The following is a 72089-nucleotide window of genomic DNA, read 5'->3' as shown; positions in this document are numbered from 1 at the left end:
TAAATAATCAGAAAATAGCAAAAGATGAAAACAGGAAATATGTTTCTATCTTTTATGATAGATGCAGTTTTCAAGTTATATGGTACGTGTAAAAATGAAATGGTTGAATCACACTAGTAGTTTGTGCAATTTGACGTTGAGTGCGCTGATATACTGTATAAACATTAAATTTTCTGCCTTCTTTTCTGAGCATTAAGTTAGTGTGTGAGGACGTTGTTGTTTTAGGGTTTAACGCAATGTTTCAGCATAATGTGAAGAAGTATTGTATGCCATATTAATGTGATAGTTGAGAATAGTATAGCTTTTCATTACATAGTGTGTTAACACACACACACACACACACACACATACATATATATATATATATATATATATATATATATATATATATATATATATATATATATATAGTTTTCTATATTGTTTGACGTTGTTCTTAGCAACGCTCATAATTTAATCTGACTATTGTAATATGGAGAAGAAATAAATACAATTATACATTAAAGTCTCCATGAAAACAAACGAATCCATTTTAGTAGACTAGATGCTAATTCAAATAGATTTCATTCCAATATAAATAAATATACGGTACTGTCTTAAAAAGAGAAACATCAGAGACAGTTATCTGGCAACCTTTTTGCAATTTAAGAGTTTTGTAGGATCAAGCTCAAAGGGGACTAGTTTGTACAACCAAAGAACCTTAAGCGTAAAACCTAACTCTTTCCCCAATTCTTAAGTGACCTATGATATAGCGTGTGCTCGTTATTCCAACATAATCAATCATATATGATTCGATACCTGGGACGGTTGACATTGACATATTGTGTGTGTGAATCAGGGATTGAACATGATTTTATTGCAGCTTTATCATGCCATTTCCACAGTAATGTATACACATTTTTCTCGGTGTAGCTAAAAGTTATCAAACATTGAGAACTGCTGGGAAAAAAAGAAAGGTTATAAAAAGAAGTGGACAAATTAAATAAACATGAGAAAGAGAAAAAGAGAAATTCGTCATAGCCATATACACATTTCAATTAAATTGCAATCTTTGCAATTTAAAAGAAAAAAAACAAACACACGCTATGGTAAATTGTAGGAATAAAGAAAGTATTAAAATAAATGAATCTGAATCCTAACATATTGCACGTGGAAATAGTTCTCTGTCATGTAGGCCGAATTCTCCGGTGGCCTAATGGTTAGAGAGCTCGCATCGGATGCGGGAGGTGGCAGGTTTGAAACCTCCGCTGAGCCATTCCAAAGACATACAAATGGTATTAACAGCTACCTCGCTAGGCGTTGAGCGTTGAAATGTTAGTGTTCGGACTGGTATGCCTGGTGTTAGAATAATGTGACTGATGGAACATGATGCTACATGACTGCGGGATGATGTCCGAGTACTAAACATCACTATAAACTGTCACACTACAGATATCGTAGCGATATGACTGAAAAAGTGTTAAAGCTATGTTATAAATCCAAGTCACACATTGCACACACACACACACACACACACACACACACACACATGTAGGCAGATACATGAAGGTAAGAAATACATGAACAATAACTTAAAGGAGACCAGAAACCGATGGAAATATAGAATAATAATAAAAGCACTATAGAATAAAACTTTATTCTGAAGTATCATCTGCGACCGAAATGCCAGTATTTACATACTGGCATATCTTCTGGGAGCTGAATTTCGGTGACTTGGTATGCAAAACTTCCGCGTCTATTCGGTTACTTTCGGTATGTGACTCGCGCTGGTGAAATGCATTTTCAAAATGTTGACATAACATGCCTTAACACGGCACAATCTAAATCAAATCACCACTGTCCTAGTTGAAACTGAGATCTGATTGTAATTAAACGGAAGCTTTGCTAAAACGAAGATTCGTAACCTGTCGTGTTTCCAGAAAACACAATTTTCAGTAATCGTAAAAAAATAAAAAATAATAATAATTAAAAAATAAAAAATTAAAAATTCATCTATGCCTGTTACATATAGTATGTATAAAAGGCAATCTGTAATGATTGGAACTGATGTAAAACTATCCAAATCAGAAAATGCTCATCTGCAACCTATTCCTGCATTTGAAGAACCATTTAGAAGAATATTGGTAGATTGTGTTAGTCCCTTACTTAAGCTTAAGTCACATAATCAATAATTGTTGACCATTATGTTTGCGTCAACAAGGTTTCAAGAGGCGATTCATTTGAGAAATCTACAACAATAGTAAAATCTTCGATAAAGTAATTTTATTTTACTCAATTCGGACTTCTCAAATGTGTCCAATCTGGTCAAGGGTAAAATGTTAGGTCTGGATCTTTCCAGCTAATTATGCTTGAATTTGGCATCCAGCAATTCAAGTTAAAAGTGAAATTATGGTTTGACAGAACGACAATGGAGAGAACGTTCATTATTCAAAATTTTCTTCAAATTAGATATTATGGCCCATACAAAGTCAGGTACAAAATGAATGAGTTAAATTATAATATTAGTGTTCATTGGATCTAAATAAAGGATAGGAGTAACATTATTTTGAAAGAGATAGCCAGGTTAAACATGCAATTATTTTAGTTGTACCTGTCTCACTCGGTGAAGATTTAAGTGAAGGAATATCATCGGATTATACTGCATTTGGAGTGATAAATCTTCGGAATGCAGAAATTAGGATATACGTGGATCAAAACTTTCACATTAACAGGGACAAGAAAGAAATGAACTTAAACAGTTATTAATTGAATATGAACACTTGTTTACATATGTTCCTTCAAGAACAAGCAAACTTTTCCAAAGATGTGAAATTGTAAATTCCAAACCTGTGAAACAACATCCATACAGGATTGACCCTCTCAAACAGGAATACTTGAAAAACGAAATTCAGTATTTGCCGTAATGATTTCATAGAGCCCAGTAAAAGTGACTGGAGTTCACCATGCATACTTCCAAAACCAGATAAAACGTTCCACATGTGCAGTTATGATAAGAAGGTGAATAGTTTTACAAAGACAAATGCATTTCCTACACCAAGAAATAGTATATGTATCTCTTAAAATTTGACCTTCTGAAAGAATTTTGGCAAATTCCACTAACGGAAAGAACAAAGGAAATTTCGGCATTTATAAATCCAGATGGACTACCAATATAAAGTAATGCCGTTTGGTATGAAAGGGTTGCCAAGTACTTTTCAACGTCTCATGAATATGATAATGATCACCTCTGGTTTAGACAGATGTGATGTCATCATCTACATCGAACCTGGAAAGAACGTTTAGCGACAATTCGGAAATTCTTTGACAGACGCACTGAAGCAAGTTTGACAATTAATTTATCAAAAGTGAGATCTGCCGTGCTTGTGTATCTTTTGTTTAGGACATATCGTGGGGCACGGATATGTTTTAACCAATATATATTAAGGTCAAGGCTATATCTGAATTCCTCGTGCCAGTTAATAAATAGCAGCTGATGCGATTTATAGAAATGATCAGATACTATCGAAAGGTTTGTTGAACCCCAGACAAATTTATTGAGTAAGAAAAACATGTTCCTTTGGAGTGAAAAATGGTATGAGGCTTTGATAAGTTAAAAGCCATACTTAAAAGCGCGCCAGTTCTTATAGCTTCAAATTTCAGCCAATCATTTAATCTGTGTATTGGTGCAAATGATGTCCTGGTTGGAGCAGTATTGATTCAAGAAGACGAAAATGTAGCTTATCATCATGTGTGCTATTTTTCTAAGAAATTACGTAAGCACCAAAGAAAGTTTTCGACATTCGAAAAAGAATGCATCGCTTTGAAAGTGGCATTACAACATTTTGAAGTTGATATTAGTTCAGGTCCTTTCTCGATTGTTGTGTTTAGTGACCAAAACCCCCTTACTTTCATCGGCAAGATGATCAATAAAAATCAAAGAGTACTGAGGTGGAGTTTGTTGTTAAAGGAATGTAGTAATGACATCAGGCACATCAAGGGGAAAGATTATTTGATGCCAAAAGCACTTTCCCGCGTATTGAACTGTATCATTTCGTGTACACTTGATATAATTTATAAGAGTTCTTTTTTACCTCATGTATAATTAATCTATGGTAAAAAAGCTTTATCATATAAATCTTTCTTTTTCTTTATGGGGAAAGTGTTATGTATATTTGATTTAATTTATGTTTGTTTTAATTTAATTGTTTGTAAGGTTTAAAATCTTTTTATTTTTATTTCATCTCATGTTAAGTAATATAATTTTATTTACGGGAATCCGATACTTTCCAGACTTCGAAAATTTCATTCGTGGATTATTCTTGGATTATTTCTAGATTTGATTTCTTAAAACTGTAAGATATATATTTTTTATTTTTACTTTCTTTTTCCTGGGATATAAGAAATTTGTTACATTTTTAAATGCTTGTTCTTTTCACTCTTTCTTTTTTTCTTTCTTTTTTGTTTTTTTTTTGCTGTGTATAGAGCCTAAACACGCAACACCGGTGCGGACGCTCGTTTCTAGATAGAGTCACGGCTGAATTACTTGGTTGCTAAGACACAAATTAGCGGATGAAACGCTTATTGAAACTTTAACTCTATATGAAAATGGTCCCAGAGTCGTACGAAAAGGCATCTACTCACATGCCTACTTCGGTAGCTTTGTAAAGTTAGTGAGGCATCTATAACATCAATACAATATGGACGTATCGCTCTTCAGTGTGCATATCCGATAATGCAGTATGGACTTATCGCTCTTCGGTGTAAACATGTCCGATAATACAATATGGACTTATTGCTCTTCAGTGTAAACAAGTCCGATAATACAATAACCATGAATCATTTCAACTTGCAAACATTGGGCGACTAAACCACTTCGGTATGATAACTATGTCGGTGCTGTATAATATATGTGAAGTGTTTAACAATGTGTGCGTGTGTATTTTACGACAAGCTACATCCAACACGTTCCTGACTTGGACCTCTTGGTCTCATAAAAGGTTCTGGAACTGAGCTTGAAATATGAACGGATTAAGACATCAATATATTAATTAAAAACAGAATTAGTACAGGATTAAAGAAAGATATGCAAGACAAGGTAACGAATTATATGCAAGTGAAAAATGCTGTGATACCTAAAGGTGACGAGTATGATAAATCAATAGCTAAATCCTTTATTATGTGCGTTGATACTTACAACCTCTTTAGACTTTAGATTAATAATTGGAGACGAAATAAAAAGGGTCAATAAAATATTGTTAGCATAATGACAATGGGCTATGTTGTTAGAGGTCATTCGGAAGGGACTTCTTCAATCTCTTGAACTGAAGAGGTTGAGGCAAACAGAAAGAGTACTAGAGGAAAAGAAAGACGATATATACAGATGAAAAAGAAAAAAAAAAGGCAAAACATAAAACCTTCCTTCTGTATATATCTTGAAACAAGTGTTACGGAGGCATGAATTAGGAGATTGATATTTTCCATACAGTACGGTAAACATTTTGGCATGCCACAAAATAGCAATAAAATTTGACGTGGTAAACTAATTCCTAGTTGATAAAGGAAAAGTTTATTTTATTTACAAGAACGCCACATATAACGTGTGGTATAGTTTGTTATAAACGATCAAATGGTGGCTTTGTCAGTGTAATTTGTTTATGTATACGAGCTAGCTTTCAGCAATATACACACCGTACGTAAATAACACTAACTGATCAGTATGTTCGCAAGTTAATAACTCTGGAAAGCTAGTCTCAGTAGGACTAACTCTTGATTTTTTTAAGGCAGCGATGAAAAGGAAACAAAAGAAAAAGACACAGCAATCAGTAATGACAGATCCCGTCCATGATGCATCGCCAAGGCTCTTCCGCACCGTATGCGGTTCGCGGTAGTGTGTCATTTTGGTGTATGCATTTACCTGGACAATCTACGCAGCCTCTGTATGTACTTATTCTAATTTTATATACGCTATCTGACAACGGTCATCATAGTGAAAACTGCTAAAATTTTAAGTTATTTGAACAATTTCTTTCCAAATGAAAATGGAAAAAAGTATTAGCGCATCTATCGCACGAGAAGTCGCAGTGGAGATCAGTGGTCGGCGTGTCAGACTCGCATCCGAAAGGGCGCGGGTTCAAACCCTACCATGAAATTAGCCCGAATTGGCTACTATAGTCTGCCCTTGGGAAAGACACTTTCTCCAATTAACTCAACACGTGTGTTGCTCTACCGTAAAATATGAGAGCAATAAAACTATCAATCACTGCGCGCTTACTATCGCAAATCATAAACATAACCTGCGCGGTTGTGCTGGAGGTATTTATGAGAATATCAAACGCTGACAAATCATTGTTCCACATGTACTATAGCTTCTAATCTTTCATCCATGTGCCCATTTCTGTCAAATTGTTTCAATTCTACTGCTACGGGATATACTGCTTCCAATTTTGGATGTGTGAGGTGTACTTATATATCTAATAGATATTATTATGTGGATATCTGAGCAAAGTCTTAATGCACCATCGAAAAAAAGACACGTGGAAAATATCATACCACGTGCATTGTAATAATATGTCTTCTTCTCAATCAAATCTGCCATCAATATTCAATATTTTAGCAAAATAACGTGTTAAAAAAGTGCCTTCTACATTTTTATGAGAGATACACATTCATGATATGTACGGTCTTTTACTGACTTATAAGACGAGCAAAACTGCAAACAACAAAGATCCTAACATGTCGTTTCATAAAGGTTAGGGCTTATGTTATTTGTTCTACTAAATGATCTTAACAAAACTCTGCCAGCGCATGATGCGACGGCAGATCTGGGTCTGTGCGGTTTGCAGTTAGACTCGTCTTATAAGCAATTAAAGACGATACAGAGTAGGACACGCTGGGAACCTTTTTAAACGAATATAATTTGTTTTTATGCACGAGGTCGTACATCAGAAAGAAGAAGGATTTAAAAAAAAATAAACAAAATATAGGAAACCGTTGTATTACGTGGTTACAATAGATACAGTTATTGCACATTTTATAGGTTTTGCTCAGTTAGTCTCTCTGGTTAACTTTTAAATGACGAGTAACATAGGAAACAACATTTTTGTGACATTTAATAGTCAAATGTGAATGAGAACATATAGTTTATATTACGATCTTTCCGTAATTATTTTCTTATTTCATCTTTTATCAGTTCTGTTTAAGTTGAAATATCAGAGCTTTCATCCATGCAGTATTTTAAGCAATATCGTGTGACCACGGCATAGAGTCCGATAGTACATAAATCCGAAACTTCATTAATAATAAAATCTTTCAGCGTTTATTATGGAGTCAAAACGGATATATTTTTTGCAGTAAAAAATGTATACCTTATTCATACTAGTGTATATATATATATATATATATATATATATATATATATATATATATATATATATATATATATATATATATATATATTTGTTTCAAGGTAGTATGAATTCATTTGGCATGATTATGCAATAATTGATTAGTATAAACATGTACCCATACCTGGGGTATTAGGTTAGTAACTTGGTAATTTAAATGTTTGTATTCAATACTCCATCAGTCTTGCCCAGACAAGAGTTAAATTTTGTTTTATTGCAATGATAATAAAGTTCAATTTTCAGTTACACGTCAAGGTCACATGGGCACAGTAGTTTCTATTGGAAGTGTCCGATTGCATTGCTTTGACATATCCGACAGCATTTCGTATTAGTCGACTAAGGAAGGGAACCTTTTTGACGATACTCACTTAAAAGTGGCAGTGTACATAAAATACAAACTTTGTATTTTCAGGTTTTTCTCTTTTTAATAGTTAAAAAACATTAGAAATAATGACTAGAAAAAACATCGCTAGTTCAGTAGTAAAACGCATGTTTTCAATGTTTCGGTTATAAATAATCAGAACATTGCAACAATTAAAACAGGTATATGATTGTATATTTTTTAATAGATGCAGTTCTCAAGTTATATGGTACGTGTAAAAATGAAATGGTTGAATCACACTAGTAGTTTGTGCAGTCTGACGTAGAGTGCGCTGATATACTGTATAAACATTAAATTTTCTGCCTTCTTTTCTGAGCATCAAGTTAGTGTGTGAGGAAGATGTTTTTTTAGGGTTTAACGCAATGTTTCAGCATAATGTGAAGAAGTATTGTATGCCATATTAATGTGATAGTTTAGAATAGTATAGTTTTTCATTACATCGTGTGTGAATAAATATATATCGATTACGTTTTCTATATTGTGTTACATTGTTCTTAGCAACGCTCGTAATTTAATCTGACTATTGTAATATAGAGAAGAAATAAATGCAATTATACATTAAAGTCTCCATGACTTTCTGTCTTGAAGGATAAACATCAGAGACAGTTATTTGAGAACCCTTTTGCAACGTAAGCGTTTTGCTGGATCGAACTCAAAAAGGGACTAGTTTGTACAAGCAAAGAACCTTAAGCGTCAAACCCAACTCTTTCCCAAGTTCTTAAGTGACGTAGGATATAGCGTGTGGTAGTTATTGCAACATAATCGATCATATATGATTCGATACATGGGACGGTTGACATTGACATATTGTGTGTATGAATCAGGGATTGAACATGATTTTATTGCAGCTTTATCATGCCATTTCCACAGTAATGTGTACACATTTTTCTCGGTGTAGCCAAAAGTTATCAAACATTAAGAACTGCTGGGAAAAAAAGAAAGGTTATAAAAAGAAGTGGACAAATTAAATCAGCATGAGAAAGAGAAAAAGAGAAATTCGTCATAGCCATATATACAACATTTGCATTTTTTTAAAAAGCCCACACACGCTATGGTAAATTGTAGGAAGAACAAAAGTATTATTATAACAAATGAATATGAATCCTAACATATTGCACATGGAAATAGTTCGCTAGCATGTAGGCCGACTGCTCCGGTGGCCTAATGGTTAGAGAGCTCGCATCGGATGCGGGAGGTGGCAGGTTCGAAACCCCAGCTGAGTCATTCCAAAGACATACAAATGGTACTAACAGCTGCCTCGCTATGCGTTCAGCATTGAAATGTTAGTGTCCGGACTGGCATGCCTGGTGTTAGAATACTGTGACAGGTGAGGCATGATGCTACATGACTCCGGGATGACGTCCAAGTACTAAATATCACTATAAACTGTCACACTAAAGACATCGTAGCGATATGACTGAAAAAGTGTTAAAGCTATGTTATAAATCCAAATCACACACACACACACACACACACACACACACTAATGTAGGCATATAGATGAAGGTAAAAAATACATGACAATAACTTATGGGAGACCAGAAACCAATGGAAATTTAGAATATTAATAAAAGCACTATAGAAGAAAACCTTATTCTGAAGTATCATCTGCGACCGTAATGCCAATATTTACATACTGGCATATCATCTGTGAGCAGAAATTCCGTGACTTTGTATGCAAAACGTCCGCGCCCATTCCGTTACTTTCGGACGTGACTCGCGCTGGTGAAATGCATTTTAAAAATGTTGACATCCTTAACACGGCACAACCTAAATTAAATTACCACTGTCCTAGGTGAAATTGAGATCTGTAATCAAACGGAAGCTTTGCTAAAACTAAGATTTTAAACCTGTCGTGTTTCCAGAAAACACAATTTTCATTAATCCTTAAAACATTACTTATTTAAAAGTATCCCTTGGACAGTTTAGATTACAGTGATTAAAATAAAAGAGGTCAATGTTTCACATGAACTGACTGACAAGCTAAATAGGGGTGGGAGACTATTGACCCAACCCCCTTGCGAGTGTCGATGGGACGTGTCATTTCGCCCTGTGATACGCCTTATTATTCCCCCAGGACAAGCCCCATTTCATATTCTGGTCAGCTCTGGGTAAACTGCAAAATAGATAAAGTGTTGATTTAAGTACACAAACAATAAAGCCATTGAGACTAATTAACATATAATTCTTATCCTTGCATTTATCTTGTGAAAAGGACTGCTTTTCGGACATGCTTCAAATAAACCATGTTCTACAGTAGTCCAATAAAAGAACTACAAATCTTGAGTGTCCAAAGAAATAAGATACAAATCTTGAGTAAACCAAGCAAATAAAATAAATACAACTGCTGGGAAAAAAGAAATGTTATAAAAAGAAGTGGACAAATTAAATCAACATGAGAAAGAGAAAAAGAGAAATTCATCATAGCCATATATACAATATTTGCATTTTTTTAAAAGCCCACACACGCTATGGTAAATTGTAGGAAGAACAAAAGTATTATTATAACAAATGAATATGAATCCTAACATATTGCACATGGAAATAGTTCGCTAGCATGTAGGCCGACTGCTCCGGTGGCCTAATGGTTAGAGAGCTCGCATCAGATGCGGGAGGTGGCAGGTTCGAAACCCCAGCTGAGTCATTCCAAAAACATACAAATGGTACTAACAGCTGCCTCGCTATGCGTTCAGCATTGAAATGTTCGTGTTCAGACTGGTATGCCTGTTGTTAGAATACTGTGACAGGTGAGGCATGATGCTACATGACTCCGGGATGATGTCCAAGTACTAAACATCACTATAAACTGTCACACTAAAGACATCGTAGCGATATGACTGAAAAAGTGTTAAAGCTATGTTATAAATCCAAATCACACACACACACACACACACACACACACACACACACACACACACTAATGTAGGCATATAGATGAAGGTAAGAAATACATGACAATAACTTATGGGAGACCAGAAACCAATGGAAATTTAGAATATTAATAAAAGCACTATAGAAGAAAACTTTATTCTGAAGTATCATCTGCGACCGTAATGCCAATATTTACATACTGGCATATCATCTGTGAGCTGAAATTCCGTGACTTCGTACGCAAAACTTCCGCGCCTATTCCGTTACTTTCGGGATGTGACTCGCGCTGGTGAAATGCATTTTAAAAATGTTGACATACATGCCTTAACACGGCACAATCTAAATTAAATTACCACTGTCCTAGGTGAAATTCAGATCTGTAATCAAACGGAAGCTTTGCTAAAACTAAGATTTTAAACCTGTCGTGTTTCCAGAAAACACAATTTTCATTAATCCTCAAAACATTACTTATTTAAAAGTATCCCTTGGACAGTTTAGATTACAGTGATTAAAATAAAAGAGGTCAAAGTTTCACATGAACTGGCTGACAAGCTAAATAGGGGTGGGAGACTACTGACCCAACCCCCTTGTGAGTGTCGATGGGACGTGTCATTTCTCCCTGTGATACGCCTTATTATTCCCCCAGGACAAGCCCCATTTCATATTCTGGTCAGCTCTGGGTAAACTGCAAAATAGATAAAGTGTTGATTTAAGTACACAAACAATAAAGCCATTGAGACTAATTAACATATAATTCTTATCCTTGCATTTATCTTGTGAAAAGGACTGCTCTTCGGACATACTTCAAATAAACCATGTTCTACAATTTGTGTACGTAAGCACCAGCAATATATTGCCAAATAAACGATGCCTTTTTTTCTTGTAACTTACTGTGCGTAGACTTCATTTTAACAGTTCAAATCTGCAGTATCACAAGTTACCGAACATGTGGTAGCTGTTTGTCCCACGTTTTATGCCTACCTTTGTTCCGCAGGTTTAAGTCTTAATGCATTTAACACTGTTTACTGGTATATTTTGTTTTATTCCTTCATTTAATTTAATCATAGTAATTAAACTGTACATATACCTTAGAGGAATGTCGGATGTTAACTGGCTGAGTTTTTTTTTTGGCGGAAATGGAGATGCGATTTTGTTTGCAGAGAAAATTTCACAGCATTCGCAGTGATCATTCATTTAACCTAATTTGTGACAATTTTATTCTTTTAATTCTTTCATACTATAGTATTGTTGTAGTTGTTTGAAAACATCATTATACACAACTATATTTTAATAGGGACTACTGTTTCATCTTAACGTTATATTGACTAAAGAAACAAAACTGTCGTGTGATATTAATTATTTCCTCCAGTGCCGGATTTAGACGTGTGTGTGTGTGTGTGTGTGTGTGTGTGTGTAAGATTTGGATTTTTAACGTAGATTTAACAATTTTTCAGTCATATCGCTACAATGGTTGCAGTGTGGCAATTTAGTTTAGACATAGCGAGACCCTAAGCAATGGGAAGCTGTATATAATAAAACTAAGAGGCCCCTTCAGACAGTAGGGCCCTAAGCTGTAGCTTGTTTAGCGTGGGATTATTATACGACTATCACAATCAATCTAGTTCCTATAAGGTTATCTGCGCTGTGTAGTATTCAGATGTACAATAGTTAGTTTGTTGTAAAACATTTACAAATTATTGAGTAATTTTTTAATGAACCCAGAAATGTTGAAGTTGACTCTGGAGAGGCGTTGGAGGAGCGAACCATGGAGCCGGGAACTTGCTGATAAAAAGCGACGGGTGCATATTCAGCACGTGTATTGCAAGGAAATCAAAATACTACTCACTCAACGGACGTACAACAAAATAACATGTATGTGGACATTAAACATCACTGTACCGAAAATATATCAACACAATACTAAACACAACCAAACATCACTAACATAAACAATGGTTTACACCATGCTATTTCTTTCATGTCTAATCGAAAAACAATAATGACAGACTGCATCCATATTGTATGTAAGGGGTGTACTCGTTCTTGTTTTCAACACCTACTTGATCAACCACTGCAACAAAGTATGTTGGACTGTACTCAGGATTTTGTAGTTTATTTCCTTGGACTGTACTCAATGTTTGTAGTTTATTTCCTTGGACTGTACCAAAGATTTGTGTTTTATTTTCTTGCTCTATACTCAAGATTTGTAAAAAATTTCTAGGACTGTACTCAAGATTTGTAGTTCATTTCTTGTACTGTATTCAAGATTTGTGGTTTATTTCCTTGGACTGTACTCAAGATTTGTAGCTTCTTTTCTTGGATTGTACTCAAGATTTGTACTTTTGTTCCTTGGACTGTACTCAAGACCTTTAGCTGATTTCTTTGGACTATACTCTGGATTTGTGGTTTATTTTGTTGGACTACTTATGATTTGTAGTTTATTGCCTCGGACTGTACTCAAGGTTTGTTGCATATTTCGTTGGACTACTCAAAATTTGTAGTTTATTTCCTTGGACTGTACACAAGATGTGTTGCTTATTTCGTTGGACTACTCAAGATTTGTGGTTTATTTCGTTGGACTGCTCAAGATTTGTACTTTATTTCCTTGTACTGTATTCAAGAATTGTATTTCTATATCTTGGACTGCTCAAGATTTGTAGTTTAGTTCCTTGGACTGTATTCAAGAATTGTAGTTTTATTTCTTGGACTACTCAAGATTTGTAGTTTAGTTCATTGGACCGTACTCACGATTTGTAGTTTTTTGTTTGTTGGACTACTCAAGATTTGTGGGTTCTTTCGTTGGACTACTCAAGATTTGTAGTCTATTTCCTTGGACTGTACCCAAGATTTGTGGTTCATGTTGTTGGATTACTCAATATTTGTAGTTTATTTCCTTGGATTGCACTCAAGATTTATGTTTTATTTCGTTAGACTACTCATGATTTGTAGTTTATTTCCTTGGACTATGCTCAATAGTTGTGGAGTCTTCGTTGGACTGCTCATGATTTGTAGTTTATGTCCTTGGACTGCTCAAGATTTGTAATTTATTTTATTTGCTTGGATTACTCAAGATTTGTATCTTATTTCCTTGGACTACTCACGATTTGTAGTTTTTTTATTGGACTACTCAAAAGTTGTATTTTATTTCCTTGGATTGTACGCAAGCTATATAGTTTATGTAATGTCGCTCTACTTTTGGCTTGTGGTTTATCTGATGCATTATCTGTGACACAAGTCTAAACCTTTTTTTCAGAGAAAAACCCGAAATATTCAGAATATAATATTCGAGATGTCTAGACTGACTTAAACCTAGGCATATCATGATTTTGAAATTCAATCATGTAGCAAATTATCATTTACGTTCAGTACTTAAGTATCAATTTATATTTTATTCCGTTAAATCGTGAATGTTAGGAAAATAATTTGAAACACTAGACGCTCACAATACATATTATGTTACAAACACTTAGTTTAATTACTTACACACACGATCGCACACACACCTCACACCAGACTGAGATGGCATATTTGTTTTCACCGTAAATGTGACACAAGAAAAAAAAACAATCTTCAGATTGTGACAGATTGTTCGATGCAGTAGAAGCCTGTTTTGGGTAATATGGATAGTTACATATATGTTACTTAATCAATCTGATATAAAACAAATGTAAAGATAACGAGGTTGAAAAAAGTCTCATATCTCAGTGCAATAAATATATGATTGGATTGAAAAATATAATTTGTTTTCTGGCAAACTGTATCTCATACTCACATGAATATACATTTAATATCGATAGATTTGTTGATGTTATCATATATTATTAACAAAGACGAGAAAGAAGAATAGGAGGAGGCAGAAAATAATAGTTATTGACAAAGACGAAGATAATAGTAACCACTTATTAGTTTTGGTCTCTTTTATTGTGTTTGCATTTTAGATATCTTCATCTTTTCAACTAGCTATTAAGCCTATTAGATTCATTAAATTTCACTGTAATATGTAGCTATTAATGACTTTATGATTTGCACCGTATTTCAAGGTTGGAAATGTAGCTGAACTTGTTCGGGTTACAAAGAAAAAACGGTATTTGCACATCAGACGCGGTAATTTGATGAAGATATTTATCTTTCTGTGTATCATTGTCATATTCATCTCAAACATTTTGATTCTGCATTCCGTTTCATTTTCATCACTAAAATACACAATATCATATAGGAAATAGTATCACACCTTATCATGTAAGAGTAAAAAATCTATAAGAATGAACAACAAACACGTCATACATAAATAATTCGTATTCCATGTATATTCGTATATTATTGACTTGTAGTAGGATTGGCAGGGCAATACACGTTTATTTTATGCAGTCTGCTTGAGGAAAAACAGTATTGGACTGTATTGGGTGACTCAGTTGCACGCCAAGCGCTACGATGTGTCTCATTCTCTGAACAAAATGCTAATTTGGTGTCGGACTGTATCGAAAACAAAATAATCATTTGTTCGCAGAATGGATTTATTCTAATTGTGAACACTATCTCTCGCAAGGACCTTGATACTCACATTTAAGGTTTGTACAATTTTTTCCAAAGTGACATAATTTTGTTTTGATTGCTGTTACAGCACTTCCTGCGAGCACCATAAGAGAAGCAAAAAACTATCACTTACCCAGTTGTACTTGAGATGTAAATGAGTGTCAAAATTTATCAGCAACAATTGTCCATCTAATTTATAACTACTCGCCTCTTTATCGTCAAAAACGCATGTTAAAATAACTCAGTTCATATATCTACTACTGGAAGTTTTGCATCGACAATATGATAGCTTAGGAGTTCATATCTACCTGACTTGATATTAAGCAATATATATGGAAGAAAAAATTAATGTTCTGCAGCGCTGTAACAGCCACGTAGGAAACAAAATATACTGTAATGATTACCATAAGTAGCGGTGGACATTCAAAAAAGTTTTTTGGGTGTGTGTGGTGGATGGTAGGGAATGTGTGGATCTGAAAACCAGATGGGGATCCAAGGGTCAAAACGCTCGCATGCACTTTTATTTCAAATATTTTAAGAAGGGTCATTCCAATTTATGCTTTATCTTTGTTTCTTAAGTTGTTTAGAGAAAAACTTACTCTACACTGTAAGCACACACACACACACACACACACACGCGCATATATATATATATATATATATATATATATATAGAGAGAGAGAGAGAGAGAGAGAGAGAGAGAGATTTTGTTCATTGTGTGATACGCACGATAATGCCTTCTTTGAGTTTTTTTTGTATAACTTTATTGGGGTAATGATAGCATAAATGTAAAATAGATACGTAGTTACACGTTGTATAATTGTCAAGCAACGTTTTCTTCTTTCTCTCCGTCTCCTATTATATATCTTGTTTATTTGTTTTGCCGTCTTTTAAAGATGTAGGAGTTAATACTTTCTGTGAGTTTTTGTGTTTAGTGTTTGTTTTGTGTATGTAATATTTATTTCCATGAGGCAGAGCTTTCATAGATATAGAAACTTTGGGAAATTATCTTGTATTTGTGCTGTTATTAATATGTTTATATCCTTACTATATATTCATTATGTAGTCATTCATTAGCTGCCTGCAGATGATAATGCACGACAAACCTGACTGACAATCATGGCTAAGTATAACAAGCAAATCTGTGTTAAGGCGTTCTTGCCTAATGTGACATTCTTATGCGTGCCCTAAGGTTCAATTACATCATATGTTAGTGATTGTAAACTGAATCTGATCATTTAACAAACGACAGCTTCTGAAGTATTGTTAGGCTTAAAGGTCACCCCCAAACTTGAGGGATCTCTCATAATATCATAATACAGGATGTTGACCCTAAATACATATTATGAGTTTCCAATTTAGAATTAAACTTTGAAACTTTTGAATTCAGAATTAAACCATGTTAATCACAGTCAACAAGAACTGTTTGGATGTACTGTAACAACCCAAAGGGTTCACCTGACAAGTGATGTCAAACCCTGACGCGATTCTACTCAAAGTCATAAGTTTCCTTTAATTTCAAAAACTTTTATACAACTACTATTGTAATTTGGAAAGTTCAACATGTCCATTTTATAAATGATTTTACTCTGCTTAATACAATAACACAGATCTCACAACTTCCCAATTCTCTATCAACCGCACAACGGCATGTTTTTCTTCATTAACTTTCCGCAACGTTCTGTCAACATTTCACGCCGAAAACTATAATATTCAACTAAATACAACAGGGAACTATCTGTACTACGCCACCTTAGGCCAGTCACATCATTGTTTTCAAACCGCATTTCGCCTGTAACTTTGCATCACATTTACCACTATGGCAACAATAAACGGCACCTGCCGACGACGGAACAGTTCCCTCTCGTTTATTTCATTGTGTAATTTACCAGTCTCCAATCATAAATACTACACCTGGAGTCACATAATCATTATACACAACTATATTTTAATAGGGACTACTGAACGCCATGGAAACTCATGCGGCTTTGACCTGAATTTACCAAAAGTAAACTATGGCATCATGGAAACTCACTAAAACGTTACTGCATGACGTTTGCTCCCAGTAACTGGATAATTATTTCGGTCTGAATTTTTTTCCCAGGACCGACTTCCTATAATCAAACAAGTAATCACAAACATCTAAGAAATCCTTAAAATGAAGCGCTTTAAACATACTCAGATGTGTTAAGTACGTTGTTTCAAATGTATTGCATTTATTGCACATTCCTTGTTTTGAGCTTGGCATCGATACGTTTCTTGCAATTTTTATATATTTGAAGAAGTCCTATAGAATTGCAAATGTGAATTTATTGGAATGTTTGGGACCGTAATATTACAATTACAAAGATATATATAGTAATATTGACAGATGGAAGTCACAAGAACGTCAGTTCTAGCCACAAATCCAGATCAGTACTTGTTTTAACTGATCAAAGTTTCTGCATTAGTCAAATAATAGGGAACACGACTTAAATAGCTGGATTTGTTTTAAGCCCTTGTTACCACTCTCAACGTATCCAGAATTGTCAGCTGTATATCAAGATGGAGCATTGACTTTCCTTTTCTTTTGTATGTGCAATCGATACATTTAACTCTATGGCCATGTCTTGGTCTTAGTGGCTGATAAGTACAGTTGCATTCCACATCTACCATTCCCAGTGTACGTTCACAATGTGCATTGCTGGGAAATATTTCCAAAAGCTAGTCAAGGAACGAGGCCTCTTATGTAACAAATATATACTTATTTTCAGTTTCAACATTTTAAATAATCGTCAAGCGCGTCAAAAAGACGGGATAATGACCAAACATTTGCATTATCGAAAACATGTATCGGTATTTATGTTTATAAATAGATATGCTTCCCAATATATTAGTTAAAGTGTGTCAAGTGGTAAGTAAACATGACTGCTTTGTTAACACTGTTCCTTGCCTTATATTCTTTCACTGCATAACTGCATTGTAAATGGAGACGAAACATAGTAATGTTAGATTTCATTAAAGTTATTGTTTTGTACTTTTAGTGTACAAGTTTTACTTGAGTATGGTACGTGAAGTATTATAAGTGTTTTGTCGAATACACAGAGAAACATAAAGGTGCACGCCTTTCTGTATGCTTGTGATAAATGTATTGTTCATTAAGAAAACGTAACCTGTCATTGATACAACTCAGGCTTATTAATGTTTCCATTCGATGGTTCAAAAAAGTACTTGTCCAAATGTTACCGACATCTTAATTTGAGCAACAGCGCAAGCCTTATCAATCTTTTCGTGACTTACAGTGCCCCTTTGATTATTGATGTTAACGATATAGTGTTGTGTTGTTCTCAGCAATCATTTAAATACAAATATACATTGCAAACTCGATTAAATGAAACAAAATAGTCAAAGCATCACGACAATAAATAAATAAATAAATAATATATAAATAAATAAATTAAAAAGAACAAAAATATACAGGTTAATAGACCTAAGGCGTATGGAAAATGATTTCTTTTCAACACACGTTTATTGTCCAGTGATATTTATATTTAGACCCATTCACAAAACTGGTGCGATTAATACATCCATTACAGATGTTTAGATATTGTTCAGAACTCGAGAGGAAAAGTTCAAACAAGAAGGCGATCATTCAGGGTTTTATGTCTTTCATTAGTGCTCAATGGACCGTTTGAAAATAGGATTGTATGTACTTTATTCAGATATAATCAGTCACTATATGATACGACATTTGGCAGGGTTGACAATACCATATTGTATTGTCAAAATATGGACAGGCAGGTATGGTACACGAGTTGTTGTAGCTTATTGACGTAGTATTAAACACAGATACATTCTGAACACTTTTTGGGTTAAAACAAATCCAACATACAAAACATAAAGAACAACTGTGCAGACAAATAAAACAATTAAAGAGGAAAAATGAACAAAGGGGACAAAAATGTAAGGACGTGCAAATACTATCGATTTCTTCCCACACATAACACTGAAAATATATATGTCTCATTAATGAAATTAGGAACAGATGTTAGAAAGTTAATACTGTGCTGTGGAGTTTGATTTTATTTATGAAGTAGAGATTAAGTTAATATTAATTTTTTGAGTTATTTTTAAATTAAAGTAGTCCGCATCTTCGTGAACAGATGTGGAGTTACAAAACTGGAATTTGGTGAAGCATGTCAGGTTTAGTCAGAGTTCCAGCAAATATATGCTAGCCTAAAAAATGACACGAATGCTGTAGTCTGTATAAAGGCTGAGTAAAATTGTCATCGAATCCTTATAGACATGGTGTGGAGGTTTACATTTCAAAAGGGTTTGTCTTAGGAAAATATTACCTTTCTGAAGAGACACCTACGTAACGTGAAGGTAGAGGTTAAATGATTTTAAGAAAATAATTACGAGTTATGCATTCTCCATACCGTGAATATGCTAGTAATAAAAGATGCAAGTGGGTCATGTTAACATGAATATGGACAACATTGCAAATTTACAGTTCAAGATTCTAAATGCATAATTAAATAAAAGGTTGCAGCTGTCTACAACTACGTTAACCTGTTTCCAGCATTACTACTATTTTGATCAATGTTGCCCCGTTGCCAAATATGTTGTCACGTTTCCAACAATGTTGGCCTTTTGCTAGCTACTCCGCATTACTGCCAACTACAAATAAACCTAATTGGGTAGAGTATTATACTGAACAAACGTTAATAATAATAATAATATTAATAATAAAATATATATAAGATTAGTCATAACCAGCGTAGAAAAGAAATACACCCTGATAATTATGGCTAAAAGCCATTTAAAAACTCACAGTATATTATATGGTCTTTAGCAAAGTAGCAGAATTGTATATAAATCAACAATGTCTTTTTTATTAAAAAAATCAGCAAATAATTTATTTCCTTTGATTACAAGGTGAAAGACGTGAAAGAACTTACGGTATTGGGAATTAAATCTTAAATAACCATAAAAGTTCTAACACAAGCCCATATGATTAAAGTTCTGAATACACGTTAGTGGTATTGTTATGTATATCTATATTTTTGAACTCATGGGACACGATTTTATTTAATTTTTGTAAGTTTCATTCATGGATGTAAAGTGTATAGAATATCATTTGTCATCAATTGTATACGTGGCCTGGCTCTATTAAGGACGCTAATATAGTATATACAGAGATTTATACTTAAGTGTTGACAATTAATAATTAATAATATTAATAGTAAAACGTAAAATGACGCCTATCTCGCAGTTTCTCAGTGACTGATGAAATGCATACGTTTCCTTAATACTTTTGCAACTCCATTTGTAACTTTGATAATTAAATTGTTCGCTAACTTTTGTAAAACTTGCTCGGTTTGATTCTTTTCTGTTACATAATTAGCATTTTGTGAAAAGATCAATGTATTACCCACTTCAAAATTTCATTCTTGAAGTTTCCAAATCTTTACATGATAACATATTTGTTATAATTAGACGGTCTGTCATTAAACGTATAGCATAAAATGTGGTAAACAGCAGTTAGGCATGGGGAATTTCCAATGGAATCATACTGAGATAAACCTGTTTAGAAAATCAAAATCAATGATTCGGGTCAGGTAGAAAATGAACACGATATTTGGACAACATCTAGTATAAAATACAATTATCCAGATCACATAATGAATACAAGAAAATAACAAATAGTGTAAATTAAATATACACAAGAATGTATGTACAACTTTATATTTCTACATAGATTATGAATGTGAAATACATATTTGATATTTTGTATAAAAGAAAAGGCCCATATACTGTGTTTTGTTTAAGACCCAACACACGATCAAAATACTTGTTTACATCATATTACATTATACATATAGTTATTATTGAAATCCAAGGCGTTGCATAGTTTATAATTCAGCTCAAGTTGGTATGTATTCTGGCAGCATATATAAAACAAAAATAGAAAAAAACAAAATCAAACCCTGATCGGTATTTACAAGCGTTTGATTTAAGCGGATAGTCATATAAAGATTTAAATACAGTTCGCTGACAATTCAGCCTTAACATACTGGTGAGACTAGATCCACGCTGGAACCTGAATGATTAATCATGACTAAACCTTTTCTGTTTTGTGGTCTCCTTCATTATTTTCTTTTCTCAATTTCAGTTGATTCAGCAGTATATAAGACAGACAGAGCTGGAACAGCCACTAAAATATATCTGTTCTGCAACTTGAAAGTCCACAGAATTTCGTGTCGCATTTGACCTGCCCATCTTCGAAATGTTTACACCTATGAAACATCTCCCGGAAGGAAAGAACTGGACGTTAGACGAACTGAACGACAGACAAGTGCAACTATTAATTCCAGTAATTTCTTTTATTTCCATCGCTATGGTGGTCGGGACCATCGGCAATCTACTCGTTCTGTATGTTAATATCTTCATCTTTAGATATGGAAATTCGACTTACAGATATTTTATAATCCTTCTCGCTTTCACTGATGTCTCATTTTGCATAATAGGTGATACGTTTATCTTAGGTGTTTTACACCGTCCCTACAAGTTCACAAACATACTGGCTTGCAAGAGTCTCCGAACATTTTGTTATTTCAATGCTTTGGTGTCAGCAATGATTCTCTCTGTGATTGCTTTCGATAGATACAGAAGGATATGCAGACCACACGGAAACCAATTTTCAATAAGAAGGATCAAAATGATTGTTTTAATAATTATCGTTATAAGTTTCATTTTCTCTGTTCCTTGCTTTATCCTCTACGGAAGGAACACTGTACAGACGGGCATTGCAAATATCACCGGAATCCAATGTTTTCCAGATGATATACACAAGGATACTATATTTCCTATTGCCTACAGCCTGTTTCTCTATGCTGTTTTCATTACTTGCACAATAGCAATGTCTATCTTCTATACATTGTTATGGCGTCATATTAAAAAGCATACACATAAGTTGCGAATGAATGCTTTATCTTATCGTACCGAACCAAATGTGTACACTCCCACGACGATGGTCACATCTACAGAAATAACACAAACTCTACCCAGTATACTAGATGATTCAAACAATCAAACTCAACCCAAGATTATAGAGGATCCAAACGAAGCTGCTGATCCGGGAAGCTACAAAAAAGAACAAACCAAAGGGAACAAAGGCAAAGAAAATCCTGAAAAGGTCATACGAGTATCTAAGATGCTTTTTCTTGTCACCGCTGTCTTTATGATTAGCTACGCGCCATTTCTTTCTCTGGAATTACTGACGTTTATGGACGAACATATCATAGATAATTTAGACAATACAGTCACCGTGGTCTACCAGCTGTTCTGGAGAACATTTTCAATAAACTTCATGGTAAATCCATTTATTTACGGTGTCATGGATAGGAGGTTTCGATTGGAATGCAAAAAACTTGTGCTACAAAGAATAAGAGTTTAGAATTGTGTTGTGCACATCCTAAATATCTACTGCGGTGCCCCTATATATATATATATATATATATATATATATATATATATATATATATATATATATATATATATATATATATAATTTTAATTTTGTTTAATATCATCATTCATCAATTCATACGATGTGGGATCCAGGGAAAAACGCTGTCCTCTGTTTAACAATTGGTGTCAATTTGTAATTACACTTTTATGAGTCCCACTTGGGTTTAGTCATTATATCTGTATGTAAATTAATGTGCATAATTTGTATTGTTATGAATTTCTTGAATATTTGTGCTATCCATTTGTAATCATGCTCCACTTTGTAATGGTGTAATTTACGAACATGGACACGAGAGACACATTGTTAGACTGCAGGGGACAGTTTTTTGTGAACCAATTTAATGTCGCATACACCTATCATACATACAAGTTCATAAAACATACACGTATTAGCTACAAAAGGTCAATTGTCTTCAATAGGTATAATAAAGTACTGCATAAGAATATCTTTCACTTGACCTGACAATTGCACAGAATAACAAGAAGTTACATAACATTAATCACATCTATACATGAATTTGTCTTGTCCGAAGAATATATCTGGGATCACGTGATGCTCACACTGCAAATGCAAGCCTATCCAATGGCTGCTAATTTTGAAAATACATTGTGAACTTAATACCTTGATGAAATTCAAAATAGTGTCATCCAAGCAGTGTTTGAGATATTCCACTTTCCTTGAACCATCTTGCTATGGGTGGTTTGCAAGGTTTCCGTGCCGACTATTTGTGTTTTAATCGGTACGTAATTTGCAGTGACTATGGGACGTGTACAAGAGGCACGTCAGCTTCAGGAAGAACACAGGCCTGAAGCACATAATTCACAAATATATCGAATTCTTTACTTAATAAACAATACTAGCTCAAACAGTCACATCATAGCCAGAAGATCAGAAATTTGACCAGGGCCAATTTACGAAAGTGTGCCTTGCCACCTTAGGAGAGTAAAGCTTGAATATTGAATGACATTCCTAATTAGATCAATAGAAGAAGCAGTTGTTTAAACATTTTGCGTACAATTTCACAACTGTTGTTCTAATCAATTTGAAAACAAATGTCGCAATATTTTTTTAGCGATTATCCCACCTATTTATTTTGTTATTTGGACTTAAGCAGCATATGTAATATATATTCCTTCATTACGAATATCAGGTGCATGTATTCTAAGCAACCAGTGGCATGCATTTATGACTGTCAACAGCCGAATAGTCCACTTCTAATAAGGTTATAATGTACAATGCATGTTGTGGATGAATATATTGTCAAACACACATGCAATCATACTCACTCAACCATTCTCACTCCTCCAGCATCGATCAACTCTATCAATATATGAAAGGTTATGTAGAATCCTTTTAATTTCTTACCGATCGCTACTATCATATTGTCGTTATTTCTTGAAACTCTGGGCACACTTTAGTCAAATTGAATGTCCTACATTAAACTGAACGTGATTCAAGTATCCATCAAATACTTTTAGAGTCGGTTGCACAACGGAATGATACATATATTTATATTCTTTTGATCAGAAAAAAGACTTGCCTCTAGTGCGAATACACCTTATCCCCCAAAGACTCTCCTCATATATGTAATGGGCAACATCAATTTAGCACATAGATTGCATTTAAATCTGTAAAGGATAGGATATTTTGCGCTCGACATTGAATATATCAACGATGTTCTTCTTGACGGGTACTAGACTTATTGGTGGCAATGTGCATTAGCAACTAGTCCCTATTCTTGCACATAATCGTAGGCTTGTCGCTTGGCTGAGTTGTAGTAGAACTCTTTCATTGGCAGATTGCGTAGATCCAAAAGTGAAAAGCAGTGTGAGGTCCTGCTAAGGTAAAATCTTCCCCAAGAAGGTATTAGATCATAATTACTCCTAATGCGCTGTTACTAATTATCACACCAACTGATATATGACCATTCCTTGTATATTTGCCTACAAACTTCCTAAACCGCATGTCACTCGACCCGCTGATAGAAATCCACAGTTGTGTCTGAATTCTCATCGTATAATATTATATAGTTGTTTGGGCCTCTTTGACGAATACATATGATATATTTAGGATATATATGCGGCGCAAATGTTTCTTTGAAGTTACAATCGCAATTTGGTAAGTTAATTCATGTATTAGCCATAGACATGAACTCTTTCACTATACCATATGTGATATTATGTATATGTGGTTACTAATTGCAGTCTATATGGTTATTAATGACAGTTTATGTGGTTACTTCAAGCTGGATAACGATTGAAGCAGCATATAACAAACATAATACAAGTATTACCAAAACTATTTCTGATCATATATCAAATCTAGGGCTCATGCTGAATAGTTATGTAACACATATGCACACATAACTACCTTCTGCAATTGAACTAGAAATGAACGTATGAAACTAAATATCATTAATGTTACAAATATACTTTTGCATGTACAACAACTGTCAAGCAAGAGATACTACTTGAAAAAGTTAAATGCTTTTCATATATTTAAGTATATCACTTCGCATTCGTTTTGTTCAGTGTTTTGTTTCGGTTGTCCTGAAAAGAAGACAAACACAAGAAACAGTGGTTTTGTAACTTTTAAATGGTCTAATATAAACTTGACTATCAACCATACATTGCAGTGATTTAGTAATTGTTTACCTCTATCGTCACCTCTCCGTACGCTTAAACCACGATGTCATTCAGATAAGATGATTCAATATAATTTCAACTTTTATCGTTTCGCTTAAGAAACTCTTTCTTTTTTTAATATGATTGTTTTAATGCCAAAACTAAAAACAAGTTCATTCAGAATTTCAATGAAATAACACATACATGACATAAGTTTATAAAGGAATCTAAGAGCTCATTTATCATTAATTTAGAGAATCGGGGATATTGCAAAACCCTTCGTTTGTATCTGTGTGCGCTTGTTAATATTTCGTACCACATCCTAAATACGTTCGTTGAAATTGTAACAATTTCAGGTTCTATATAGGCACAAAGAACAATGTGTATAAGAGCAAAAACAACGATTAACAGATTGCAAGAACCTTCAAATATCTCTCTATGAGCTAAGCATTATGAGTTTCTTGTTTCTATATAAATGTATTCAACTTCTGCTGATGTATTAATAAACCCAGTCAATGAATCGTACAAGTTTTATGATGTACCTTATTATGGAAATATTATAGTAATGGATCTCTATATTGGCTCAAAACATAACAATTAAAAATTATATTAATCGTCCTTTGGTTTAGATTACAAGGCTTGCTAATTCTCTCTCTCTCTCTCTCTCTCTCTCTCTCTCTCTCTCTCTATATATATATATATATTCAAACTTTTGAAAACAATTTCAGCTGCAAGTGGGGTAAAATTGTTACCTCCATCTTTTAGCGCACATGGAAAAGGTGGTCATAAATAAAATATTAAAAAGAAAACAATCACAGTTAATTTTTTCTCTAGTATTATTTTAACGAAGAATATGTTCAATAGCAGGAAGAATCTGGATTATGGATAATAACCCCTTAGTCTAGGTAGAGAAGGTGGGTAGGGAACATATAAAATAAAACGGAGGATGCGTAATGGCGAGTCATTGAAGTTCATCTTATATATTTTAAATGAATCACAAAAAGTGAAAACATATACATGCTAATTCACCAGTAAATATCTAAAACATTATATCCCGAATTAGGTTGGAGATAGGGGATGCGAAATACTCATACGATTTTGGACAGGGACGTTCGTGACATGATCTCCGAAAAGGCACCCAATCACGTGCTTCAATCGTCAATGTCTATACTTCTTTTTTACACGGACAGTTGATAATAATACTATCAGAAACTGGATTAACAAAAGCTCTCGAGTCTTATCCAGGTAATCTGTATCAAGAAGTTCCTTGTAGAGATGCAAGTTTGCAATGTTTCCTGCTAAGTTTTAACTAGATCACAAATTAGCTGTGATAAATACAATAACATTAACAGCTGAGTTATGTGATATGGACCCAAGCATTTACTTTAAATTAACAACTAAATGCTAGGTAGGTCCTCGAATACAGTGCTAGGTAAAGTTGACCCCAGGAACAAATCGTGCGCTTTTGTTTCTAAATGAAACATTCATTACCTGTCATAGTTACCAGCAGTTGTTTCAATATGCATCATAACTCATGTATTGATATATGGTAATGTTTCCTTGGTTATTATTAACCTTTTGCTCTGTACAGGTAAATCATGTATGAGTGAAAAAATGAGAAATAAGAGCACGTATGAATTTATTGGACTGAAGGATTACTTAATGTCACAAATAGCAAGCTGAACCTTTGTAATTTGAAAATTGGCAAATGTTAAAGATGGTGAAGTGATGTGTATCAAATGAAAGGAAGCATGGGTTAAACTGATTTGCAGACGACATTCAGGACCCTGCATCTGATAAGCTGATTTGCAGACGAGATTCAGGACCCTGCATCTGATAAACTGATTTGCAGATGAGATTCAGGACCCTGCATCTGACAAACTGATTTGCAGACGAGATTCAGGACCCTGCATCGGACGTTTCACACTGAGTCACGGAGCCAGGATATCAAGATTTAACCTCAAGTCCCTTTGGGTGATTTTGAGGAATGGAAGTATTCTCGATAAACCAAGCTATTTTATCACTAGGCAATGCTACAGTTACCCCAGGGCTTTCCAGACTGAAGTCGTTATGATTCGTTGTCATGCTGATGGAAAAGAAGCAAACATATAAACATATAATTAATTTTCACAAGAAAAATATTGCCAACGTATTAAAAATGAATGTTTTAAGTATTTCGAATCGAGACAATAGCTTTTTGGCTGACGTCTAGTTGGGGGTAATGACATAAATGCGCTAAGTTTTGACCGATCAGCAATCTTTATATTAGGCGCACCCTTCAGCTCCAGAGTGGAGCATTTAATACATAAGTTGGTGGAAATTTATAATATTGGAATTAATCTTTCAAATGCAAGTTACTAAAATTTTTCTTGTTAAAGGTAATGACATATATAAATATCTGATGGTGTATTTGCATTGGAGTGACAATATATTAATAAAACTGTCTTGGAAAAAACAACAACAATGACTTGACGAAAGCCATACAATTTTGATATTATCTATTTTGAACCTATTCCGCATATAAACACTAAATGTGTGGGATAGCTTGATGCAAATAAAAACGAAAATTACGGCTGTTAGTTTTCACTGTAAATACATGTACCACTAAGGAATCAAGGACTACACGTACAACTGCAATTTCTTGAGTTACAATCATTATCTCGTTAGAAAGTTTATCTACGATGTCATTTGTTAGAAAATAACACGTTTATGGCTTGGACCTATTTTAATATCATGCATGCATCAGGTTATTTAATAACATCGTAAGAAGTGTATCGGAAAAATGTATTGTATTGAGTATAATTAGGACATGGACGAGTAACTCCTGTAACGAGTAAACATATGTCCTTAAATATTCAATTTAGTTTGCACAATTTCGTAATTTATATATCTTTTTAAAAAAATTCACAATTGTTCATTTTCACTGAATTTTAGTACAATTTGGTTATGTTTCTATTTTTATAATTTGCTTCATTTATAATAAATATTAAAATGGTAAATATGTTTATACAATATCTTAACAGGTTTTAATTATTCTTTTTTCAGCTTCTCAATTTTCAATTTTGGAAAATATTCTATTAGTTTATGCTAAATTGATTATAAAGTTCTGAAGATTTGCACTACGCTCAGTCTAATGCATAATTTTAAATATTTTCATAATGTTTTTCTTTTATAAATTTGTGTTACTCAATGAATTTTAGAATTGCTTTTAATATCAAACATATATCAGAAATATATTCTGGATCCTTTACAGTGTGTGCTGACAACCGCGCTAGGTTCGGAATTTATTATTACATTTAATCTAGGCCATTTTAGTATAATGTTCTGTTTGTTTTTTTACAATGATTTTAGTCACGGCCATTTATTATGAGCTAATGTCTTGATTACAACATATAAACATTATGTGCAAATTTAATAACGTTGCCAACGTTCTTTATAGATAAATATCGGATACCCATGTAGCATTCCATCCATGGAGCTTTCATCGCCTGCTAGGTATGTAAATATGGCGAGTGTCTGTCTACAATTAGGTTTTAATTATGGTTACTTTACAAACATTTGTTTCCACCTCTTGTAGATATGTTAAGATGTATGAATGTTGGTCAGTAGGTTTGGGTGTTGATCAGTAGGTCTGGGAGCTGATTAGTAGATGTGGTCGGTTAGACGATGTGGTGGATAATAGCTGTTGTTATTGGTCAGCTGGTGTAGGTTTTGTTCTGTATGTCTTGTATATTGGTCCGCAAGTGTGGATGCTAGTCCATATATGTACATTAGAATCATGGACACTGCCAAGGGTAAATTTCCCCTCTCCCTATAAAGCATCAGCATGGCAGTCTAATGTTAATATCTCCTTGTCCCACACATGTCATGCTGATGTTAAATTTGCCTTGTCCCCTAAGTGCAAATTTCACACACAAGAGCCACACTTAAAAGTTAAAATTGTATCCCGATGTGTCACTATTGCCCAATTAAGCCACTCACAAACACGTTTTCATCGCATTAGTATTGTTTGCATACTGTCCATTAATATGTTCGAATTCTATTGAATTCATGCAGGCATGTTGACCATGGTCACATTAGAGATTGCATATGTTCTCTAAACTACGTTTGGCATGGCCAACTGATGATTTATGAGACGCACACCCAGTCAGCTTGTGTTCTTATATGTATATTTGACGTAACGAATGAACAATACTTAAATAAAACTATCATGGACCTACCCAATGCTCTGTACTGTGGCCAGCCACGAATGTTACCCCCGATAGTTATGTTGACTGATTCAACCTTTTGCAGTGTTCGTACTAACCCGCGTTTTCAAGTTGATTGTTTGCCCACGGATATGTTGTACGGACATGGCTAACAAGAGGCTCATCATGATGCCGTACTTTAAGTATTGTGTGATCAAGTTACCACGCCATTCATTCCTTTTATAACTGCCACTGTAATGTTCCAACAGACATTCGTGGAGCGACGGTGGGCGACATAGCTATATATTTTCCGAAAACTATATGCTAATTTTGTCAACTTGCACCTTTCGGTCTCAGATGTGCAATGGAATAATTCATTTTGTTCAGTCTATTGCAGACAGCTATCTGGTAGTTATCATACTTGATACACCGATAGGCTTCTTAGGCATAATATTATGGCATGTTCAGCATAAGTGTGTGTCTTCACATACGTTTATTTATATATGTGACTTAAACAGTGATAGTTGTGTAAATGTATGAATTATCTCCCTTAGACCACTGAATGCATTATTATTTTATTGTACATGAAGTGGATTTTAAGGTAGAATAATTCTTTGGGAAATACTTTAGATACTTATAAAGACTTATGCATATGTTTACACAATGTTTTGTATGTTAATAACTTAATATGATGAAACATATTTCAAAGTAATGAAATTAAGAATTTGCACATTATTTTGATTGTGTTAAATGTTAATTGGTTTCAATGGATTTGTCTAAGTAACGTGATATTCCATGTTGAGTTTGTACTCGGGGACTCTTTTTGCAACATTGGTCCAACTCTCTGTTTGTTACGGATTTGTATCTGCTATTTCTTAAGAAGGTTTTATGTAATAAGTTTGCCCTTGCTTTGTAGCAGATTGCCTATTCTAAACGTTTGCATACCTTTGGGCACGTGCCTTTTTTCAGAAATGGTCGCATAATTAGATACTAACTTGCTTCAGCATCAGTGTTATTATGGAGACTGGCAAATTAAATTCGTGCATAAATCACTTGGCATAAAATGATATTTCCACTGTGTTTTATGAATTTGTGTTCCGTTACTGTGAAATTTGTGCTCATCTGTACAAAGCATTGTTTAATTCTTCACTTCGCACTAGACGGGGTGTAAGAGTTTTGGCTGACCAGGATTCGGGTAATGGTAGATAGGTTATTAGTTACGATATATGACTTTAATGTAGAATGAACACTTTTATGTCAGGTTAATGAGCATATCTTCATCGATATTGTAAACAATATGACAAGGCAGAGGTGCCGACTATCTCTCTCTCTGTGTGTGTGATTTGGATTTTTAACGTAGCTTTAACAATTTTTCAGTCACATTGCTACGATGTCTGCAGTGTGACAGTTTATAGTGATGTCTAGCACTGGGGCATCATGCCGCAGACATGTAGCTTGATGTCCCACCCAGTCACATTATCCTGACACCAGGCCGAACAGACCTAACACTAACCTCTTAATGCTGAGCGCCAAGCGAGGCACCTGTTAGTACCATTTTTGTAAGTCTTTGGCATGACTTGGCCGGGGATCGAACCCACCACATTCCGCTTCCGAGTCGGACGCTCTAACCACTAGGCCACCGGAGCGGTACCGAATATCTCTCAAACTTAATATTCAGAATGAATGCATGACATCATGCTTGAGAATAATTTCTAAATCATATCCTGCCTTGCACGTCTTTAAAAAAGGAAGGTGTAATGTGCTTGTTTTCATTTACATCTGACACAGAAAACTGCATGAGTGTCATATAAAATATTTGATCATACCATCCAGAGAATTTGTCTCCATATTGCACAATTAAAGGGCGTACTGTCTATAAACGTATATGTGTTCAACGCTTCACGGTGCAGCAATGTCCACACATAACTGTCACATGGTTATACATGATGGTTCCTGTTCTAAAAGAAGAAAAAACTGAGGCAGATTGCAGTATTAATACATACTATCTGGAGACCTACATGACCTACTGCAGATTGCATATTGAAATAGTGCGACAGTGAAATCATCCTCATCGTCGCCTATGTCATCATCATCATCACCATGTCCTTTCTTCTTTAATAAGAACTACAACGAAGAACAATCAAAAGGAATCCACGTTAAAACGTATTAATATTGAAATCCTTTCGTTTGTAGGTGAGTATGAAATATATATTGCTGTATGTATGTATGCATGTATGTATGTATGTATGTATGTATGTATGTATGTATGTATGTATTAGAGCAGCAATTTGTGTATACTGCACAATTCAAGTCTGTTTGAAGGCTAAACATTGTTTCGTATTTAATTTTTTATCCGATTTATGTATATCATTGTGGGTCTTTTCAAATGTATTGGCAGGTTGCTTCACGATTGGAATTTATTGCTTCTTAGACTTTAATGGCAGCTAACATATTTCATGTGAAATATATGTGCATTTGTGAGTTTGTTTCTGTGTGCTTTTTAAATGCCTTAGGAATTTTTTCATACTGAATAGATATCAATGTATACATATTCTAATGTTTTCCTGTGTCGTTTCTTTATAGATTTATTTTTATCGCGTGGTCGGCATAATTTTATTATGTTTGCTTAAATCGATAATATAAGTCAATAATGTAGAAAATCAGATACATATAATTGAGATCTCTTAGTTTGTTCTTATCGATGGCTTAATACTGATTATAAAGTTCCATACATTATATCACCGTATTTATTTTAAACACATTTGTCTGTTTTATTCCATTTATTGGTCTGTAAGAAAATCAATTTGTAATTTAAATTATTATTCATTTTAGTTTTGTGACCCTGTGCGAACAAATAATCAATTAATTATTAACCAGTAATTATAATAATCACTAAATTATTTTATTTCCGACTAACTATCACATTTCCATACCACAATCACATATGTTGGAACCTGCTACCTATAGTTCAACTGTACTCTAAATGTAATTTTTTCTCAGCCCGAATCGGTGTAGATTGAGTTTCTCTTGCATTTAGTTGTCACATTCCTTCCTTCCTCTAGTACCATCAAACTCTTCTCCTTTACGGGTAGTTAGGGGAAATTACGGGGTATTTGAACATAGCAAGGCAGTATATAAATATGGAATCATGCGTGTACTTGACACATTTTGGAATGCCTGATCCAACGAAAACCGTTATTCCCATTTTAATGTCTTAACTTGTTAGACCATTTCAAATGTGTTTCGAAGTGGTGAGAGAAAGACATGGAATTATCAGCAAGAATATCTAAACGTTTGTCACATTTAACAGTTTAAGTTATTTATTATTGACTTTATGACCAGTTCTATCTACTTGGCTGATTGTAAAGCTGCCTAGATAATCATTGACGGGATTTGCTGCAAAATAGCACATTATTGTGGCACTAGCATTTGCAGGCTATAGAAATACGTGATGTCAGTGTTTCATGTATACATTATTATCAAGGAGCAATTTTTTATATAAAAGTGAATAATGTAGAATAATGGTGGTGATCTGTACGAGGCAGAGTCTATCATGGATTGGATAACGATATAATGATCTATTTTCATTCTAGTATTTCCATTGGTATTATCCATTAAATCAAACATCAAAAGCAATATAAAAGTAAACTGAAATCAGCGTTATTGTACATTCAAACAAAAGCAATATAAAAGTAAACTGAAATCAGCGTTATTGTACATTCAATCAGATTAGAATCAGAACGCGAAGGCATACCTTGATTTAGTTGTTGGGACATCTATTGTTTCAGTGTCCGGAATAAACTATATATACACAGCAGAACAACGGAAACATAACTTTGAATCACGGACAATTGAAATTAGGACCCACTTGACCTCATATTATACTTCAAAACAATGGAACTTTTTACACAGCTGGAAAATATATAACAATAGCCATAATACATTTGTATTGACCTTTAATGTCATTTTGTGCGCATTTGTTACGAGCATGTACTCTTACAACAAGTAACATATTAGAGTGTTAGAGTGAAACGCAAACAGACTTTGTACACTTCAACAAATAATTTATATCCCTAGAACACAAAGTGAAAATGACCCTCCACAAAATATACACCCCATAACAACAAATAAACTTACGGTATTTGCTGAAACACGACAATACATTCAAGTTTTGAATTTATTTACTATAAATTCCAGTGACTATCCAAGAATATTATTTTGTATCAGCTCCTTGTATTTCCGGGAAAAATAACCACTGAATTAAATAATTTGAAGAAATCAAGTCCAGCCCAAATGTAATTTTTGACACAACAATAAGATAAAATTGACTATGTTAGATCTTAAAACACGAGTTAATAATATTGCAAGCAAAACGATTACATGGTAGTTTACTTGTTCACAGGTCACAATTAAAAATTTCTGAAAGAAACCCATTACCTTATGGAAAATAACTTTTTTTTTTAAATTTCGTAATGTTTGCAAAATACAATGTTAGTTTAAAGTTTGTTCCTAAGTTACAATATATACCTTGGATTATATTAGGTTAACCAGGTAAATTGTAAGGGATTTCCAATAACCTAGACCCAGATAGACCCAGACCCAAATTAACACGTCTTCTATTAATAACGATCCTGATATTAAACCCATACAATAGAGACTACTTTAGCAATGTATTAGGTGTTTACAAAATAAAATAAGAAAATAAATAATTCAGGTTAAGTAGAAAATAAACATGATTTTGGACAAGGTTAAATTCAACATACATTATTACATTATACTAGCATAATAATAATAATAATAATAATAATAATGAGGATTTTGCATAGCGCCCAATCTTTAGAAGCTCTAAGCGCTTTACAACATTAGATAACACCTATAAGATAAAAACCATATAATGATATGATTTCAAAAACAAACACCATGAAATTAGAAAACATTAAAAAAACATGCTGAGAATATTTAAGGTAGGAAACATTATTAGGTCTTTAAGTTTGTTCTTGCAGTCGCAATAAGTGAGTTTTGAGAGCCCTCTTAAATAGCTAACAAACAATGCCAATTAAGTATACATAACACAACTCATATTTTGCGGAAATGCTGATTCATATGAACATACATAGAAGCATAAAGAATTATGACAGAACAGACTTGATGAAAAGGTCATATAACTTTCGAACTGCCGGAACCGAACCAACAAGGCCTACACAATCGCATCGCCTTTTCCTTCCTCCAAAACAGATGCATTGTTTTATATATTTCAGTTTAATCACAATGACGTTGTCAATTGATAGTGAAATGTTCACGCGAAATGAAGAAAAAAAAAAAACCCACAAAATTACAATTGTATTTATAATTGGCGAATAGTTCCACCTCTCCGAATATTAAGGCGGCACGTGAAATCCTTATGACGTTATGACGTAAGCTGTCAAAAGTTGTCAGACGTTGTATGTAATATACATTTTGAACGAGAGAAGAATGCCGTTTTATTATAACCTTTGAAAGTCTTTTCCTATAGCGATATGTGATGATTACAGTATCCGAGCATAATATAAAATATTGTATGAGTAGTATTCCCAATGATGAAGTCAGTACTAGATGTAATATTTCATATGCTGTAATGTGACATCAGATGTTCAAGAAACGTGTACTATCCTACACTAAATATAGTTTCTGCTTAGTCAGATTGACCTTACATCCTGTCAAAGGTCCTAAATCAACTTGAGCAGAGCATCTCAAACATCAATAATTCTTTCGGAAACTAAATTTTAATTGCCTTTATCTGAATTTCTCTGTTCAATGTTCCGGAAAGATAATTAAAAGTGCCAAGTAATTACATATTGCTGACATAAATATGTTTCCGATTACTGATCATGACTCATGTAAAGCATCATTATAGTCTACATCTGAGTTTATACAACGTCGTACACAGTAAATGTCTAATAATCGTAATCGTTTGCTTCACGAACTTCGTCGATTCAATTTGATACCTCTTATCCATGAGCCATACAATAATGGATATTTTTGCACAAAGCTGACCGCAGACTTTCTCCAAAAGAGCTGATTGAACGTTGTGCTTGTATATTCCAGATGTTCTATGAAAGTTTCGTTGAAAAGTTAAGTATTTCCTATACAGCATGGCGCAAAACTCACCACAAAAGGAGCCTTTACAAAAATTAGCATTTTCGGATATGCGTATCGTTTTTACTTGTTTTTGAAAGCATGTTTCCATTGGTTTCTACATTTATCACTTTCTAGGATGATCAACCTTTATTTGAACATCAAATATGTTTCCTGAGCTCGTGTTATATTCGTTGATGGGACCATGTCCGCTGGGTCCGCCTCCGCTGTGCTTGTGTGTGTGTGTGTGTGATGATTTTGATTTGTGACGTAGTTTTAACAATTTGTTCAGTTATATCGCTACTTTATTTGCAGTGTGGCAGTTGATAGTGACGTCTAGCACTATGGCGTCATGCTGTCGATTTGTAACATCACGTCCCACCCAGTCGCATTATCCTGATACCAGGCAAAAACAAAACCTGACACTAACCTCATAATCTTGAGTGCAGCAAGGCAGCTGCTAGAGCCATTTTTATAAGTCAAAGATATTGCTCAGACGAAACGTGATGTGTTTTTCCATGTTGGGAATGACACTTCTTGTAGCATTCGACGCTCTCTTGTGAATCTTTGCACAATCAATAGACCATTACCCCAATCAGGTTATAAAGGAGAAACATATTTCTTATATTTTACTGGTAAAGTTGCATCTGCAATTTTCATGCATTGTTCTCCTCTCTTCTGTACTTACCAGTGGAGTAGCATTGATCAAGCACTTTGTAACTTCTGTTGGTGGATCTTAGAGCTCCATATCGGAACCATCAACGTATCACCACGGATAACTCACAAATGTCATTAGGTGTCGTGATCATTTATGTGGGCAAGGGAAACTGTTGTGATCCGTTTTGCTCTAACATTATCCGATTTGATAAATAGCTCAACCAAGTCGGGTGGTGGGGTGGTGGAGCTAACACGTTGCTACAGTCCATGAAGCTGGCATATAACATAGTCAGCAACAAGCGTCGTATTTAATTGAGCCGCTAGGCCTTCTCCTGACGACCTTTAGTCATCCGCTGAAATGTTTTTGGATCTTCAAAGTCCGCGTCAGTGACTTTTGTAACATTAATGTGTGTTGCACCTTGATAATTTCAGCATGTTTTGGCCAGGTTCTGGCATGATCATACGCTGGGGTTTCTCTCTTTGAGACTTAAATGATTATATAAAATACATTCAATTATAATATGAACATCGTCAAATTAACCACACCAGTAAATGAAAGGCAAACCATTTTCGGTTTTTAAAAGTGAACGGTGTGTTTCTATGCATTTCAATCCACTCTCATATATGCCTTTCAACATCCATTCCCCTCTGTAATATACTAATGCAAGACATTTATTATTTCTTTCTAAAAGTAGCTTGTAAGTTATAAGTTAACTGAGTAAATTGCTTTTCAGGTGCCATTCGAAAAAGAGTCTTGTGTAGAGAATTTTCTGCATTTCATTTAGCATTTACAAAGGGGACAAAAAGTGTAGCATCACATTTCCCCTTGTCAGTATTAACTGTTTATCCTTTTTCACTAATTTACAATTATATTCCCCATGTTCATATAAACTCTTTTGTCCCTGTGATTTCATTGCAATGTTAAACCCATGGACCCATTTAACATATGACTTCCCCTTGTCCCCCAAGTTGCCTCAGTATCTTATCATCTGATGCCTATTTTGGAAAAATGCTTATAAAGACCTTGTACAGTGTTGCATATATTTTGTTTTATCATTATGGGGTCTCTTAGAACATGCATTCATCTGTAACTAAATTAATAATCTGACAAGCCTTTTTGCACTTTTACAAAACGTACGGTATATATTTGTACTTGTTTCAACGGTTTTCATTAGATAAATCGTGCAAATAGTATGTTAAGCTGAATGGATGAAACTGAGATTTCTCTTAAAATAATGAGATATGGACTTTCTATCGACAGTACATAGCTAATTATTGTAAAATGTTAAGATTACAAAAGTTACTATTCAAGATATCTGACAGATATTGTGGTCTAAGAATCGAATACATAAGCTATATTTGATAATGAAAAGTTACTAATGGTTCAAGTTTGTTTATTATTTCACTGAAACACATTACAAATAAAGTAAGTATGCACCTAGCGGAAAACGTTTCCAATGTAAGTCTGTTTTACACTGGTTACAGAGATGATCGTCTAAGTAAGTCACTATTTTCCTTGTATACCAAATAGCTTTAATGTGTAATCAATGTCGCTTGATCACCATTGGGTCAAAAGCCTTGGTTACATTGTTTGACATAATTAGAACACCAATACCAAAAGAGTGATTAGAACGCCAACACATGCATCGATTAGAGTATTGGATAGTTTGTAATAAAATTAAACAAGCTGATGTGTATAGTACGTTAGGATAAAACCTGACTGCTATTTACTTCCTTTAATGTGGATTAGTATGTAAAAGAATTAAAATAAACATGGGTCGCTATATTTTAATTGATATTACATGGGCATGTGTTCACTGGTTCACTGATCAGGAACACAGCCCGTTCTGAAGAATCTATAAAAGGGGAACACTGCTTAGTGGGATATAAATCTAATCTAGTGTGTCAATTCGATGTGTGTGACTGAAGCTATATGAGCGACGTTTGATCTAATACTAATACGGCTACTATTTTCTCTTTAGTCGTGACAGTATCATATATATTGTTCAGATTTTGTGATGGTTTAGTTATGTTGGTTATGTTACCCATATAGGTACGGGAGCAGATTTATCAGGCATATATGTTGAATATTGTATAGTCGTTAAATCGTTGTTCCTTTGAATAATGTAAATGTGTATGAAAGTTATTTATGCATAATCAATTAATATCTACACTTTTGAGATAGGCTGACATCACACACGTACAACCTAATGAAACCGATTACATTACTTTATAAAACATGTGCATGGTATGACACACGAATGAAATACAGATATTCATATTGGATAAAGATCATTGGTTAAAATTAGCGTCCTATGAACTGTTGAGTCATCGACAAGTTTTGATAACTTGTCTATTGTTGTTGCTCATGTTTTACTTGAACATAAGAGCTATTCGCCTGTACGGAATAAACAAAAAAGATAATGGCTGAGGAAGAAGCGGGACGAAATAGCATTTCTGTTACGCAACTTCAAGCGATATTTACGTCCGTGATATTTCTATTCTTCTCTGCTTCACAATGTTTACACCTTTGAAAGATCTTTCAGAAGGAAGGAATTGGACGTTGGATGAACTGAATGACAGAGAAGTGCAGCTGTTACTTCCTGTAATTATATTTATTTCTTTCACCATGGTGGTCGGGATAGTCGGTAACGCACTTGTTCTGTATGTCCATTTATTCATCTTCAAACTGGAAATCGCTACCCACAGATATTTTATAACCGTTTTAGCTTTGGCGGATATTACATTTTGCATGATTTGCGATCCATTTGTAATCGGAGTTTTAACCCATCCGTATACTTTTACAAACTCACTGGCCTGCAAGAGTCTCCGCGCATTTACATATTTCAATATTTTGGTATCTATCCTAGTTCTATCCGTGATTGCTTTCGATAGATACAGAAGGATATGCAGACCATACTGAAACCAGTTTTCCATAAGAAGGATCAAAATTATTTTTGGAATCATCTTGTTCCTAAGTTTCATCTTTTCTATTCCTAGTTTTGTACTCTATGGAAGAAGCACAGTGCAAACCGGAGTTGCAAATATCACCGGTATTCAATGTTTCCCTGATGATAAGTACAAAAATACGTCGTTTCCCAATGGCTACACTATCTTTCTATGCGCTGTTTTTACTATCTTAACTGCAGGAATATCTGTCTTCTATACATTGGTATGGCGTGAAATAAGAAAGCATAAACATTCAGTAAAGACACATGCTTTATCTTATGCTATCAAACCCAACACGTTATCTTGCACATTGGAGACGAACGGAGTAGAAATGTCCTCAGGCCCGACAATGCAAATTCTGAACGTCATATTAATGATGAAACAACTGTTGATGATCCCAGAAAATGGACCAATGAATGCAACACGAAGAACAAACCTAAAAGGCAAGTTAAATCAGTAAAGTCCATACGCGCATCCAAGATGCTCTTTGCTGTCACAGCTTTCTTTGTGTTGAGTTTTGCGCCATTTCTGTCTCTGGAACTACTGACCTTTTTCAACGAAAAATTCATAGAAGATCTGGACAATACAAGCACAATGTTTTATCAGCTTTTCTGGAGAACATTTGCAATACATTTCATGGTAAATCCATTTATTTATGGTGTCATGGATAGGAAGTTTCGAATGGAATGCAAGAAACTTGTGTTGAAAATATACCGATTTTAAAGTAGTTATTTACCTTTTGCAAGATATTGTATTTGTTTCAAGTTAGACTCAGCTGCTGATCTTTTCTAGTCTTGACCATAACATAGCAAGCTGGATATGCTAATAAAACGTAAATACTTGTCTTTTCTAAAGATCATTTTGGTAACATGTGAGCAGGTAGGCTATGATAAGTGCATATAATCAGTTCCTAAGCAACCGTTGATACCCCATTGATGTTTTAATCGATATATTATACTGAAAAGGATTTTAGACCTTTCCAAATGCAGTAAGGTTGAAACCCACTGACTAGCAAAGTGGATTTTGTTTAAAGAAAGTGGACATATCTCCTTGACTCCGTAAAACTGAAACTGGTGTTATCGTTGTGAATCAAAGTCATATCATGTCAAAAAACACAGCATCTGAAAGTGTAAATCTGGTAATGCTTTCATCATTGGAATTGTCCTCATGCATTGTTGTCTTATAGGGTATGTTCTATTGCATACATCATTAATTGTTCATTGTTTATCCATTTAGCGTGAAAATATCCCCACGAACTTGATATAGCGTTAGAATTAAACTACTGAATAATAATTTAACACAGTGCAACGGCCATCTAACAATTAAAAAGCGATTGTGATGAATCGACGTTGTTATTATGTTCCGGTGATTCAGTGGTGGAACACTTTGTCATAGGGTCTGTCCGCACATATTATAATCTTATATTTATGTTAACTGGGATTAGCCTCTCCTGACAACATATATGCACAACAATCATTAAACATCATCACAAATTAATTATGGTTATATATATATATATAGATGTAAAGTAGATAAGTAGATGCTATTGTTTTGTAGTATAATGTTAGTGTATGAGGGACAGAAGTGGATTTTTCTTTGTTTGCATTGTTCAACTGCATATACAAATACAACAGTTTAATCTGAACGTAGATACCATAGATTTTACAATGCTGAAAAGATACGTCGTTTACAAGTACTCATTTGTAGCAAGATATAATTAAACTTAAATTGTCGATTTTACTTGTTTTTGATTTTGTATGTGATGTTTCGTTAAAATGACGATACCAATGGTCATATTTTAATAACACTGTATAATTATAATGATTTCCACTCTAAGAACGTGTCAACCGCATCAAATTAACACCATAATTAATTGAATATCATACTTTTTGATAAACATGTTTAGATCATAGATCTCTCAAGATTATTATTTTACTAGCAGTTGCTAGAGTCGATACAAAATATTGTTTTACATAATGTCCATTGAATGCTTATCTGCACAACACAACGAGCAGCCTGTTTTGAGATTTGTACTTAGAAGTCAGTTCTGCAAAAACTGAAGGTATTAAATGTGCCAAGTGTTTTCGTATCCTTGATAATAAAAATGCGCCCCTTTCTGTCCATTTTGAAACACCTTTTTAAAATGCCTCGAATAATTAAAGAATATAAAAATAACAAAAATGTCATGAAAGTTTACAATATAAATACATTTTCATTAAATTGCACTGCTGTACAATGTTCATAATACTCAGTAACTACTAATGCATTCAGAAAATAAACAGATTACTGAAGAGAATAGCCACCGTGATGTTTAAAATATTTTAACAGTCAACATAATATATTTTCAACACTCTTTGTTGGATTTTATTTAAGGAAAATATAAAAAACAGCTCAGAAAAACACATTCTCTCTTCCTGACCAGTACATATTTGGCACTACTACATATTTGTCTTTTGTCCAGAATAAATATTACTGTTGTATTTATTCCATACATTGTCTCTTAACATTTACAAATAAAATGTGTCTAATGTACCTCCTGCATGTTAGTCTTAGGATGTGTATATTTAGAGTGGCACTTTGCAGTAATTTGGGCATCACATTGATATAAGGAAATGCATCTATACGAGGCGTTATGACAAACTTTATGAGGTAGACCTCTTAGACGATATGAGTCAAAGAATGCCACAAATGTTTATGGTCACTCTATAATAGAGTTGCCCCAGGGTACCAGTATTTAAATGGTGACCATTTATGGATGCATTGTCATGCCAAATTGAAAGTATCAACACATAATCATGTAAGTGCTTTTCAGAAGAAAAATATTCCCAATCTTGATTCGAAATGATCATTTTAACACTATAGGTCGCTTAAATTCAACGTTCGAACTATGTATTTTATTCAAATCTATTTAAGGAGCAGATAATGTCAAAACAACAGTTAAATGATCGAACCTAGTTCAGGTAACACCGTATACTTGCAGCATTGAACAATCTTCCTTTTTTATTTAGCGCATGTGTTTCGCTTTCCAGAAGAGACGTTTGATTTAAATGGATAATTTAGCAACATGGTTGTGGATATTGAGACGGTTGGAATTGCTCTTTCTCATACAAGTTACTGTTATATTTCGGCTGCCTTTAACTGGTCATGATAATATATTAACCAGCACCGTCGGAAACAAATGGTGACATGGGAGAGGCATAAGAATGTCTTGCCAACGAAAATCATCCAATTATAATATTATTTGTCTCTTAACTTATCCAGCATTTAACATCTAAAACGTGTAATGTCTTGTTGAAACGTAATTGTATGAGACATCCTACTGAAAGGATTCATCGCAAAGTTAATAGTCTAAGAACTGAAGGGCTCTGAGTAATTTCTCAAGTCATAGACGTTGTCTCTTCCAGAACGTGTATCTAACGTGCCATGTATCAGAATGTAATATTAGCATGATTTTGACCGGTTTCAGTATCAGGCTTGCATAACTTATGTACTTTAATAAGATTCTCCTACCAATCGTGTATTTCACGGCAATCAATATTTCTTGCTGTCATGACTGTGCTAAAATGTATATATTGCATTTTGTTATCTACGTTGTAAAAGATATTAAATTATGTCATAAGTAAATACAAATTAAAATGAGGCAACATTTTAAGATTATTAGGTTAGGTCCTTTGTTTAGACCGTTTGTTTTTACAGTCAACGCAAGTTGTGTCTAAGATGTGAAAGACAAGTGTTTATGCCATTTGTTGTACACGTTTATATTTGATCATTGTACGGAGTCAAACTGCATCGGCAGGTATTACTTAAACTATGCTTTATTTTCTGTTCCGGTTAAGTCTCGTTTTGTAAGGATGATATGTTTTGTTTTTTTCAGAGGTATTATTTTATATTGAATGCTTTCTTGCTGTCTATCACCAAAAACGCTACCATCTCTGCAAACAAATAATTCACTTTTACCTATGTAAGAAAAAATCGTTTGGCATGTTTACTGAAAATGCTACTGAACAGTTCTCCATATGACTTGGAAAGAGGAAATACAATCAAACTTTGAAATTTCCTGGTTTAGAATGAAATACAATACTTAATCAATGTGAAATATTCTCCACATATGTTTTAAATTCTGAACATTTCGCCTGCATTTAAATATGAATGCTTTAGAGTAGCCTGGTCGTGATAATTCTATATTATTTTTCAGACTATTGCTAGATAAAGACGGTGAAAAGGAATGATTGAGAAAGACATTTCAAAGATATGCATGACTGTTTGGCTTAACATCATTGCTTAGAAAGATTCTGTCGATTTAATTAGGCTAGCTGTGTACTTATATCAATGGGCTGGGGGGGGGGGAAGCAAGCGAAATTCATAAACAATGCATAAACTCGATTAAGATCGGTCTGAAGCAGACATTTAACAAGATGATATAAAGGTCTTAGACCACTAGGGATTGACCTGGATGATACTTGAAGCAAAACGTATGGCATTGACCGGAGAATGTGTATCATTCAGTAATATTACATACATCCCAAAAACCAGTTCATCATTGCAGGAATTGATTAGGTCATCATCGCATTAAGTTTCTTTATTTCAAAATGATTTTTACCAAATTTACTTTTAGATGAGACTTCGGAAATATTAGCAAATATAGATGAGCTGATATTTAGTGGGTTCACAATGTTTAACAATTGCTCTTAATTGTTAAAAATAAGTTTCCTTGACCCATCACACAGTTTACTGACCAACGCTATCAACCGCTGACCATCACTATTACCTTCTGACTAGGACGTTATGTCTCGTAGAAATGTAATGAAATGTAATGTAATGAAAATTACCACCTAAATATTAATAGACAGTCATATGGGAAAGGAAGGTTTTGGACAAGAATGATGCTTTAGCAAGATGAAGACGGGATGCACTTTGCTGCAAGTACTTTACTATTGCAGAATTGGGTATCAAACTATTTCCAAATAAGACAAAGTAAAAAATGAACAAAAATCTGTTAACGCTGTTCGCGGCAACGACACCGAGTAATTTTTTGTTCCGATATAATGCATACATATTAAGTACATACAATTTTCGTGCCAATCCCTCCTGCTTAATAAATCACGCAATACGAAAAGAAGTTCATTATTTACAATATCAGAATACCATTAGGAAATATATGCAAATTTCACATTGCTCGTAAGTGATCAGTCCATGTCGTTTCCGTATCTCAAGTCACCTTGATCTTTTTGCAATGTTTCATGTTACCGGACACTTGTTTCTCTGCGCTCGCGCTCAAAAATACCTCATGCCTTACTTACGTATAGATTTAGTGCAATACAAGTTATGGCTTCCAGACCATTCAATTTACGCAGCTGTATTTTTGCCCGTTCCCACATGCGATGTAGTTTGAAACGCTTGTATAAAGGGGACCTAAACGCTGATCTAGTTGTGATTCTGAAGTCCTCGACATTTCGTTTCATTGGGATTGGCTCTAAAAAAGGCATCGGTCAAGAAAGGCGTTCACATATAAGGGAATGCGATCAATCTTTAGACCTGATAACCTACACGTGGACTGCCAGTGAAGCATTTTGTTATCCTCAACGAAACTCCTAGCTACGTCCTCATACTTAGTGTCGCTTTTCATAACTTTATATGATTTGATGAATGTTTAAAAGTTTTCACTAAAGTTTGTATATGTTTCAGAAATGTCAGCATAACTGAGATACATTCAACTGATTAGTTATGAGACCGAAAACCGGTCAACTTTTGATTGTATATCTGATATAGCATGAAGCCCAAAAAGGTGAAAGATCTTGATGTATATTGGCATGCAATGCTTGTCAAATAATATTGTCCATTAGTGCTAATATCAGATTAATTACTTGAGGTAGATTCATCTCTTGTTACAGCACACTTTAGTACTCGAATCTGTCAATAAAGGGAAAATCCTAGATGTAAAATGCCCGTGTAATAGAAACAGGATGATATACTTTATAAAGTGATTTTATTTTCAAAAGGCAGCTGTTATTTAATGTTGCCATAGTAACAAGATCATGATATTAAGAGGAGTAACCCTAACTTTTTACAGTGCCACCACCACCCCATCTCACGCTGCGGAACAATACTTTACAATTAGTGCAAAGTTTATTATGACAAGTCTGTGAGATGTTATAAAGTCAACAGTTAGAGTTAAATTTAGGCATATTTTGTCAAGGTCGCCATAAATGAATCATGTAAGATGGGCTTTGCGAAGGTTTATAAATTTATTTTCATAGTATTACTATTCACTCCAATTGTGCCGCACTTCACCAATGGTAGGATATTTGCGATAAATTCGATGAAAGCTCTTGACACTTGTCGGAATTGTCTACAAGTTACATTCATTTAATTTCCTTCTTTATAACCGTAACCTTTCTTGACATTAGTGTATTATTGTAAATTTGCCATCAATTAAAACATAGCTGGCAATACACTGAATATATCATGTCCTTTGAAGATGATAAAATAAGGCTGTTCCAGTTATTGCTCATACAGCCTGATTATAAGTGCCCTTTCTTAACACTTCTAAATCAATCTTTCTCATCTGCTTCTTGTATCTTAGATTCTCACTAAATTTGTTCCATTTTGTATCTGGACAATGCCGGAACTGACAATCGGTATGTTATAGCCTACCACACTGGTGAAAACGACACTGGACTCTCCCGCCAGCTATTTCTATATTAGACTGAACCATATGCCCCAAAGTGAACATCCCTGGAGGATATCATACCATATTTCCCAATAAGCCCCTCCATATGATTGTATTTATTGATCAAATCTTTTAAATGTTCGTGTTGAATCCCGTTTAGTATGAGTGTTTTAATGGCTACATCAGCAATGGTTTTCTCGTCAATCACCTTGACGCTATCACACGCAGTAATTTTCTTTTCAAAAGCTTGAACCTATTATGCACAGCCAGAGGTCTAGGAAGGGCGACACAGAAAAAAAAAACAAACAGTAAAAGTCCACGGCCACTTAGACCTGTAAATCCACAGACACGTTAAGATAGAATTCTCATCAATAAATGCAGTTAGAAAATATTTTGGCATTTGCCGAGCTTGTCACAGAGGGCATACTTAGTTCGACACGATCGAGGAACAATGAACGAAACCGATTTCAATATCTGAGATCCCAGGATCTCAGGGACACATAGGGACTATTAGCCAAACGCGCAATCATTTGTCGTAGAATATTTTGTTTGTGCATTAGCACGATTCTGTGGACAGAATATCAATTATAAACCTACAGACACACATAATTTTCATTATGATAAAACGTCACACAGACACGATTATTAAGTATTATCACAGGCAATACAATTCATATATTTGACTGCTTGCGGTCAAGGGAGATAACGCCACTGGGACTAAAGTAAACGAGTAAATAGTACGTTATGAATATTTCTAATTCACGCCTCATAGTCCAGGAAATCGTTGAGTATGAATTCGGGATTAATTGTAATTCAACTTGTTCTGATTTTTGTCTTCCTGTGTTACACCGTTATACAACATTAGGATAAGAGTTACTTCAATGCTTGTGCTTGCATATTTTATTTGTAACGCCATATTATGTCGTCTAACCCTGATTAATAACCTGATGTTTGACAATGAAGGGACTTCGACTTTGTTTTCTGCAGTATAGCTAACGGGCTATTTCATATCTAAACCTTAGACCATAGACCGTAAACGGTCCATTGCTAGTGATTTACGATTCGACATTTAGTAACAAACTACAAAGAACAATTTTATTATAGTAATAAATCACGATCTAGACGTGAAATAGCCCAGGTTTCGGTATGAAAAGCGGCCGCCATTGTTATTGATTCGGCGAAACCGCTGAGTAATAACAATGGCGGCCGCTTTTCATACCCATGTAATGTGGGGGGGGGGGGGAGGATTACGTCATTTTTTTCAGCAGTATGCAATCGTATATACAACTTCTGAGATGACGATAATGAAACTAGAAACATGGTACAATGCTAGAACGTCTAACTAATAACTACAATGGCGGTTAAACAGCACAAATTCTAATCACATGACAGAGAAAGAATTATTTTTCTATATAAATCGGAGACGGATGGGCTTAGAAGAGATATTGTGACATATAATTTAAAATCTAACAGTCAGATACTTATCGGTGTCAGTTGCTTGACTGAGCATACTTAGTTACCGGGGGATGTCAGGTCGCTTAGATCGCCCTCTGAACCTGCTAGAATATCGTTTGCCAATCTATGATTCACAAGGGGATAGTGTATAGGCGTAAATTAATGCTGATCACTATTAAATCCTATGGTGGGGCCCCGAGTGGCCGAGTGGTCTAATGCGCTCTCCGTTTTGGATCACTGCCATCTCACCTCTGTCTGCCTGGGTTCGAGTCTCGGATTCAGCTAATGTGGATATGTGAGAAAGCTTGCCAGTAGCTTCTCGTGGGTTGGTGTTTCTTTCCGGGGTTTTCCCGGGTTCTTCCTCCGCCATTAATACTGGCCGCCATGTATAGCCCATCGTGTGCTGAAAAGTGGCGTTAAATCCTACAACAAGAACAACAATAAATCCTATGGTACGTATATAACATACGAGCAGCATTAGCTTACGGTATCAGCATGCCTAACACTCGCGAAATACTGCTAAGGCATCATCCAAGTCTGGTCATCTCCTTTTGTGTTTACATATTAGAACCTAAAACATTCTAACATTTATATTAAAGAAATATTTTTTGTTAGATGATGAATTACGAAAATAATAATGCGATTATTTCTGCGATTGAAATATTACAACGCGCGCGTATACAACGTACTGACCAACTCATTACTGAAAGAAATTCACATATGATTTTGAAATATAATTTACAAGAACGAAAATCCGAAGATATATAAACTTTCATCCGAGTACTGGTTCATTAAGTTACTCAAGGGGCAAAGAGAATATCATATTATAATGCCACCGATGATACACAAATTCATCAATTCGTTCCACTCGCAGCTGGGATAGAAAAAAACACATTAGAGTTGTCGGGCGAAAATGAAAAAAAAAATTGTTTGTGAGAAAGCGTCTAGGACAGATAATGACATTGGTGTTAGTGAATTTGAGTGTTAGAGCGGGAAACGTTCCATCTTGATATGGGAAGCTCTGATTTCTGAAATAAAAAAATAAAATAGTTGGGCACAAAAAAATCATTTTTGTTTTAACTGATGAATCGTAAATCGCTAGCAATTTTGCGATCTGGAAACATTGTCTGGTGGATCATTTTGCTGTCTTTACACTAAAAAAGTACTTGTACTATGTGGAATGTATTATAATCCTGAGGTGTGCAACGGGAGTATTAATTATGTTCAGTCCATAGCATATAGCTATCCTGTAATTATCACACTTAATATGCCGCTAGACTATGTATGCATAATATTTGTGGTATGTTCATCATGATAGGGTATCTTCACATACGTTGATTTATATATGTGACTTAGATAGTGTCTGATGAGTAGATGTATAAATTATCTCCCTTGAACAAAGTAATGCATAATTACTTCCTTGTATCTGCAGCAGAATTTAATGTGGACAAATTTGTTGCGCATTCTTCTAGATAATTGCCAAGCCGTATGTATAAGTTTACTGAATTTTTTTTTATGTTAGTATGCATAAACCTTACATGAAGTTTATTGCAACTGAATTTCTACATATTTGTTTTGATTATAGTTCATTAATTTTCTTAAAATGATTTTATACAGAATATGTTTAACATATTCGTCCCATATAGTTTCGCTTTGTTGTCACATCCTATTGCTGTCCATGGATTTGTTTAAGTGACACGACATACCATTTTGAGTTTGTAACTGAGGATTCTACTCGCTGCATTGGTTCAACTCTTCGTTTGTTACTGATCTGTATATGGCCTTTCATAAGAAGCATTCATGTAAGAACTTACAGCCTCGTGTTGAATTCGTTTTCCCTTATTTGTAGTAGAAAGCCTTTGTTGACGTAATTTATTGTCAAGGTTTGCATACCTTTGGAATCATTCCTTTTGTCCGATATTGTCACAGAATAAGACACTAACTTGCTTATCTATCAACCTTTTCTGTAGACTGTCATATGTTACATAAGTTATTTATTTTGTATTCATTGATACATTATTCGGCTTAAGAATGATATTAACATTGTGGCATGTGTATTCCATTGCTGTCCGATTTTCCCGATCTTGACAAAGCCTTAGCCAGGACAAATTGTTCATTTCACATTAGACAGGGCTTGATATATCAGATTTCAAATAAGGGTGGATAGGTATATTTTTTGTATGACATTGAATGAATAACTAAAACTTGTATTTAAAATAAATGTGCATATTTTGGCAAGACATTATAAACAATATAAGAAGGCAAAATTTCTTTCAAACTTGATTTGGCTTCATGATTGAGGATAACTCCTTATATTTTAAACTTTTTACCACCTTGAACGCTTTTAAAAGTTCCAAGTGCAATGTGTGTGTTTTCATTTACAAGTGTAACATAAAACTGCATGAATGTTCATGATAAATATTTAATCCACACTATAAAGGAAATGGCCGCCGTATTGTACAATAACAGGTCTGGAGGGTACAGGGACTATAAACTTAGATGTGTTCAAAGCTTCACAGTACAGCAATGTCCTCCATACCTGTTTCATGGTTATACTGGATGATTCCTAAAGTGAACCAAGAAATCTGGCAAGCTACCGTTTCCCATCCTGGTCCTCCACATACATTAACACATTAACATCAGCGGCCAACATTTCCTCCTACATATTTCACGATGGGATATTGCCATTATGAAATCATCATCATCGTCTTCGACACCATTATCATCACCATTTCCTCTTATGTTTTAAAACGAACTGCAATTAAGATCAATCAAAATGCATTTGACCTAAACAAAACCTAAAGATATTACAATCCCTTCTTTTGTGGGTGAATATGAGATATCCATTGATCACATGTATGTATGTATGTATGTATGTATGTATGTATGTATGTATGTATGTATGTTTGTATGTATGTATGTATGTCTGTATGTATGTGTGTGTGTGTGTGTATGCATGTGTGTATACATACAGGTAATCAACGAGTCTCAAGATCATGAGATATTTCATTCTAACAAATAACTCATTATATATAATTTCAGCAAGAGACAAGGTCTGTGACTCACAAAATCAAGTACATATTGCCCTTGATTTCAGTGTTGTATTAGCGTTGACAACAGTGAAACCTTGCAGTCATTACACATCTTTTCAACGAGCTACCACATATTGTTATGAATTAGATTCATGAGATGTTAATGAGCAGACAGTGTCAAAATTGTATGATATTTGTTTGGCCAGACATTGTTATTCAGGCTCAAGAACATTAATATTTTGACGACTGTACTGCTTGTTAATACATTATCACACCAACGTAAAGTATGCCGCATCTGCTTATATAGTACCTTGCATTCGAATGAACATTTTCAACTGACTCAAATCAGCTATCATGATAAATTACCTATTTTGGACAAACCTCCGTTCTAGATATCTTAACAATGGTACCAAATACAAATGGAAGACTGCAGAACTGCAAGATTTCGAGATCATTACCGGAACACTATTTAGAGCAATTAGTTGTTGACCTGATAATATCTGCTTTATGAATTATTAAAGCCGCATGAATAGATCGAGCGATTGTGGAATCGGCTGCGTCTGTTAGAAACCTCGTTTCGAATACAAGTTGTCAATAACGTTTGGGGTTGAAAAGTAAGTCGATTTATCTGCTGGCTTCTTCCGCAGGCATGACATTGCATTAATAATGTAACCTCTATGTGACTGCAAAGTATCATTGTAAATGCAACCACTATTACAAAGTCGAGAACTACGTGTAAAACCGCCGCATAACATTGAGGCACGGACAATTGAAGTTATGACCCACTTGAAGTCACAGTGTACTCCTAAACAATGGCACTTATTATACAGCGGGAAATATATAACAATAGTTTTTATACATTTGTATGCACAATTGTTACGACTCCGTGCTCTTAAAATAAGAAATAAAAATTAGATAAACGCCAACAAGACTTTTAAAATTCAACAATTAATTAATTTCCCTCGACCACAAAGTGAATTCCCCCAAAAATAACGAAATAAAAAAATAAACATTGAAACTTACGGCATTTGTTGAAACGCGGAAATATTATTCCTGGTTGACTGCAAATCACTGTTTTTTTCCAAGAATACCTTTAATGAGCTCTATGAACATAATCACTGAATTAAATAATTTGAAGAAATAAATTGCAGCTCAGATTACATTTTGGACACATCAAGAATAATATTGATTCTGCTAGATCTTAAAACTCGAATGAATAATCTTTCCAGTAAAACGATTTTATAATCATTCACTTGAAATCAGGTCACAATTAATATTTATATGTATGTGTGTGTTTATGTGCGTGTGTGTATACTAATTTTGATGGGACGTGATCTGCCAGGTACGTTTTTAAATAAAGTTACATTTTATACAGCTCCTAGTTACGCACGCAAAATTGCCGAAGTAGCAGAGAATTGCTTTTTCATTGACCCATGATCAGTGAATTTTACAATAAAAACATATACAACTATACATTTTCTCCTGGATGAAGGACGAACATCAACGTGTTGAAACAAATAATGGACTGTTACCAACAACCTACAAATACAGTCAAGGGAAGGATATATTTTTGAACGCTAACGTATGACATGGACCATACATGACTGAGTATTTATCTTTGGTTTATCTTCAAAGGTTTTAATTTAATCTGTAAATACTACTGTATCGTTATTGCATTTCGTATAGGCATTTCTCCAAAGTCTATATTTTTATTTCCTGTATGTTAGCAATAAGTAACTAATTAAAATTTGTACAACGAAATATGTTTAAGTAAAACGTTTGTTTCGAGTCATTGCTTAATCAGACAATTACGTACTAAAGAAAATAAATTTAATTGAAATATTTGTGAGGGTGTGTTTTCTGTTTTTCTTTTATGCATTTCCTATGTGTGAATCTTTCTTTTATGATTCTTCGATATTTTATCTTTTTATTTAGTTGTTCTTCCTGCCAAGGATGCTAGAATTGTGCTTGTTTTACAGAACGCATTAGATTATATTGATATAAAACTCAGCTAGTATAAAACAAATGTTTTGTTTATGTTTACAATACGGGATAGGAGCACATACTATAGATGATTCAATAATCGCCCTTGGGGAGGTGCAATATCCGATATTGTGTGTTTTTATGTGTGTTTTTATGTGTGATTGTGTGTGTGTGTGTGTGTGTGTGTGCGCGCGTTTGTGTGTGCGTTGAATTACGTACATGACCTTTACAAAGAAAATATTCGTAAATTAAGATGTTTCAATTTTTGTGACCGTCGTTAACTACTCATGTACTGTTTTAATTATTTTGACATACCATAATGGATATATACGTCGTTCTGTTAGAATAACTATGGTACAGAAAAATATATTACACTGTGAACACCTTTTTGGAATATTTATTAACTATTCAACATCTATTCGCTTCCTTAATGTATTTAATTACTGGTAAAAACGGTTTATGATTTCGTTCTAAAATTACTTTTTAGCTACATTCAGGATTAAGTTACTAACTCCTTAGGAATGATTTGAAATAAGAACCGTTGTATATATGACAAGAGTTCACTAATTTTCTGCATTTCGTTTAGCATTTATAAACTGGACAAAAAGTATAGCATTACGTTTTCCTTATTCCTATAGACTATGTAACTTGTTTCACTTCACCATTATACCATGATATTTTCCCATTTCTGTTTATACTCATTCGTCCCTATGATGTGATGTTCATGTTAAATCGACTTGAGTATTTATCGCATGATTTCAACTTGTCCCCCAAGTGTACCCAGTATGTTATCCTCTGAAGTTTACTTTCGAATAAGAGTTATAAAATTCTTGTACAACTGTGTATAAGATTATGTTTGAAAATATATTAGCTTCTCATAGAGTGTATATTTTGATTCGCTTGTAATTAGGTTATCATTGTGACAAACGTTTTTGTATTTTCAACAAAGGTAAGGTATATAAATTGTGAAAATAGAACTTGAGGTGAAACGGATGAAACTGAAATTTTTAAAATAGTAGGATACTCACTCTCTATCAACGTTACTTAGCTAATTAGTTGTCAAAGGATACAAAGCGAGTTCCTATTTTCCCATACAAATGAAGTAACCTTTTCATTATATGCTGATTTTCTTATTCTACCTAAGGCCTAATTATACTAATAAAACACACTGCAAGAAACAATGTAACTGAATTTATGCCGTATTCCAAACTCAATACACAAGCGCTGATACATCATTACACAACAACACATTATTACTGCGCACATAACTCCGCCCAGAAAAAAATATTGAACTTAATGGCGCGCTCAAGATAACTTTAGAAAAAAATGGCGTATAGTTAAGATTGAAATTTGGAGTCATACTGTGAATGAATGCGCATTGCAACAACTTTTCCATTTCATGTGGAATAAATAGAGTTTGGTATTGTTTTGATTCTACGAAATTTCGTGATTATGGACTGGATTTATATGTGACAATTCCACATGAAATACATCGGATTAAAGTAGCGAGAAGCGTGTTGACATCTGCAGATGTGTTTCTGTGTCTGTCATTGAATGTTTGAAATCATAATGTGGGGAAAATATGAATTCTTTCAACTGCAATTATCAAAGAGACGCTATGGACTTTGATTCTTACTGCATTCTGATTGCAGTAGGGAGGAAGTAACTGCACTTATATTCGATATTACAGTTCAATTTCGAACTGTGTAATTATGATTGAGAACCTATGATATGGATCGTGCAATTCGGATTTGCAGAACTAAGAAAATACATTTGGAGGAAATTCAGGATGTAAAACTGTAGGCATATTGTTTTGCCATTCTTACAATAATAATAAAGAGGACTTTGTATAGCGCCTAATTTTTAGAAGCTCGAAGCTCTTTACAACATTAGACAACACATATAATATAAAAAACATATATAATTATATGATTACAAGAAATAAACACCATGAAATATAAAAAGTGCTGAAAATATTTAAGGTAGCAAATATTATTTGGTCTTTAAGTTTGTTCTTGCAGTCGAAATAAGTGAGTTTTATTACCAGCTAAAGAAGGCCACTTACGCCTTTTCACCTGTATGTTATTTATAAGGACTCTTTCTGGCGTCTACTGTATAGCTAGACTAAATCCGAAACATTGGATCAGAAAAGGTAACGCGGAATGTGCCAAGCAGCTGTTATGTGGCAGTCCACAAAACATCTGCTTTATTTCATTCAGAAATAAATTTAATCACCCAAAACGTAGAGCGCCCACTACGCGAGTGTACATGATTTGTTTACATACAAATAATGCTGGCGTCTGCGTCTATTAAATGTTTACAATAGACAGTAGTTCCTTGATGCACTTGAATATGAAGGTGTGCAATATCGTAAAATACTGAACGATTCTGACAATGTAACGTTAACGGAGAATAAAATAATGATATAATAATATTGGTTATTTCACAGGTACGCAATTCAAATTAAGAAACTGTAAAAGTATACCATATGGAACATCAGCAGAGAATATGCACCTTGTGAATAACGGTTACAATAAAGTCTGTTGTACACTGATCACATAGATATATATATATATATATATATATATATATATATATATATATATATATATATATATATATATATATATATATATATATATATATATATATATATATATATATGATCTTTGCACCAAGCTACTATTTTTTCGTGGATACTATACCATATTGATATAATTTGTAAGCAATGTACTTTGTCCTAGATTGGGTCAAACGCCATAGTTACATCGTTTGACATGATTAGAATACAAACACCAATACTTTGTTGAGAACGTCAAATACGTGTCTCGATTAGAATTAAAATAATTGAATATTTTGTGATGAAATTAAATAAGATGATATGTTTTTTACGTTTGGATATAACCTGACATATTTTTTTTTCTTTAATGTAGTTTATTGTATAAACGAATATAAATATACACATCGGTGACTATTTTACAATAGATACTACATGGTCATGTTAAACTAAACAGGAACATTGCATGTTTTGAAGATGTTATCAGAAATTAAAGCAAAGAGGGATATTAATCTAATCAAGTGTATGAATTCATTGTCCGATATCTTTACAAGCGAAATTTGACTATTTTTAATTCATTTTTAATATGTCTCCTATTATCTCTTTAGTACTGACAGCATCAGAGGCAGACAGGCTGGATATATTTTCCAAATCTGGCAAGGGTTTATTGATGTTACCCAGAAATATGAGCTAATGACGTTGACTATTTTGTCATAGTTACAAACATTGGTCGTTTTGATACTGTAAATGTGTATGATAGTTACTTACGCATAACAATTCATTAATCTAAGATTTTGAAATCAGCTGACATTATACGTTTGAGACTAAATGAAAACGAATAGCTTACATTATGAAAAATGTTAATGGCATGACACGCAAGCGGTATCCTGTTATTCATACTGAATAAAGATCATTGGTTGATATAGCTTCATATTAACTGTTGAGTCATGGACAATTTTTGATAAATTGTCTGTTGTTGTTGCTTATGTTTTACTTAAGCATAAGAGCTGTTTGCCTGTACAGAAGAAACAAAAGGTCTTTAGTTACGTAAGTAGTGGGACAAAATAACATTTCTTCTCCGAAATTTCACGCGATATTGACGTCCGTGGTCTATCTATTCTGCTCTGCTTCACAATGTTTATACCTTTGAAAGATCTTCCAGAAGAAAGGAATTGGACGTTGGATGAACTCAATGACAAACAAGTGCAACTGTTACTTCCCGTAATTATATTTATTTCTATCACAATGTTGGTTGGGATAGTCGGCAATGCACTTGTTCTATATGTCCATATATCCGTTTTCAAACTGGAAATCTCCACCCATAGATATTTTATAACCTTCTTGGCTTTGGCGGATATTACATTTTGCATGATTTGCGATCCATTTGTAATCGGAGTTTTAACCCATCCATACACGTTCGAAAATGCACTGGCTTGCAAGAGTCTCCGCGCATTTACTTACTTCAATATTTTGGTATCGATCCTAGTTCTATCCGTGATTGCTCTTGATAGATACAGAAGGATATGCAGACCATATGGAAACCAATTTTCCATAAGAGGGATCAAAATTATTTTGGGATTGATCTTGTTCCTAAGTTTCACTTTTTGCATTCCTTGCTTTATCCTCTATGGAAGAAACACCGTGGAAACCGGAGTTGCAAATATCACAGGTTTGCAATGTTTTATCGATGATATTTACATGGATACGCTGTTTCCAAATGTCTATGTCATCTTTCTCTGCACTGTTTTCATTATCTTAACTGCAACAATATCTGTATTCTATACATTGGTATGGCGTCAGATAAGAAAGCATAAACATTCAAAGGCACGCGCTTTATCTCATGCTATCGAACCCAACGAATCACATTGCACAGCGGAAGCGAATGGAGTAGAAATGGTCTCAACTCCTACAAGGGAAGATCAGAACAACATATTTGATGATGAAACACACGTCAATGATTCTGGAAAAGGCATGAATGAATACACCAAGAAGAACAAACCTAAAAAGCATGCTGAATCAACAAAGACCATTCGCATATCCAAGATGCTCTTTGCTGTCACAGCTTTCTTTGTGTTGAGTTTTGCGCCGTTTCTTTCTCTGCAACTATTTACCTTTTTCGACGAACAATTCATAACAGATCTGGACAATACAAGCACAATGTTTTATCAGCTTTTCTGGAGAACGTTTGCAATACATTTCATGGTAAATCCATTTATTTATGGTGTCATGGATAGGAGGTTTCGAATGGAATGCAAGAAACTTGTGTTGAAAAGATAATGATTTTAAGGTAATTATTTACTTTTTGTAAGACATTGTATGTGTTTCACACTAGATTTAGCTTATGATCTATTTGAGTCTTGACCATAAATTAGGATGATATATATGTTCAGAAAACGTAATTACTATACTTTTTTAATTATTATTTTGGTAACATGTGCGCATGTAGATTTTGATAAATGTAGATAATCAGTTCTGAAGGAATTATTGATACCCAATACATCATTTATTCGATATATTCAACTGAAATGGATTTTAGACCCGTCAAAAGGATACGAGTGGAAACCTACTGAATAGCAACTTTTTTATTTTTTAAGGATGGTATACACCTCTCCATGACTCCGCGATACTCGACTTTGAGATATTTTGAACAAATCGTAACTAACACTGTTGTTTTGAGTCAATGTCATATGATATCAAATTACAGCGTCCGAAAATGTAAATCTAGCAATGCCTTTATTTGTGGAAATTGTTCTCATGTAGTGTTGTTTTATATGCAATAGTTATATTGGATACAAAATTGTAATGTCATTTTTTGTATCTATTTAGTGCGCGAAAATATCACCAACAACTGAAAACAGCGTTACAGTTAAACTGATTTACGTCTTAGAACTGTGCATCGGTCTTGGAGCAAGTAAAAAGCGACGTGGATGAATCGACCTTGTTACCTCGGTTCCAGCGTCTCATCAGTGGTGTAATCCCTTTTCACTTGTTTGTCCGCACATTATACCCTTTAATATGTATTTTCATGGGGATTATATTTCTCTTACAAATGACTTGTATGCACATCAGAAATTAATTATCATATTTATTGTACATCACTTGCTGTATAGTAGCTACTATTGTTTTGGGGTATAGGGTTAGTGCATGAGGGAAAGAAGTGGAAGTTTCCTTGAGTCATGATTATGCTTGCATTGTTCTACTCCACATAATAATGCAACAGTATAACCCGGATGTGAATGCAGTAGCTGCGCAAAGCAGAAAACATACGTCCTTTACAAGTGCTTATTTCTAACAAGGAAATATTGAAGTTTAATTGTCGATTTTTGTTTGTTTCTGATTTTGATGTTCAGTTAAATGGACGATACCAATGGAAATATTGTAATAAAACTTTATGATTATAATGATTTAATCTATATGAACGTGTCACCCACATCCAACATGATCACACCACTTGTCTACAAATTGACAGAATAGTCTGTTTTTTTAAACGTGCGTACATCCTGAAATTCTCAGATACATTATATTAATATACACTGCTAGAGTTAAAATAAATACTCATTTTATATAATATCTAGTCAATGCTCATCTGCACAGCGAAATAAACAGGAAGTTGAAGAGATTTTAATATAGATGTAAATTCTACAACAATTAAAATGTTAAAGTGCCAAACGTTTGCTTATTATTCATGTGTTCTGTTCAGTTCATTTCGAAACACTTTTATAAATGCATCTAAAAATCTAAGTATAGGAATGCTAAAACAGATTAGCTGTTTTTTTTTGTCGAAAAAGCATACAAGACAGTTACATTTCAGTTTATTATGCACTGCTGTACCATGTTTAGAGAACTCATTATTTCCTACTACCTTTGTAACCTATAGAGCATGATGAAGAGAGCAGCCAGCGTGATGTATCAAATATTTTAACATCAACAGCATATCTTTGCAACACAAATTGACGGATTTCTATTAAATAAAATATAACACAGGGCTCAGACAAATCGCGCATTCTGAGGATAGATCTGAGTCTCTTTTCTACATTATACAGCATCCTTTATTATTTGGCGTACTCATTTTTGCATAACATGTGCCTAATTTGCCTACTTATTGCAAGTCTTCAATATCTTGGAGAGAACCATCTTCACTAATTATTTTGTACACATAAAAGCTTAATATTAAAATGATCAATATTATGAACACAACAATGTGCAATATCATTTTAAAATGCAAATGTATGAATCCCATACTCTAAGCAAAATATGAAAGTTTCTATTTGGGAAGAAATGCAACACTTAATATTATATATGTGGCTCTAAATATCTAACACGAAGAAAACATGATGCCTCTATTAAGTCTAAAAAAGAACGATATAAATCTCAAGCGTATCTTATGTGAGTCTTTTTAACCATTTTCACACAAATATTAAAATTTGAACATGTCATCTGCATATAAACATCGTTGCTATAATGTAATCTGGTCGTGAAAGGTGTTTATTACTTTATCAGTCTATTGCAAGATAAAGACACAACAAATGGAATGACTGAGTAAGACATTTCTCAGAGATATATGACTGTTTAGTTCACTGCCATTGATTAGAAAGATTATGCCAATTTAACTATACTAGCTGTGTAATTATGTCGATGTCGGTGTGGTTGTGGAAAAACAAACGAAATGTAGAACCATTCAGGCTAGACTGGATTGAAATCGGACTGAATCAGACCTCATTAAAAATTAAATAAAGGTCTAAGCCCATAAGTGATTGAAGTGGATAATAATTGAAGCAAGAAGTATCGAAGTGGCTAGGCAATGTGTGTCATTCAGTAATAATTCATATATTCCATTAACCACTTCATAAATCCCATTAACCACTTCATATATTCCATTAACCACTTCTTCGTGGCAGGAATTATTTCGCTCATTATCGTAAATCTTTTCGTTTTTCCCCAATGATATGTACCATAAATATTTCTGGTAGAGACTTGGTAAATATTTTACAATGGAACTGAACTGATTTTGCGTTGGTTCACACTATTTAACTTTGGATCTTAATTGCTAACAATAAGTTCACTAACCCATCACACAGTTTATTGACCACCATCATCAATTACTGACCAACACTAGTAACTAGTACGTTGCGACTAAAACCAGCACTTGACAGCTATTAACGGATAGGGCGTTAAGTTAAGTCGGTTTGTTGGGAATGTAATGAGGATTACAACCTAATTATTAACATACACTCACACAGAAAATGAAGACAGAATGATGCCGAGACAAGATGAAGACATGATTGTATTGGATGAGTTTCGTACTTATATTGGTAACTGAATAATGAATCAATCTGACACCATAATCGTGCTTATCAAACCCAACAATGCGTTGAACTAAATGACACACACTGAGTTCGACACATGTACGGAAATGATATCGTTCCTAACTGAAAACAGTTAGAACAAGTAGCTTTAGCGAGCAATCAAACAAGGATCAATTTGCATAACTCGAACTAAATATAATTGACATATGTATCTATCCTCATGGATTACCGATATACAAAATTATTTTTCATATAAACAATGTGTGATCCTATCATCAAGAGTATCCAAATATAGAATTTATACAAACATATGAGCAGTGTATAATTAATCCATCTGTACTCTATATTTATGATGAATTTACACTAGTGTAGCGATCAGAACATATTTCCGGTTCCACAGGTCTAGTCGATCGGTCACGAAGTCACCACACATGCTCCGCCTTCCCAGTCTGCCGAAAGATCTCGATAGCCTCATTATAACACGCAGACCTGTTGATATACTAATACCGTCATCCTCGACAACAACATAGGATGTGCACGAAACCCGCTTATTTATACGACTCCCAAGTACATACAGTTAAATATATAAAGTCCGAGCCGTTTGGTACAAGACACGGTTAAATACGAATACAATTATACACGCTATGCATTTGGGCACATGAACTGACTCGATTACAGATTTAATATTTCATCATGTGTTATTTTAAGACATTTTTATTATAGTAATCACGCTTCAAGATATATGTGTCTGACAAGACAAGCTACCTTATTCATCGTTCATGCATGCAATTAAATTCAATTTTTTCAGTTAAAGATATGGTTAACTTGATGCAGAATATAGCTGTATGATAGCATGGTGTTAAATCAACAAAGATCGAAATTTCCTTGAAATTTAGAGTACATTAAAAAACATCATATATAGCAATCCTTTCAAATAATCTGACCCTTACTACTGAAGGAGAGGTAGTGCAGATGAGGAATTATAACGAAATCTAAAGGTCGTGCGATAAAAATAATTACAAATTATACTGGAGTTTTTGCTGATATAATATAATACGGCAGGTCCGTTATCCGTTTTGCGGAGATATTTGCTCGTCACTGTAAAATGAATTCTATGTATCGCGATTTACAAATTGTGGCTATATTAAAAACGAAGTCTCACATGGTTGAAATATATATCTCACAGTGAAGGTGGTGCAGTTGGGAAAAGTCGCATTCTCGGATTATATGGTTTCTTCCTGAAGCCGGGAATACGCCGCTTGTTCTTTGACTTTATGTAGGTTTTAGCTCTTTTTACGCTTTTATTGGGTGGGACATGACAATATTTGGAATGTTATTTGACTATTTTGTTGACTATTATTATCATGGAGGGGATAACACTGAATAAAGTGTTAATGAATTGATCAAATATTTCACAGACACTGACCCCATCAAACCTCATTTTGAAATATATTGTTTCTTTATATTGTTATTAAAAAGAACACATGTACAAAATCTTTATAACCGCCTAAAGCATTGTTTTAGAACCAAATCATTTGCGATGTTCAATTTAAGGTACGCGTTGGTATCACGTCAAAGATTGAAATACGTGTATTTAAATACTTTCCTTCTCCTTTACAGTTACATTTACCATTACATTTATTTTATAAAGCTATGGCGATGTTCCCTTTCATCTCTCAAAGTTTGTGTCTTTTTTGTTTCTATCATCTGGTTCCGCCATATTTTTCTTTTTCTTTTCATCTGTTCACATGTTTAGACTGTAAGATTTCATAGTTTCTAACTCAATATTCAGAATACATATCTTTGTAATTCTAGGTTCTTTGTCGCTATACTACTACTAATACTACTACTACTACTAATCTCTTGCAGTATTCCTGATCAAATAACTCAGTGTGTAACGAAGTTAATTCATGCACGATGTATTTCATTTTATTCTTATATGACTGTTTCTCATGTGGAACACGGCCCTATTATTTTGAGCTGTTTTCATTGGAATTGTAAGACTCTGAAGGGTATTTCATGACCTGTATGGTGCGATCGATGGTGATGGTGGCTCGGGAGACGGTATGGTTTACTCTCAGCGAGGTCGAAATATTCAGGACACAAGGTCTGGGAACCTTCGGCATGCATGATTGTTACCTGATCATTCGATGAGAGCTAGGTTGTCCACTGCACGTCACCAGATATGTTCTAGTTTTCAATGATTATAACCGAATATCGCTGTATGGGAGAAAGTCAAGTATACATGCAGTGTACATAGTTCATATTGTGGTTTAAATAGTCTATACCTCGACCGGCCATACTTTTTTACGAGTTTTATACGCTGATTCTCTTTCGATTACTCGTTTGAAGCTACTTGTTCTGGTTAGTTTCATTTAGGAACGATGTCGTTTTCTTTCATCGGTGATCATTCTAAAAGTTCTACTTTTGAACTTTATGTCCATAACTGTGATGTCAGATTCATTCCTCAATTAATGCCATTATAAATAAATCCCTCATTGACTTAACAGCCTTCGCCAGACCATATTTTACTCGGACATCGTTCTGTAAAAGTAAACATGTTTGTGCCCTCTACTAAAGGGGACTTTATAGACACAAACAACATAAAAATATCTTTTCCATTACATTAAGAAGAGCTGGAAATATTGACTATTCTAAATAACCATGTTAGACGAAAATAAAAAAGACTTTGACAATTATTACCTGGTGCTAAAAAGGCACTTGATTGTTTATCTTTACGACGTGTCTCACGGTACTTAGATTTTAACGTAAGCGTGCATTACTCTTATTTTGTGTTAACATGTACTATATATAGAGAAAGGATATATCCAATTCTAGCATTAACCTGTTTTGTACTCTTCATAAGTACCTACGTACCTACTGATGATAACTAGCACCTACCTATCTACCTGCCTACCTGCCTGCCTACCTACCTTCCTACCTACCTACCTACAGACATACATACTTTGTTTAATTGCTCAGAACTTTCTTCGAAAGATTAGTCCGTGAGTAGAAAATATTTGCTTTGATTATACTTAGTAATATCTGCCTTAATAGGGTATCACATCATTACTAATAAATATATATTTATTACTGCGTCAGTGGCCTAATGGTTAAAGCATACGCATCGGATACGCGAAGTCGCTGGTTTGAATCCCGGCCTTGTCATAAGACTTATAAAAATGGTACTTTCAGCTTCCTCTCTAGATGCTCGACATTAAGATCTTAGTGTTAAGACTGGTTTGTCTGGTGTTCGGATAACTTGGCCGGGTGTAATATCTGCGGCATGATGTCTCAGTACTAGACATCACTATAAACTGCCACACTGAAGACATCGTAGCGATATGACTGAAAATTGTTAAAGCTTCGTTAAAAATCCAAATAGAACAGACAGACAGACACACACACACACACACACACAAACACACTTCCACACACTTAAATATATCTGGCGACTTTATTTTCTCAAATATATTAAAAACGCTTCCTGTGTACTTCGACCCAAGTTTATTTTGCCAATAAATTTTTGAATGATATGACATTGTGAGCAAATCAAGGTTTATCAATAGACGTGTCAAGGGGTGATCTTCTGTGACCAAGTAGTAGAAGACCTCTGCCTGATGGTATTCGACAACTTGTTCGTAGTAGTCGAATACCTTTCCGCTTTTTATAGCACCGCCAACTGCCTTTTCCAGATTCATACCTGAGACTATTCTGACAGACCCTAACGCCTCAGCCTTTTTACTCGATGGTGCTGCTGCTACCAACAACACTATCGTTGATACAAGGAAGGGAAATGTTTCACCAGTGGTTGGTACATTTTCATAATTTTAATGTCACTGAGATAATGTTTTGTTTGGCTGCATTAAGTTGAGCGAGTTGTGTTTGGGTCAACCACCCGGGGAAAATTCGCTCAAATTTGCTGAAAAAGGTTTCAATGTGACGTTACAACCAACCTTAATGACATTTTTGTATTTCAACAAGTTGATTTTCACTAATACCGAACTTTACTTCGTGATAGGACTTTATTTAAATACGTAGCAGGTCTAATTATATATTTTCAACAGGTGCATTGATGACAGTAGTGAAGAGGATCACCCTAGCGTCAATGGAAATTAGCATTACAGAGACCCCTGGGTCACTCTAGCGTCAAGGGAAAAATAACATGGAGAAAAATCGTGGGTCACTCTAGCGTCAAGGGGAATTTAACATGGAGAAAAATCATGGGTCACTCTCGCGTCAAGGGGAATTTAACATGGGAATAAATCGTGGGTCACTCTAGCGTCAAGGGGAATTGAACATGGAGAAAAATCGTGGGACTGTCTAGCGTCAAGGGAAATTGAATATGGGAATTTTTTTATTTTTTAAAAAAAAAATAAAAATTTTTTTTAAAAAAAAGGGGTAGGCAATTGAAAGTCATTCTCTTTTCGAGAAATATGGGTGGCCCTGAAAAGGGCCTTTGGGTTTTTTCTTCTTCTTCTAACTCCTTAACTTCTTCCACCATCCACTTATTTTTTCCATCATTCCTTTCTTCTTCTTCTTCTTCTTTTCTGTTTCCGGTATCCAGTCCGGGTGACCCATGGCTCGGAACTTCTGTTGGTTTTTTATCCAGTTATTGTTCAGTCTCTCATATTCTTCTTTTTTCTTTCTATTCTCTTGTTTTTTTCTATCTTTTGCCCACCTGTCCTTAATTTACTGCACTTCTTCCTCTATTATCTTTTTCATCTTTTCTTCCGCTTTCTTTAGTTGTTCACTGCCCCTTTTCACGAACTTCCACTCTGACCATTTCTCTAGCTCTTCTAAATAGCATCTCACTCCTTTTACCTTGTCCATAGACTCTTTTATAGTCCCCACTCTTACATACTCTGGTTGAATCAATCTCTTAACTTCTTCCTCTATCATCTCCTCTATCATCTTCCTCGCTAATTTTAGTTCACTGACATAGTCAAGACTTTTTCTCAACCTCCATTCTCTTTCTATCCTTTCAATAGTATATTCTGCATCCATCATCCAAAAGTAAGCATTTCTTAAGTCATTAAAGAACTCCGACACTTCCATCTTGTATCCGTTATTCCGTAGAATGGTTCGAACGACGAACGTGGTGGGTTCTTATAGTGAAAGCGCGAACGTGATGGAAAACATCCCCCTAAAAACATAAAATTGATCTTACCTAGATCATGACCAAACAACGCGCGGTCGTGAAGGAAAACATCCCCCTACTTTCTCATTTCATATAATAAAACCCAAACTATACTCTCCACATACGCTAAGAAACAATAAAGAAACCCATAATCTACTATTCACACAATCTTACGTGAGCAGTTACAAACACAAACACAAACACACAAACACATACACTCGCACTATTAAAAAAAGAGTTAGTGTTTGTATTCACACTACTCTACCTACACACACATTGGCAAATTGATAGTTATTTCTTTTCTAGAGTATTGGGTAGCCCTGAAAAGGGCTGGTTTTTTTTGGGAACTTCATGGACACCTGGTTAATGGTGGCACCTTCCAGGCCTGGCGCCACATACACATCTTGTTCCCCAGTTGCTTTTTACTTTTTTTGGGGAGAGAGCAGAGGCAGGATAAATAGCTTCAGAATCCCAATTTTCTGTCTCTGGGATTCTGAAATTCCTTCTTCTCTCCTTTTCCTCCTCTTCTTTGTTTCTTCTCTCCTCCTCCTCCTCTTCTTTGTATCTTCTCTCCGCCTCTTCTTTGTATCTTCTCTCCGCCTCTTCTTTGTATCTTCTCTCCTCCTCTTCTTTGTTTCTTCTCTCCTCCTCCTCTCTCATCCTTCCCTCTTCCACAATAGCCTTCGCGGCCAGTTCGTTCAACAGGCGCCTGGCGTATTCCAGATGCACATGAAGTTCCAACAGTTTCGCTAGTCTGGTGTTCATTTTTGGTGTTGATCAATCAACAAGGGTAGCTGGACTGCCGAACGAGTTTCAATTTATACTAAAAGTGCGGACGTGAAGGAAAACATCCCCCTAAAAACATAAAATTGATCTTACCTAGATCATGACCAAAAAACAACGCGCGGACCTAAAAGAAACACTCACTCACTTTTTTATGCTACCCATTACTATTGTAAAAAATTTTTTCATTTATCACTTCAATATAATATCCACATACGCAAAGCAATCCAATCTAACCCAAAATCTACACCTCAAACACCATAAAAAAAGACATGATCTTAATCTACTATCCATACCAACGTACGTGAGCACTTACAAACACACAATCTTATACAAAAACACATACCCACACATTTTTTGAAAAAAGAGTTAGTGTTTATTATCACACTACTCTACCTACACACAGTGGCAAATTGATGGTTATTTCTTTTCTTGAGTATTGGGGTAGCCCTGAAAAGGGCTGTTTTTTTTTTTTGTTTTTTTGTTTGCTATGGCAATCTTTTAGTTTCTAAGAATGCGATGTCCTCTGAGGATACACTTTCTGGCGATAGGTCTGCTTCTTCGGAAAGAGAAGAAGAACTCTTTGGTGTCGATACGACAATCGACAAAGCCTCTGTCAGGTTCAGGTTGTTGCTGCTGCTGTTGTTGTTGTTGCTGTTGCTGCTGTTGCTGCTGTCTCTGAAGTCTGTACTTCTCTGTCCATTCTTCTTTCTCCCTGTTCACTTCTTCTCTGAAGAGCTCTTCTATCAGGTCTTCAGTGACTTTTAGCATTCTCACATTCTCTATCTCTTCTAGCTTCGGTATCAGACTGTGTCTGACCCTATGCAAATTCACGTAGGCTTCGTTTAGCTTAGCTAGTTTGGAGCACATCTTCGTAGGAGGATGAGTCGACAATGGATGGTTAGACTGGAAACAACCCGGTTCTTAAAGTCAAAGCGCGGACGTGAAGGAAAACATCCCTCCACGGTTTTCTAGTCGCAACGTTCAATGAGTGACATGAGAGGGATAGTAAGAAATCAAAGAGCATGAATCAAACATTCTTATAGCCAAACAAAAGACAAAGGCATTTTTTTCAAAACACAACATTTTTTTATTCAAAAATCACTTAACACTAACAACAACAACTCTAACATTTTTTAACAATAATCCAACATTATAACATCAAACATCTTTTTCAATTTACAGTCTACTTTAAACAGGGCTGACAACGTTGTGAATGAAATTGTGATTTCCACTGTTGGAAGTCATTAGGCCATTGATGGACACTACGTTTCCTAGCTTGAGACAAAAGATAAGCATAATGGTCACAGAACCATCGATCTACTTTCACATCGTTTCTAGAAGAAGAACGAGGATCAAAATGAGTCACTAAATGTTCTAAGGAATAGCCCAGGCTGCGATGATGCAGAAAATACACACAGTACTGTCCGCACACCAAGGAATCTGTGCCTTGTAATTTCACATTATTGAATCGGGTGGTCTGAGCATTTCTTCTCATAAAGGCAATGATATCGTCTTCCAAAGGGGGCAATCCGTACGAATCGAAATATTTCACACATTCTTCTTGAGGAAAGTAGACGGCTACCCAGTGGGTTCCTGGGAGATTGACTGTCGTCCGTGTTGATTACATAAGCTTAATGGTCTTGAGGTTTGCGATGAGGGAGTTCATCTTTAGCACAGACGACAGGATTCCAAGAAGCCGTATACGAACTGTGGTTCAAAAGGTAATAAAGTTCCCAGGTATCCATTGTTTTGTGTGCTTTTTTTTCTTCTTCTTCACAGGCAATAATAAGTCATCAATTCGATCCTGACTTTTTGCTTGAAAATGTCTGACAAATAACCGTTTCTTCGTTTCATCTCCTCACTCTGATTCAGGAGAGCTTCGATACAATGGATCTCTTGAGTAGTTAATGGTGGACAAGAATGTTCACGCAAGTCTTTATACCACTGATGTAACACGTCTTCGTCCGAGATGAGACTCCAAGCTTCGTCCAGATACTCGTCCAATTTTTCTTCTTGACTCAACATCAGGCATTTACCGTGTTGAATTTGACTGGGATGATCGTTTTGACATCCATAGCAATTTTTCTTGATCATTTCCGTCATTTTTTCCGCCAAGTGTTTGGCAAAACAGGAGACTAAATGCGCTTCTTGTTCTGGCCATCTTGACTTCATCATGACAACTTCTTCGTCTTTGTCTTGGGATTCTTCTTCCACAGTTTCCTCACATTTCATCTTCAAAGTTTCTCCACTTAGTAAAGAAGGATAACAGTCTTCCATGGTTTCTAGTAATCTAGAATGACTTCTCTCAAACTGTTGATTTCTATGGTATTATCAAATTCTGCATACAGGATGACGTTGACTGTCTCTGGCAGAGGATCTGCAAACTGAAGTTCCACACGAATCTGGCCGGATTTTATAGGGTGAAAATGTCCCTCGTCACTGCCTTGGTCTGGAGTGAAATCGAAAGCCCACAAAGCATAACCTCCTGCGTAATCTTCGTACGTAATGCCGTGACTGGTGTTGGTCCCTAACTGTCCCGTGGCTTCGTACAGGGACAAGTACGATCTTAAGTAATTCATCTTTGTGGAATCAAAGTTAGGTTTGAAAGGTCGGGTACACAAGGTCTTGCCATCGCGACTGACTTCGATTTTCTTCACGTTGAAGTGATGAAAGTTGAAAGGATTTTTTTCGAAGTCTCCGTTGAAGGCTGAATTGAGGACCATACCAAGGATTAAACGCTTGGGTAACTGTCCTTGAAACAGATGATCTTCGATCATGGATCACTGTCCAGCAGGAATGGTGAACGTTTTCACTTCCACGCGTAGTATGGGATATTTGGCGGTCGTTCTGCTCAACGTCTGACTAATGTCGTTTCCCACTTTAGGTAACACTTCCACGCGTCGTACGTAGAGTTTGGCCTCCTCGATTTTGCTTTTAGGATTGCCAGTCTTAGTAGCATCATCATCAGCCAACAAATGGAAAGCGACACTGCTGCGATTCAGTCTCAAGCGAACATTCATCCCGTTTAGCAAATATTTCTCTTGCAACCACATGTCCAAATGCAAACGATCCATCAGTTCTAAACTCTGTCCACCTGTGATTTTGTTTCGACTTTCCTCAAAGCCGTCATTGTCTTTATCTATTAGGTCAAACTTCTTCGCTGCGTCAGGTTCCCATAGCACACAAGCATTGAGATGAGTATTCTTGGCATCTATTCCGTACGTCAAGAGATTTTCCAGGTAGGTACGGTAAGGGTAAGTATCCATGGTGCTGCTGACCAGTTTGTTATTCAAGTACAAGTCCACTGAGCTGAACAAGGAATGCATGAAATTGTTGACGGGAGCTATATTTTCAGTGTTTTCTACTGTACCGTTATCCTTATCTAGAACTTTGACTTTCAAGTACAAGTAACTGCTATTCAGATCGATGTAATCTTCGGGCTGTCTCTTGATTTCAAACTCGATGGGAGCGGAATCGGCCAGTGAGGAGACGGGGTGAAATTCCACCCATTGGGATTCTTGCATCGTCATCATGGTGGGGGGCATGGCAAACAGATCTAGTTCCGACTTGGAACAAGCGCAAGATTCTCGGTGCATCATTTTTTTCTCTGTGTCTCAATAATCGAAAACGTCTAAGTCTCGAACGGTTCTTCTTTTCTTGACCTTTCTAGCTTGAAGTCTGGTGAAAGGGTGTTTTCTTCGTCGTCTCTTTCTACCTTGTCCTTGCTGAATGCCTGACTCGGTATTGTGCAGGGCATTTATAGGTGTGTCTCGTCGGCCCAAAAGGTCTTTACCCGTTTGCAGCAAGACATTTTTGCCTGCCCTCATGAAAGCTTCTTTGGGGTTTTGTTTGTCAATGATGACATTTTGGAGAAATTCTTTGCCTTGTGTCAGTGCCGCATCTTTCAAGGCGTGCAATCCGCGTGTCACCATCGGTTTCAACACCGGGGTCACCGAACGAAAGGCCGATTTTAACATATGTCCTAAACCGTGTCCTCGCTGTCGAGCAACCCCTCGGTACACTGGATACATGACTTACGAGTCGTGAGAGAACCGTTTTCGAAAATGGAGTTTCACCGTGACTTTTCCTTTGGTGAATGGAATATTTTGTCCCAAATCTCCTTTTATAGCAATGTTGACCGTGTCCAAATACGACTTGCTGACAGGCAAATAGTGAGGATGGACAAATTCGCGGTGGACGTGATAAGTGTTTCCACCTTCCTCGTCATTGGTCGTGGTACTATCCACTTTGAAAGGAATGACACGCAGTAACGGTACGGAGGTGTGTCCCACCACGTTATACTCCACCACATCGGAGTACACAAACATCAAATTCAGTCCTTGGTTCAGTTCTACCGGGGAACGAAATAACTTGGTAAAAGAATCGTTGTCGGAAATGACTGGTAATTCGTTTTTCTTGATCATGGTCATTCTCATGTTCATGTCCCCGCCCAACATGTCAAACAATTCAGGACAAAATACAATGGACACGATTTTACCGTCAGAAAATTTCATCAGGAAGCGACGAGCTGCTTTGTGGTATTCCAGGGTGACACTTTTTCTGGCATTCTCCAAAGCTTTCAGAAACACGACATTAAACCTGGAGGCTATGGTGCTGACCAAATGTTGACTACTAAAATAATAGCCTTCGGGAATGAACAAGTGGTAGGTCCACGTTTTAGTTTTGTCATTATAGGTTTTCTTGTCATATTTGACATTGGGGGAATTCAAGTGCTGTTGCACTTGCTCGTCATGAACTTCCACATCAAATTTATTTTGATTGGCAATGACATTGTAGACTTGGGTTGGGTAAATGATTTCCACTAAAGCCACTTCCCAATGGGCTTCGTGATCTAACGGGATGGCTTGAGGTAATTTGGCCGTGTAACAGCACAACGTGTTCTTGGGAAACACCTCCATGGAACTGTCACTGGGTAAGGTTAAGTAAAATTGGTCTTGGTGACTCATAATTCCAGAGTTCTGTGGCTGTCCGAGGGGTTACTGGACGTCAGAGGCGTGTCTCCTCTCAAAATAGGGTTGTTGTTGTTGTCATTGGAGTGGTGACTGACACTGGCACTGGACACAAGGTTCCTGTGGTTCCCGTTCGAGGTGAATTTCAGGCAGGGATTTGGAAGCAGGTAACCGATGCAACTGCTCAATAAAATGGTCCACAATTGTTTGTCTCCTTGTTGCAAACTCAAATTGGCAATGGCTGCCCCGATGACACAATACACCACGAAAATTTGGCAGAAAAAGACGATTTGCGTTTTAGGCACACGTTCTCCGCACCACACCCACAAGGGTTGTTTTTGTAAATCTTGCACAGAAGAACTAGGTGAAGGAGTGGTCGACGTAGCTGCGTCTGTGTGAAAGGGCATGATGGTCACTTCTTTTTATAGTCGATGACTTGCGAAGCCTCGATCCAAGAATCAAAACTGGGTGGATATCCTTTCCAACGTACTTTGACTTCTTTGACACGTCGTTTGCCCACTTTACTGGCTCTGCGTTCGAGAATGCTTTCGATGTCGTACACGCCGTCTTCTTTTTTGGTGACACGTTGTAACTCGGGCAAATAAAACGTTCATTTGAGCACTTCTCCATTCATGTCTTCCAATTTATAGACGATAGGATGACGGCCATGCACTCGTCCAGTGACACGAAACAATTCGGTCGTCCAGTTAGGTAAGTAACCTTTGTCAAAAGTGCGTTTGGTTTTGCCAATGCGCACCCAATCTCCTACGGCCAGCTCTACACTTTTCTTGGGGACAGCCCTCGTCGGGGACGTACCAAACAGGCGCTCAAACACTTCGTTCTCGGGAGTCATTTCTTGCGGGGCACGTCCGATGATTCGATGGTAAGATTGGTTGTACGCTTGCACCATGTGCGGTAAGATGTCGATGTACTTCAGAGTGTGGTGATGCGTAAAATATTTCCACATGCGTTCTTTC

General features: G+C 35.1%; 1 protein-coding gene and 1 pseudogene across 1 annotated transcript; both read left to right on the top strand.

The window, feature by feature from the left end:
* Positions 1-21437: 21437 nt before the first annotated feature.
* Positions 21438-22607, top strand: LOC149784274 (putative G protein-coupled receptor C06G4.5). Its single transcript, XM_089933329.1, has one exon. It carries the CDS (start codon positions 21438-21440, stop codon positions 22605-22607), a length of 1170 nt encoding a protein of 389 aa, XP_089789455.1.
* Positions 22608-38659: 16052 nt separating this feature from the next.
* On the top strand, positions 38660-41123 carry LOC149784273 (orexin receptor type 2-like; annotated as a pseudogene).
* The last annotated feature ends 30966 nt before the right edge of the window (positions 41124-72089 follow it).

The sequence above is a fragment of the Sinohyriopsis cumingii genome, chromosome 14 (genome assembly GCF_028554795.1).
Source record: "Sinohyriopsis cumingii isolate HCF-2022 chromosome 14, ASM2855479v2, whole genome shotgun sequence".
In the NCBI taxonomy this organism is placed as follows: Eukaryota; Metazoa; Mollusca; class Bivalvia; order Unionida; family Unionidae; genus Sinohyriopsis; species Sinohyriopsis cumingii.
This window is presented reverse-complemented; position numbering and strand designations above follow the sequence as displayed.

What these genes read in the sequence shown, in the direction of transcription:
- LOC149784274 (XM_089933329.1), top strand. Translation starts at nt 21,438, where the DNA reads ATGTTTACACCTATGAAACATCTCCCGGAAGGAAAGAACTGGACGTTA.